At 42.3% G+C, this 59,252-nt stretch overlaps 7 protein-coding genes across 8 annotated transcripts; 3 read left to right on the top strand and 4 right to left on the bottom strand.

The window, feature by feature from the left end:
* Nucleotides 1-2,033: 2,033 nt before the first annotated feature.
* Nucleotides 2,034-22,657, top strand: LOC311056887 (glycerophosphodiester phosphodiesterase domain-containing protein 5-like). Of its 2 annotated transcripts, XM_084073731.1 has the most exons (16): nucleotides 2,034-2,120; nucleotides 4,348-4,636; nucleotides 6,422-6,525; nucleotides 8,302-8,395; nucleotides 11,193-11,252; nucleotides 11,762-11,860; nucleotides 12,872-12,965; nucleotides 13,546-13,691; nucleotides 13,806-13,888; nucleotides 15,294-15,444; nucleotides 17,025-17,249; nucleotides 19,133-19,290; nucleotides 19,934-20,081; nucleotides 21,013-21,095; nucleotides 21,537-21,616; nucleotides 22,134-22,657. In XM_084073731.1, exons 2-16 carry the CDS (start codon nucleotides 4,448-4,450, stop codon nucleotides 22,232-22,234), a joined length of 1,815 nt encoding a protein of 604 aa, XP_083929857.1. In that variant the 5' UTR covers nucleotides 2,034-2,120; nucleotides 4,348-4,447; the 3' UTR covers nucleotides 22,235-22,657. The 2 variants fall into 2 exon arrangements, with proteins under 2 accessions (XP_083929857.1, XP_083929856.1); XM_084073730.1 differs by lacking the exon at nucleotides 21,013-21,095.
* A 5,172-nt stretch (nucleotides 22,658-27,829) lies between these two features.
* On the bottom strand, nucleotides 27,830-28,642 carry LOC311057358 (interferon-stimulated 20 kDa exonuclease-like 2; the record flags this gene model as incomplete). Its single annotated transcript, XM_084074312.1, has 1 exon — nucleotides 27,830-28,642. The coding sequence occupies one exon, from the start codon at nucleotides 28,640-28,642 to the stop codon at nucleotides 27,830-27,832; it is 813 nt and encodes a 270-aa protein (XP_083930438.1).
* Nucleotides 28,643-31,020: 2,378 nt separating this feature from the next.
* LOC311057359 (protein IWS1 homolog) lies at nucleotides 31,021-32,646 on the top strand (the record flags this gene model as incomplete). The annotated part of the gene is made up of 1 exon (XM_084074313.1): nucleotides 31,021-32,646. One exon carries the CDS (start codon nucleotides 31,021-31,023, stop codon nucleotides 32,644-32,646), a length of 1,626 nt encoding a protein of 541 aa, XP_083930439.1.
* A 2,485-nt stretch (nucleotides 32,647-35,131) lies between these two features.
* On the bottom strand, nucleotides 35,132-36,200 carry LOC311057360 (ethanolamine-phosphate cytidylyltransferase-like; the record flags this gene model as incomplete). Its single annotated transcript, XM_084074314.1, is given in 2 exon segments — nucleotides 35,132-35,158; nucleotides 35,160-36,200. Coding segments are annotated over 2 exon segments (1,041 nt in total). The 5' UTR covers nucleotides 36,174-36,200.
* Nucleotides 36,201-43,592: 7,392 nt separating this feature from the next.
* Nucleotides 43,593-44,909, top strand: LOC311057361 (vacuolar protein sorting-associated protein 37A-like; the record flags this gene model as incomplete). The annotated part of the gene is made up of 1 exon (XM_084074315.1): nucleotides 43,593-44,909. One exon carries the CDS (start codon nucleotides 43,593-43,595, stop codon nucleotides 44,907-44,909), a length of 1,317 nt encoding a protein of 438 aa, XP_083930441.1.
* Nucleotides 44,910-48,135: 3,226 nt separating this feature from the next.
* LOC311057362 (cullin-associated NEDD8-dissociated protein 1-like) lies at nucleotides 48,136-51,798 on the bottom strand (the record flags this gene model as incomplete). Its single annotated transcript, XM_084074316.1, has 1 exon — nucleotides 48,136-51,798. Exon 1 carries the CDS (start codon nucleotides 51,793-51,795, stop codon nucleotides 48,136-48,138), a length of 3,660 nt encoding a protein of 1,219 aa, XP_083930442.1. The 5' UTR covers nucleotides 51,796-51,798.
* A 3,132-nt stretch (nucleotides 51,799-54,930) lies between these two features.
* LOC311057496 (replication factor C subunit 4-like) lies at nucleotides 54,931-56,007 on the bottom strand (the record flags this gene model as incomplete). The annotated part of the gene is made up of 1 exon (XM_084074456.1): nucleotides 54,931-56,007. One exon carries the CDS (start codon nucleotides 56,005-56,007, stop codon nucleotides 54,931-54,933), a length of 1,077 nt encoding a protein of 358 aa, XP_083930582.1.
* Nucleotides 56,008-59,252: the final 3,245 nt, after the last annotated feature.

Below are 59,252 nucleotides of genomic sequence, written 5' to 3' on the forward strand. Positions count from 1 at the left end.
TGCTACGGAGTACAAATTTAGTACATGGACTAAAACCACCAATAGGCACAAACTGAAATTAATTAAGCCCCGCCCCCTCTGCATTCTTATTGGCTGGGCTATAAACAGCCCTCACTCCAGTTTGCAGCATGCCACCAAGTCCAAATTTGGTTTGTGGACTTAGACCACCAATAGGGACGAATTGAAATGAGTTAAGCCCCGCCCCAAAGGCACCGCTTCCTTCACACAGGGTGTGATTTTTGATATATTGTTTACTTTAGACTCTAAATTAACAATATATCAAAAATAATCTGTACATTGAAACTAAAGGATAGCAGGTAAACGATGAACCTATATCTGTCTAAATAACATGCTACCTAAATTACATTTGTGACATTGTGGTCAAGAACAACAAGCCTAAGTAAGTAACAAAAACATGAGAACAAATGACCACGGTATGTCTGCATGGTCGTCATATCTAGGTCAAGTGCTAAGGGCTGAGGTTGAGTCTGAAGAAGTGACTCTTCAGATTAAGGCGGAAATTTGGCAGTTCTAACTGCAGACTCTGTACTGTTAATAGTATAACAACCACAGCATGGCTAAAAATGAAAATGATTGTCCTTTTAGTGTAAATTTAAGGGTGAAATTTATAGTATACTGTACTGGATTCATGGACCAAATATTACCTAAACCGTAATAGCAGCATCTTCAATTTTGAAATTGTATCTGTGTATGTTGTGATTTTGATAATTTCTCCTTAATTGTTCAGCAATTCTTGGAAACATGATTTAACGAGAGAAAAGGAATTTTAAAGGATTGTCAAAAGCTGACACAGTTTAACCACACTAACATGTAGTGTTCACTCTATTCTTCTGTGGTCTATATGATGTACACTGCTTGGTTAACGCTCTAAAATCGGTCAATTTGCTTCTATTGCAGTAGAGTGGAGAGAAAAGAGGAAGTAAGATGCACTATGATAGACTGACAGTAGAGTAGGGTTAGGGTCATGACATTTTGGGACAACTTTTTTTTGCCACAAATGTTCAAAAGTAGAAAAATGTATTTGATAATAATCAAATGACACAACAGAATACATAATTTGATTTTAAAAAGTGTTACAGTAAGTGCAAGATGTCATATAGACCTTAAGCTAAGCTTTATTAGTGATGCAACATGTTTATTTGAATATTATTTTATATTATTTTGTTCACACTGAATTCTGTTTACACTGCCAAATTCAACATACTGTATGCTTCCACTGCACACTGACTGAAAAACATGCAAATGATTAAATCTATCACATTTTCTGGAAGAAGAAATCGAGACTTGATCACCATTTCACTCAAACACAAGTTACTCAATGATCATGACATTATATTCAAGTTCATCTGGAGCTTGAACGAAAACAACAGATGGAACATTTCTCTGATGTCACACTGTTGGAAGAAGGAGTCTGCACCTGCATCTTCACTCTCTTGTGAAGTTTCTGTTCCTGTTGTGGGAGAGGATCTTTTCACTTCTGACCAAAAGGGGGCACCACAAATATAGAAAATTGAACCACATGTCATAGAAACGGTAGAATTTGAATAAATAAATAATATGCAAACTTCATATTTGATTACAGTAATAGCCTACAGTCTAAAATCAGGACTACTGCAATTGTAGTATAGGCTACTGCAGGTTCAGTGGACACTGAGCTGAAATATAGTCTATGTGGCAGGTTGTTCATTCCTCTGTAGTCTACTGTACATATCAGTAGTTCCCAATTCTAATTTAGGAAATTTCTTTGATTATTTATTTATTTTATTCATGAAATTATTTTTTGAAAAGATTTTGAATTGGTTTTCAACTCATGAAAATGTGTGATTTTTTTGGGGGAAATCCTGACCCACTGTTTGGGAAACAGCAGTGGTGGAAAAATGACAGTATTACTTTACACGGCACCACTGGGGAAACAGTGGTCTCTACATCATCATGGCAACAGGTGGCACTAGTGGATGTCATAGATAGGGTGTCCCAAACATCCTCTCCGTTACAATACAACCAGAGCAGTATAAACACCGACCAGGAACAGCGCACTGCGGCTTCCCCACATTTGGACCTCTACTCTCCAACAGTGGGGAATGTTACTGAGGATCGAGGTAGGCTATAAAATCAAGACAACGATGCATCACGATCATAATGGAATCGCATCATTCGGCCGATGTACGCTGTTGCAGCGTTTGATTACAAATATTTTATAATGGTGATGTTATTTTTTAATGCCGCCTGTATCGAGGTTTAATGTCTTGCCAGGCATCACCGCGTCTTATTTTTCGACCAAATAAAGGATGCATTGATCCAGATTTGATATAGAATGATACAGGTAGCCTATGCTATGTGGTGACGGGGGCTCACAGTGAGCTGACTGCCTCGAAAGGTTGATAGGATGCAAGTCTAGACTAACGTTAGAATAGGCAGTGGTGTAAAGTAAGTAGGTAGGCTACATTTACTCAAGTACTGTACTTGAGTACACTTTTTAGGTATTTGTATGTTACTTGAGAGTATTTCCAATTTCCAATACTTTTACTTCTACTCCACTACATCTCAGAGGCAAACATTTGACTTTTACTCCACTACAATTATTTGAAAACTTTAGTTACTAGTTACTTTGTAGATTTTGATTCTTATTAGAAAACACATACCACAAACCACTTCATTAATACTTCGGCTATTTGAAAAAGACCACACTCCATTAGCTTGTAGATCTGCTATTTTCTAAAGATTTTGTATACATTTTAGAGAAATATAACTTGTGAAACGGGTTATTCTGCATAATGAGTAGGCCTACTTTTACTTTTGGTACCTATTTTGTAACAGAGTATTTTTACATTGCGTAATAAAAGTATTGATACTTTTATTTAAGTAAACAATATGTGAGTACTTTCTCCACCACATTTCCGACTGGAAATTGGCTCATAGGCTATATACTCAGTCATTTTTTTATTCATCAACATGTCAAAAGGGATTAGGCCTATTTAGCCTATTATTCTAGCATTCTCCGTTTTATTCTCCCCTGAGGAAAACAAATATTTATTTTGTGTTCACATAACGTTTTGAATGATATATCATTGTCAAAGACCTCCTCATCACTTGAATGTATTTTATTTTTCGCTGTTCTAACAATGGCATCTTTATTTTTTAGTTTTCTGTGTTTCACACTTTATATAATGAGATGTGAGCAAGAGTATGACTCACTGAGATCAGTCTGTCACTCTCTTTCTCTCTCCCCCTCTCTCGCCCCACTCTCTCCCCTTCTGCCCTATATATGTATATATACTGTATGTATGTATGTATGTATGTGTGTGTGTGTGTGTGTGTGTGTGTGTGTGTGTGTGTGTGTGTGTGTGTGTGTGTGTGTGTGTGTGTGTGTGTGTGTGTGTGTGTGTGTGTGTGTGTGTGTGTGTGTATATATATATATAAATACACACACACACATGCACACACACACACACACACACACACACACACACACACACACACACACACACACACACACACACACACACACACACACACACACACACACACACACACACGCACACACACGCACACACACAATGTTTGTATTTAAAGGTATGTGCTCTGCAATCGATCCATCGGTCAATCAATATGTCTATTCTTGCACTATATTCACCATACTGATCTCAATACAAGCTGTTTTTATAAACAAAAATGTGTATACATGACCATATCATTTGTACATATCTGTCAAAGGGATGGAACACAAAAGCTTGATAGCTTATTTCCATTGTTGTCCCTTGAGTGCAAATGAGTTTTTGGGTAGCACAGACATACAGAAAGATATAATCAATAACACATTCATACGTACAATTTCAACCTAGACAAGTAAAATAGCAAAGAACAACACGGGTACTGTAAAAGGAACCTATTACAATAGAATATGATTTACAGTCTTTATGCTTAATATACAAGTAAGACGCGCAAACACAGCTTTCTCAAACTGTCCTCAAACGAAGGCGTTTTCAACTTGCCATCCGGCCTGAAATATGCACAAATGACATGGAATTCTTATATCCCAATAGATGAACTCGTGTAGTTGCTTTTAGATGTGTTATTTTTGACTGTAGCTGCTATATTTCTCTCAGAGGAGTGTAATTAGTCACCCAGGGGCAGGCGGATTTCAGCAGTGCACTCTGAGATCTGTCAGCAGGCAATGAGAGCGCCAATGAGAGCGCCTCCTTCCGCTGCGTTCGCAATTATGGTCATTGTATATGCACGTTTTGTCTATAAAAAACTTGAATCAATCAGTCAATCAATCAACCAATCAGTCAAAATGGTGGTGCTCTCTCCCCCTCTCTCTCTCAGTATCTCCCATGCCGTGCTGCCTCTTCTGAATGAGTATGAAAGGTGAATATATCTGTTGTGAGTGAGTGCGCGTGTGCGTGCGTGTGCGTGTGCGTGAGGCATGGGCATGGCCACATCCTCGACCACGCTGTCCGAGGTGAAGTTCGGCCAGTTCCGTGCGGTCCGCGGGCTGCTGCTTCGGCGCTATGAGCATGGGCCCTTGGTGTCGTGCCTGGCCGGTCTGTACGGCTGCCAGTGGCGGCGGTACCAGAGGAACCGCGCCCGGCCCGGTGGCTGCTGCTGTAACAAGGTAAATGTGAGTGCGTGCCATGTTTAACACAAGCAGCCTACTGCAGTGGCTCTCAAGCTTTTTCATTTCAAGGACCCCCACTTTGTTACGCATTAGGCCACGGTTCCCTCCTTAACTCTGACAGTGTACAAATGGACGGGTCCATTTGGTTCCATTTGTACACTGTCAGAGTTACAAACCTTTATATGTCCATTTGGTTCCTAACAATCAATCATTTTGCTGGGGATCCCCTGGCAAGCCTACAAGGACCCCTGGTTGTCCCCGGACCCGTAAGGGTCCATTTGGTTCCATTTGTACACTGTCAGAGTTACAAACCTGTATATGTCCATTTAGTTCCTAACAATCAATCATTTTGCTGGGGATCCCCTGGCAAGCCTACAAGGACCCCTGGTTGTCCCCGGACCCCACTTTCAGAACCCGTGGCCTACTGTAGGCTACACGGTAAAATGATCAGTGTTAATTGAACCAAATGGACCCTTACGGGTCCTCCCTTGATTCTTAAATCAACACAAAAATAGCAGATCTATACAAGCTCCCATGCGTTGCAATGCAATGTGTTACGAGCTTGTGGATCATGTTGTTGTTTTTTTGACTGCATTTTTTCTTAAATCATGGCTATAGAGTGTTTGTTCAGTAACACGATTCTCCCTGTCTCTCCAGCTCTTTAGTAAACAGATTAGAATCCAGGTCGGCGGACCAATTTAATCCAATCAGGATACTATAGATAGATGACTCATACAGGATACAGGCTAAACAAGTGAAATTGGAAGTGATGACGCAAAGAAGTTAGCAGACTAAATTGAAACTGGAACAGTATCAAATTGAAGCTGATAATTGGGTGCTCTCTCCTGATTGGCTGAAATTGACAACCCGCCTGCAAATGTATTTTGCTGGTAACTTATTACTCTGACTGATTAACCTGCGCCCAACCCTGTCAATAACAGGAAAAATATTTGCTGTCCTGCAGAAACCTTGTATCTCCATATTTCAACTTTTATTTTTTTCTTAAATTGCCCTACTTCTTACAAGAGTGTCACACAAAAGTAGGGAAAATAGCAATGTGAGGCATTGTGAGCTTGTAGATCGGTTATTTTCACTTAACTTACAAAGTTTCCACCCGTCAGCAACAATATATTATTCTGAAATGGGCATTCTTCATAATGACTACTTTTACTTTAGCTACTTTAAGTATATTTTGATGCCAAGACTTTTGTGCTTTGACTAAAGTTTGCTTGTGAATGCAGGACTTTAACAGTCTTTATACACTGTGGTAAGTGCTACTTTTACTTAACTCTGAGTACTTCTTCCATCACTGTCACTGGTACGAGGCCACACCAGGGTTGAACGCAACACATTGCACAAAATAAACATACACGTGCTGCCGTGGGACACGCACGCACGCACGCACGCACGCACGCACGCACGCACGCACGCACGCACGCACGCACGCACACACACACACACACACACACACACACACACACACACACAAACCATTGCTAGCATATTTTCCACACAATGCTTCATTGAAAGCAGACAGAGAGATCATATGGTTCTGTCTCCATTCCAGTATTTGTAGTTTTAAGAGTATGCATCATACCACTTTCCCGGGTTTAGCCATTAAGGAGCTTTTGGTTCTTGGAATTCCTCTCTCTCCCTACAGTTCAACGGTCATTCCTTTAACACAATGGAATGTTACAGGGCAGTAAAATGTATTTCACACATGTTGCGGATTGACTGACTCTGGGAAAATAACATGCATGTTTTTTTCTCTCTCATCTATAGGTGGAGGGAACCAGTTTTGCATTGCTCATCGTGTCCTTCTGTCTCACGCTGGTGTTTCTATACTTCTGGGGCGAAGCACAGAATGACTATAATGATTTTGACTGGTGGGTTGTGTGTCTCACGTAACAGTCTATATAGTACATGTATATACCTGCATATATGTGCATGTGCTTATGAATGCATACACTCAAGCATGCATGCACCCACATACAGGCCTACACATGCATACACAGACTTGGGCATATGTGCATGTGTACTAGGACATTGGTTCTCAAAGTGGGGTCCGGGGACCCCCAGGGGTACATGAGGGGGTTCCAGGGGGTCCCCAGCTAAATGATGGACAGGAACCAAATGGACCCTAACGGGTCCATTTGGTTCCATTTGTACACTCTCAGAGTTAAATTAACATTGATTTTACAATATGAATTGGGGTCCCAGAGGTATAAATGCCATTAAATGGGCGTCCGTAGCCTAACGCATGTCAAACTGGGGGTCCTTGAAATTAAAATGGTTGAGAATCACTGCTAGAGAGCCATAAAAACCTTCTCTTATGGGGGTCCCTGGCTTATCTTTTCAAATGGGGGTCCGCGGGCTAATTAGTGTCAATTTGGGGGTCCTTGACATGAAAAAGTTTGAGAACCACTGTACTAGGAGGATACCCGTTGCGAACGATGCCCGCTGTGAACGCATTGCCCCCCCCACCCAACACCAATACCTGTTGTACCTGCAGTCAAAGTACCCGTTGTCCTGATTTCCCACTTGGCACAACCCTCCCTCGGGACTTCCGCGGACACCAAAGGAACCAAAACACATCAGAAAACAGTGTACCTTCATCATGGCTCACATAATGACTGCGTACCAACAAAGGTCTTTATCCAACCTTGGCCACACGTATTCCAACCTGCCCTCGATTGTATAAGCTCAGGCAAATGCTCGGATAATAATCTATATTTATAACACTGTGGAATCGGAACTCCCCATTTTAACGCATTGAAGTTTTCCATTGTGTAATCGCAATAATCCACTGCTAAGCTACACATAAAAGGATTTAGTTGAAAAAAAAACATGCATTACATGCATTACACATGCATTACACATTTTTATAGAACTGTGTGTGAATCTAATTATTGCTTAAACAGAGAGTCCACAAGCACACGCACACACGCACGCACGCACGCGTGCGCGCACACTCACACACACACACACACACACACACACACACACACACACACACACACACACACACACACACACACACACACACACACACACACACACACACACAGTGGCAGGTCTGGCACATGGAGGAGGTATAGCATTGTATTGAAAGTCAGTGTCACCTGTCATCCCAACCTCTTGTTTCTCTATTTAAATAAGAGTTGTGTCTTTACGATTTCGCCTCATAGACACAGCCACAGTCTTTCACTCATTTACATTGTCAGGATATGCATTTCTGTGTCTTGTTTTAAAGTGTTTCTGGTTCTTATTTTGTAGTATTGTTCTAATTGTTTCCTGTCTGCCCCTGTAGTTCTGTACCTGCCTTGTCTAACCTGTCTTGTGATTTGTCTGTGTTTCCACCTGTGTCCTCTTAGTCCTCGAGCCTATCCCAGTGTTGATTGTCAGTTGAGTTCACCTGTGTCCTGTTATCCCTGAGTCTATTTAAACCCTGTGTTTGAATGGGTTCCTTGTTAGTTCCTCATATGTCTACCATGTGTGTTCAGTGTCATTTGCCTGCCTCGTTTTTGAGTTTTTTAATAAATTGCTGGATTTGACCTGCCGCCTTCAGTGTCTGCATTTGGGTCCTCGTTCAACACTTAACCCTGACATACATGTGTTACCCCCTCTCCTTGTCTCCCTCCCCCTCATCCTGTGAGTCACAGGTTTAACTTTGGGAACCTGGGTTTCTGGTTTCCATGGTCTGTGGTGCTGCTGGTCATCGCCGCTGCCTTCTTCACCTACGTCACTGTGCTGACGGTCAGTAACATGTGTCATTAATGGGAGTTTGGAGGGAGCAGAGGTTTCATATGTGATCATATGAGAGAGTACATAGAGACAGCAGTAAGTGTCTCTCTACCTCTGGGCCTGGACACTAGTCCTAGATGTTACTGAGATGTCACTTCACTGTCTCTTTATATAAAACATTAAGAAAACATCCTGTCACCCGTGTGTACTGAGAACAAGTGGTTCATCAAACAGTCAATCAAGTTGTCAGGCACTTGCGTCACTTAAGTTGTTGATAAGCTGTGTAATCACTGGCTGGAGTCTTACTGTACTGTACTGCAGTGTTTCAGAAACCTTTTAATGATAAGGATCCCCAAATTGACACAATATTATCCTCTTACAATATTTCACAAGATTTGAAATTAGGTGAGGCCCAAAGAACAGTAAAATCTTGAGTATTCATTTTACTCTGAAAGTGAGAAATGGACTTCAAAATAACAGCGGTCAAAACTCCAGGAACACTTATAGTATAAGTATATAACAAGTTGTTAGATGTGTTTTGGCTTGTGGCCTTAATCAGGCCAGGCACGTACACACATTGGAGCCGACCAGTGCCCGAGCACCTGCCCAATTGCCTTCATATATGAGAAACTAGTGCCCTTTTTTATGCCTATATAATTTCTCTCATTTATATCTCTCTTGCCGAGTCACAGTTGCTCTCCAACCTGCTCCCATTCAGTACAGAGGCTTGGGTTAGTTGTTTTGTTTTCCGCCACCTCTTATGTCAACAACAAGCTAACTGGTGTGCTAAACTCAAAAGTCTTTGGAGTATGTGGTGGGTGCCGACCCAAAGGCACAAAAATAGCAAATTACGTCGTCAGCACTCGCCAGTAGCCTAACACTTTTAGTAACGCACAGCAGCTGAAGGAAACATCCCTATAGCCCTTCCTCAGCATTTCTTAGAGGTGGGTAGGAAGTATGGTTTTAGGACATGGCTTGTATGTCTATCTCATGGATGTCACACCCAAAACCCCCTAGGTTCCATTGATAGTTTTTTTTTTAATGGGTACATCTGTCAAATTTATTACAATAATACCTCAGTTTTAGCCTTTCTAAGTACTCAAAGTATCTTTACATGGGAAAAAATGTAAATCAACTTTATTAGGTAGAAAATAAATAAATTGTGTCTAAAAGTAAAAACGGTAAAAACAAGGGCTGGTGGGGTTTAGCTGGGGAAAGCTATTTTGAAGATGTGGGTTTTGGAGGCAGCTTTTCTTTTTGTGATTTAAAAATAAATAAATTGTAAAGGTAAACGACAAGACAACCAAGCAGACTAATAGTTTTGAAGGGTGGGAGGGTGGTGCCTCTTTGGATGTGGTTACTTTGTGAGCTTGTAGATCTGATATTTTCACCGAAGTGATTTGGTGTAGAAGCAAAAAGGACAAAAAGGGTGGACAAAGTACAGAACTGAGCCTAGTATCAAGTAACCAAGTATAGAGGGTTTAAGTGGTTAAATGGGGCAGGTATGAAGCTATGTTTGTAATGTTTTACATGATGACCCAGATGAAGGGCACAAACCGAAACGTGTTGTTCCGGCAATAAAGTTGTTCTAACAGTAAAAGTTGTTCTATATACTAAAGTGTTGCTGGAGTTTTGACCTCTTTAGACTTTTCCCCTTCTCCATGCACCCTGGAAGTAGATAACGTTGTGCCAGAAACCCCTACTCTGCTTCAACAGTTTAATTAACACTCAGGATTTTACTGGGCACTGACTGTTAACCTACAGTTAATGACAGCTTAGTGATACAATTATTTCTACAAGCTTGAGATGAGTGCATACAGTATAGCAGTGCATGTTTTTTGTTTAGTTTTTTTTTAAAACATATTTGGGGCTGTTCTGTCTTTATTTCACTGCTTGGCACTCAGCATCAAAAGTCGGATTGGGATAAGTCCTGTCTGGGAACTAGCGTCATGTCCAGGGGGTGTACTTGTACATCAAGCTGCCTCACGCTACGGAAACAGGAGATAGGCTCCTGCCCTATGGGTCTCAGGGCTCGGCAAGGCTTACTTACATTGAGTATGCACAGGCCTGTGGTACAATCGTTCTGCCAGGAGCACAAGGAATCAGACCATGGTTATACTGTCATGTTACAAGGACAAGCTGTACCATAGACAATAGCTATCAGGCCTAGGAGAGACATCTTGGCTCTACGTCATGTAAAATGTACTGACAAAAAGGTTACATATAACCAATCATGATTACATAATATGATTTTGTCCACAAGACGCACCGTCAATGTCATTGTTAACAGAGAATGAGTACATTCACTCCATTGTTTAGGCCGTACCACATCACAGGTCTTACAAAATGGGATGTTATGAAATGAGTATGCGCTGCTAAAGTGTTGTTTGTGTGTTTGTTTGTTTGTTTGATTGATTGATTGATTGATTGAATACTTTTTATTAACAAGTTTGAAAACAAAATGCTAAAAGGATAACTCAAAAAGCCTCTGGGGGCCATTGACATTGTGGTCCATTCTGCTCAATTCATCATGATGATATACAATACATTACATATCAGCAGCAACAATAAAAGCAATAGCCTAAATTATAGATATACAGAAAAAGTGCAGTGGAGGTGAAATTGGATGATTGCGCAACAGTGTGAGTTGCTGACAGCTGGGTTTTAATATTATATAGGGAAGCTCATTGTGTATTGTTTAAATGTGTGTGGATGCTATTTAAACACTCACAGCTGAATTTAATGTGATGTGTAAGGATGGTTTTAGTTTGTGGATGTAACTTAAACTTTCTGTGTGTATTCTATGCAGCTGCTTGCTGTGTGTTTGCTGTCAGAGGGCCAGAAGCTCTATTTACACTGGAGTCACAAGGTAACACCCACTTGTATTTGTCTTGTGTACAAACGACTGTCATGTTAAAAAAAAGTACGGTTGGGCAATACATCAATATTATATCTATATGGTGATTTGAGATTAGATATCGTCTGGGATTTTGAATATCGTAATATCGTGATATGGAATCAGTGTTGTCTTTTCCTGGTTTTAATCACTCAAGCCCTATTTTATACTACTATGGTTTGGGCCGCTACACAGCCCTCACATCTAGAGTTACGTTTAAGGTTATGTCTGAGTCATTGTGACCACTGCGGTGGTCTTCCGGTAGGAGAATTTGTGCAGGTATGCCGTAAGGTTACTGGTGTGAACCTGAATGATATTTGTCACGTGTACCAAGTCAGAGCCAACATTTAGCTACCTTATCTTACATCTGATCATCAAACTGAAATGGTGAATAGTTTCCCTCCATGTGTTTGAACAGATCCATGTCAATGGCATGGAGGCAGTAGCAGCAGCATTAACCTCACTAACTGTTCTGTTGTCAGATGGGTATACTGGTGACTTTGACTTTCTCCATCGTAGCCACCGCTGTGCTGTCCGACCTCTGGAGTAAAGAGTGGACAACGCTGCTGCTCTCCTTTCAGGTGACTGCCTTCCACCTTCTTTCTAAAGCCCTGGTTCCTTTGTGCTCACCATAGGCATAAATAGGTAGATGCCTCATTGGCCAGTGGGGCCGCACGGCAACACCGCCTCCATGTTACGTAGGCAAGCTTGCCATAACTCCACTGCATGTCTGAGTTGCATACACGTACTGTACCTGATGTTTCTGTTTCATAACCTTTACTGCTATTATCTCTATGAAAGAAGGTGTTTTGGTATGAAAACCCACATTTTCATTTTGCCACGTATCCTATATCATAACATAACTACATGTTTGACATTTTCAACAAACCAAACCGCGAAGAATGAGAATTATTTGCCCCACTTATTTTGTAGTGGGGCATTAGCATACATGCATTTCCCCACAAAATATGGCGGCCGCGATGCTTTATCGCTCCAATGAACCGCAGTGGCCAATGAGGTATCTACGTTTATACATGTATGGCAGTGGTGTAAAGTACATTTACTTAAGCACTGTAATTAAGTACAAGTTTGAGGTATTTCTTTTACTTTACTGGAGTGTTTCCAATTTTCTGTTGTTCTATTCCACTACATCTCAGAGGCAAATATTATACTTTTACTCCACTACAATTATTTTACAACTTGAGTTACTAGTTACTTTGTAGATTTGGATTATTATTACAAAACATACATTACCCACTTCAGCCCTATACATTTCGGCCATTTGAAAATAGCCGATCTACAAGCTCACAATGTGTCGCATCATTGCGACACATTGTGAGGTTGTAGATCTGCTATTTTCAAAAGATTTCTATACATTTTATACATTAGAAAACGTGTGAAATGGGGCGTTCTGCATAATGAGTACTTTCTACTTTTGGTACTTTAAGTAGGCTACATTTTGATACCAATACTTTTCTACATTGCAGTATTGATACTTTTACTTAAGTAAAAAGATTTGAGTACTTTTTCCACCACTGATCTATGGTGCTCACCCCTTCTAACCGGTGGGCATTTCTTTGTGTCCTGCGTAGATAACTGCACCATATCTACATGTGGGGGGAGTCCTGTTGATGCTGCTTGTGACATGGCCGCTAGCCTTGCATTTCTTTCGCATGAACAGCAGAGGTGAGGGGTACAATCTGCCTCAGGTGTTTGAAGGCAAACATTGGTAGAACCTTAACAAACTATGGTTTGGGAACCATTTTTGGGTCATGGACACATTTGTATGGGTCACGACACGAGCTAATATCCCTTATTACATTTACTACAATTTTGTTATTTCTAAATATTTTCAAAAATGTAAAAAAAAGGAAAGAAAAACAGAAACAAATGATAATTCAAACATTTCTCAAAAGAATTTCAGAAATTAAATAAAAAAAGTTCCCTAAAAAGAAATGTAAGAAATAATGAAAATAGCAGATCTACAAGCTCACAACATGTCACATTGCGACGCGTTGTGAACTTGTAGATCCAGTATTTTCATTATTAAATGCTCAGGTGTATATTTCATCATTTATTTTTGTACGTTTGGGTCATCATAACATATTACTGAAGTGAACTGTGTCAGTGTTTGACACTATCAGAATCAATAGAACCCTCTGATTAGGTCAGTATTACACTGTGTGTGTGTGTGTGTGTGTGTGTGTGTGTGTGTGTGTGTGTGTGTGTGTGTGTGTGTGTGTGTGTGCGTGTGTGCGTGTACCAGTTAGGCGGGGGCTAATTCTAGGGGTCTACCTGGTGGTCCTGTTTGCCCTCTACATGGTGCCCCTGGGTATGTACTCCCCCTGCATCAAGAAAGAGGGCACCCTGGGCTCCGCACCAGCCCTCATTGGGCACAGAGGAGCACCCATGGTGAGGAGGAGGCATCAGTGATTCAAATGTTTCATTTAGAACTTATTTTTATTTACTGTGTGCTTGCTGAGGAGAATGGCTGCGATCATCACCGCTGTGTTGTCCCGCTTACAGCTGGCTCCAGAGAACACCCTCATGTCGTTTGAGAAGGCCGTGGAGGCAGGCAGTGAAGGCCTGGAGACGGATGTCACTATTAGGTCAGTAGCTTATGGATGTAACTTATATTTACATGTTCTCCGTAGTCATTAATCACTTAAACCCTATGTTGTTGAGCGGAGTCGTCCCTCGAAAACGGAGTCGTTTTCGCTCTGTTTTCGCTGAAAATAGGCGTTCAACAAGCTCACAATGTGTAGCAACACAACGCGTTGTAGGCTTGTCTATCTGCTATTTTCTGCGAAGGTTTTCCCAGAGTATGGATGCTGGGGTTTAAGTGGTTAAAATATGATCGGATTAACCTGTACAATTGAGTCAATTATGGCTAAACATGAACAGCTCGTGGTCATGAACATGTTGAATTCTATTCATTTTATTCCGGGGGACAATTTTCGGCTAGAATTCTCAGATCAATCTGCACGTTAACACAATGCCGATGTCTCTGACAAAAAAAGAGCGATGGCACAATGTCATTTATTGTGTTGGATTCACCTGCAGTATCTCAGGCAAGTTTTATATTGTGCTAAAATTAATGGAATGGTCTTCTTCAAAAATTAAACAAACCATTGTGTGTTTTGGAAAATGGTCACAGTCATAATCTTAGTCAATGTTTTAAACATGTCCTATACACCTCTGGTTCTCAAAGTGGGGTCAAGGGGACCCCGGGGGTCCCCGGCTAAATGAGGAACAGTTTATTTTCACTTGAATCAAATGCCACCGAAGAGGAAAAAGCGGCACTCCAAAATAAATTATGCAAGACTGGCTCAGATAGATTCTCATTTATTGGGAACGCTTACGCATTTTGGCCTCAGCCTTCCTCAGAGCTTCCTATTTCAGCAGCTAAAAGTCAGTCCAATGACAGAATGTATAAGATTGAGATCATAGGTTTCTCTCTCCCCTCCAACAGTAAGAAAGATATAGAATTCTGTACAAAATTGAATCTAACAACAACCATTATTTTATGGGGTTCCCTGACCCTGGCATATAATCTGTTCAAATAGGGGGTCCGTGGCCTAGTACATATAAATGTGGGGGTCCTTGACATGAATGTTTGAAAACAACTGCCATACACAATACATATGTTCTGGAGAGAGCTGGAGGACGCGGGAAATACTTGAAATCCTACTCATAGCTTCCCAGAGATGAATTTTAGCACATGAACCCTAGCATTACAACGTTAATCGAAACATTTGTCAAAAATAGCAGATCTACTGTATAAGCTCACAACGCGTCACAGCGCTATGCGTTGTGAGCTTGTAGATGTGCTGTTTTCGGCCAAAGATATTTGGTGTAGAGAGAAAAAAGGGTGGAACCAAGTACAGACCCCTGGGGGACCCCGGTCAACGAAGTATATAGGGTTCAAGCGGTTAATTAATGTCGACCAAAAATATATTACTTGGTCCCCTATTTTCAAATGAGCAAATGTTTCATGTCATGTGTTTGTCGTAGCTACGACGGGGTGCCGTTCCTGATGCATGATCGGACCCTGCGGCGGACCACCAACATCCACGACGTGTTTCCTAACCAAACACACACCCCAGCAGCCTGGTTCACCTGGGGCCAGCTGGAGAGACTCAATGCTGGGGCCTGGTTCCTCTCTGTAGGTCGCCTGTGCTCCTTAGTTTTCATAGAATACCGGCTCAACTTGCCTGAGCTACGACTCCCCTTTCATGGTTTTCCATTGAGCAACAGTACCAATAGCGAGTACCTTTTTGATATCACCTCTGTCGAGGTTCCACACGGCCAGAGGATACCAAAAGGTGACGTGAAAACACTGCACATTACTATTTGGAGAGAGAGAGAATCGTGACTGGCGTCATTGCATCACGGCGGACTGCCTATACTGATTACGGCATGGAAGCTGCCTAATGATGATAAACTTTTTTTTGGAAACTGTCAGTACTCAAATGTTGTACTTAAGTAAAAGTATCAATACTGCAATGTAGAAATATTCCATTACAAGTAAAAGTCCGGAATTCTAAATTTACTTGAGTAAAAGTACAAAAGTATTGTCAATTTGGCATAATAATGTACTTAAAGTACCAAAAGTAAAAGTACCGTACTCATTATGCAGAATGTCCCATTTCAGAAGTTTTCATGCGACGCATTGTGAGCTTGTAGATCTGCTATTTTCAAGTAAAGTAATAGTAAAATTGGAAATACTCCAGTAAAGTAAAACATACCTCAAAACTGTACTTAAGTGCAGTACTTGAGTACATGAACTTACTTACTTTACTTTACAATGGAAACTGTTGGACTGTAGAGTTGAAAAATGAAGATTGCTTCCAGACAGAATCAACATTAGCTTTATCTTTAACCTTAGCATTGTTTAACAATCTCCTACGCAGAGGGTTGATGGAGTCCTATCTGTAATGTAAAACAAAGTAAAGCACCAGAGTCGTGTAGAGTCGAGTTGAGTTAGTACCATGCAGTGGAAAAGCAACAGACATTCACAGCACATTCACTGGGCAATGTCCTCTTGCTTACACGCAGTAGTACTACAGCTTTTCAAATTCTGCACCAAATAAATGATAGGTGAAAGCAGACATAAAGCAGAACCTTCATAGAAACTGCCATGATCAATATATCCTTGTCTATTGGTTGTCTTTTGGTGTGCGTGAGCCTTTAGCGGCCATGTATGCTTGTAATGGAAGTCAGACAAGGGAGACACAAGGCAGCTATTTAACCTATTTTGGGCATGTAATTAGAGGTGAAAATGTTGTAAATGTTCTACAAATTCTCTAAAATAATGAAAATACTGTAACAGATCTAGTTGTGAGATTGTAGATTGACAACTCAAACTCATTTTGACAAAGTATAACGAAGGGCTTAAGTGTATAATTTCAATACAGTAGGTAATAAATAGAGTACAGTACATAAACTTTCCCAAACTTTTTAGCTTGAGACCCAAACTAGTAGTGTAAATAGCCTACAAGCTGTTTATTTTATTCAAGAATGTTTTTTAAGTCATGAAAATGTGTGATTTATGTGTTTACAGTTTTTAAAAATCTTTTGAAATATAGTATAGTAATAGTATTATTCTATTTTTCGTAGGAAATGAAAAAAGGGGGGAATTTATTCGGGACCCATAAAAATGTCTCTGCAACCCCAAAATGGGTCCCGACCCCCACCTTGGGACATCAGTGTATTAATTACATATTATTGATGGTTTCCCTCCAGCATGACCCGTTTGGTACGGTCGGGTCAATGAGCACCAGAGAGAAAGCACGGGCACGCAACCAGTCTGTGTGTAGCCTGCAGGCGTTCCTAGAGCTCGCCGCGCAGCGGGACAAACTGGTGATCTTTGACCTCTACCGTCCACCCAGAGGTCATCCGTTCAGGGACTCGTGGATCCAACGTACGCTGGAGGTCATCCGCAATGAATCCTCCATTCACTCCAACCAGGTGAGACACACTCTGCAATCACTTTGATATGTACATTTATGACTTATATAATTGGTTTTGGGCAAAAATAGCAGATCTACAAGCTCAAAACGTGTCACGGTTTGCTACTTTTGTGTGACACTGTAGTTGGTATGATAAAGTAGGGCATTAAAATTTACATAAAAAGGTGAAATATGGAAATAAGAGGTTTCTGCACGACAGCCATGATATTATATTACCTGGTATACACATGCAAAGGAGGACCCTGAATCTCCCTGTTGGTTTTTGGTACCCTATTCCTAATCCCCTATTCTACCTGTTTACTCTTATTATTATTTTTTACAATTCCTTTATTCTTAGTTGTAGCTCTTTTCTTTCTTTATGTCCTGTGTTTCTAACTGCCATGACAACATGACATTTCAATGCTTTTTAGAGCTCAACACATTCCCCTGACCTTCATTCAAGCTTTTCAGTAACAAAAGTGCATATGATTTAGGTTCACATGTTATTGCTTTGCTCTCATCCGGAGCGACTTAAAATGATTCAGCAGATGACATAAATTGACACATTGACAGAACACATGCACAGTCAAATCCAGACTGCTGATTTAACTCAGAGAGTCTACAAATAATACTCGTGGGCAGTGGTGTAAAGTAACTAAGTACATTTACTCAAGTACTGTACTTACGTACAATTTTGAGGTATTTTTTACTTTAGTTGAGTATTTCCAATTTTCTGTACTTTAACTTCTACTCCACTTCATCTCAGATGCAAATATTGTACTTTTACTCCATTGCAATTATTTGGAAACTTTAGTTAACTTTAGGTAACTTTAGTGGTTAATGTAAACATACATTAACCACTTTAGCCCCATTTTATACCTAGGCTATTTGAAAATAGCCGATCTACAAGCTCACAACGCATCGCGACGCGTTGTGAGCTTGTATTTCTGCTATTTTCAAACATTTTAGTACTTTTACTTTTGGTACTTTAAGAACATTTTGATACTAATACTTTTGTACTTTTACTCAAGTAAATTTTGAATTCCGGACTTTTACTTGTAACAGAGTATTTCTACATTGCAGTATTGATACTTTTACTTAAGTAAAACACGTGAGTACTTTTTCCACCACTGCTCGTGGGATTATCCGGCTGTTGACCTCATTAAATTTGTTAGATTTCAGTTATGACAAAGGCCCTAAGCCCCACTGTGAAGTCATAGGTGACAATTTTAACTCTGAGAGGACCCTTATGGTTCCATTTCACTCCATTTGTACTCTCTCAGACTCAAATGAACACTGGAGATTTTACAGTGCATCCTGTGCCACAAAAGGCCTTTATCTGTCTACCTTTATCTGTGCTGTGTGTGTGTGTGTGTGTGTGTGTGTGTGTGTGTGTGTGTGTGTGTGTGTGTGTGTGTGTGTGTGTGTGTGTGTGTGTGTGTGTGCAAATGTAAATCAAATGTTATCAGCAAGTTGTTCAAGGACCTCATACATCATGTAATCTATGTTCCAATAGTATAATGTAATAATGCCACTGTGTCATTCTGCCACCCTGAACCATGATAAACACATTGATTTCATCTGTATGGAAAACCTGTAGAACAACATACAGGCTGATTGATTGATTGATTTAATTAGACAGAAATGTAAACAGCACAGTCACACAGAGGTACAGTCAGACATTATTTGAGCTAAAAGTCCCGGGGACTTGTTTCCATTGTGTAAATTGTCATAAATGATGGTATTGCATTGGTTATAGCATGTAAGGTTATTCATTGTGGTGCATATATTATTGTGTGTGTGTGTGTGTGTGTGTGTGTGTGTGTGTGTGTGTGTGTGTGTGTGTGTGTGTGTGTGTGTGTGTGTGTGTGTGTGTGTGTGTGCGTGTGCGTGCGCTTCCAGGTTCTTTGGCTTCCTCCAGACCTGCGGGTTCTGGTCCAGGAGTTGGACCCAGAACTACAACAGACCTCAGGCAGCCAACTCCCCCTGGTGGACCTACAGCGCAACCACATAGTTAAACTGAACTTGCACTACAGCACCATGTCCAGTGAGCACATTAGGTCAGTGTGTGTGTGTGTGTGTCGCTTTATCGCCGCATAATATTGCTGTTGTGCGTGGATGTACTTATGACACAAACAGTTTGAACAAAACATATTGTCAGGTGGATACATTTCATGAACAAATGGCCCCCGTCAAGGAACTTTAGAGTGCAGAAATGTAACCAAATGGACCCGTAACACTATATAGTCTCAACCTGTGGTTTCGGGGCCCATTGGTGAGCCGTGAGGATATTGAAAGTGGGCCCCCAAGTAATTGGCAAAACACTAAGATTTTTATGATAAGATAACATTCATATTTTAAAGATATATAAATGATATATTAAATCATTTCATGGTATTTTGTCTTTGAAACCTTGAAAATTAGTTTTCATTGTGATATGGAAAAATAATTAACTTAAAATTAAGTAACCAACCTCGCATCATTTAATTATGCTAGCCTAGGTTGGTTCCCTTAATCCAAGCCGGAACACAATCGATTGATTGATCATTAAGACAAAGATGCTCAGAAAATGCATGCGGCCCACCCATCTGACCACTTGTGGTCGTGATGTTCAAGTGGGCCCTGGTCCAGAAAAGTGTGCTTTACGGTGTAGGAAGTATGTTTTCCACGTATCAGTGGTCTTGCTCTCCGCTTCCCACACAGCTACTACGCGGCAGCAAACATCAGCACCAACCTGTACGTGATCAGCCAGCCGTGGCTCTACTCCCTGGCCTGGTGTGCTGGTGCTCACTCTGTTACCACCAACGCCCCTCAGCTCCTCAGCGCTCTGCACAGGCCGCTCTTCCTCATGGTAACCACCTGTAACAATTCACCTGCATGAACCCTATAGCATCCCTTATTCTGAGCATGACATAGTAGGTGAGCATACTGTATGGCGAAAATAGGCGAACATTCGCCAAAAAAACAGCCGATCTACAAGCTCAAAGCGCGTTGCCTTGCCATGCGTTTTGAGCTTGTAGTGTGGAGGGTAAAAAAGGAGGGGGCAAGTACAGACAGACCCCTGGGAGACCATGGCTAATTTTAACTATGTGGTTAAAATACAGTAGATGTTCCAAAGTTGGACTGAAAGCTAGACTTGGTTGAAGACCCTTATTTAGAACACAACAATGGAGAAATGGGATACCGGGCTACCGTAACAACTGTTACCAAGGACAGATTGTTACATCAGTGGTTCTCAAAAAAATTGATTGAAAAATTTCATTGATTTTTCAATCCAAGTACCTAACCTCACGTCACCAGGAATCAAGTAATCTAGTCTCGGCAGTTGCGCCACGAGTTGGAATAAAACATGTATATCACAAGGATTATTTTACCAAATGAAACGAAACAATTATACCAACCAAACTAAACAAATTATGACTCCTCTGGCGGAGGGGAATCATTTTGGAGGAGCTCATGGTTTCTGCCTCACATTTGTTATTTAATTTTTACAGATCAACTGCTTCACACAAAGTGTGTCTGTGTTTTATCATTAAACGTGACTGAAAAATACATTTGAACATTTTACACTTTCTCTCACATACTGTACCTGTGGTACCTCCTCCGCGTACACATATCCATTTCAGAAACACTGGTTTAGATTGGTATTCTAGAATGTCAAGAGTATTTCATCACCACACCTGATAGTGCTCCAGAGCGATCAAATGACCAAACTGTTGCCTGGAAATCTTTCACCCCACTTTGTCTGTCTGTCTGTCTGTCTGTCTGTCTGTCTGTCTCAGACTCCAGATCAGTACAATCGGATGTGGATCCTCACAGATCTCATGTCTCTCATGCTGGTCCTCGCCATATTCACCTTGCACTGGCAAGTGACATATACTGTACTCAAATATACTCGAACATCAACAAACCTACCTGAATAATTGAGTCAAATATTGGCTAAACATTATGTTAATGAGTCTCAAATGTTTGAATTTTTAAATCAATCCTTCCTCCGGAGACTGTTTTTGGCAAGACCTTTCAATTCAATCTGTGTTTTTAAAATATGACATAACTTTGTCAAAAGTATAACACACTTTATCGTGTGCTAGATTAACTATCTCAAGGAAAGTTTCAAGTCTCTGGTAGTTCCAATCCAGGTATGTTTTTAGAAAATGGTCGGCAGTAATGTCACGTGTACCGTGAGTTGTAGTCAGTGGGCTAAACATGTCAGACTGCCCGGTATGGACCTTTAAGTCACGTGATCTTGTGGAACATTAGTCATTTGACGGTTCTCATGATCAGGGTTTCTGTCGCTTGCCAACAGGTGGCGAGAGCGAGGACTGGCCTTCAGCTCAGGAAACAGGACAACAATGGACAACGGCACTTACAGCCAGTTCAGAACAGGTGAGTTATATGGTGGTAGAACCAGGTTGGTCTCGCAAGCCACACTGTCGCCTCCAACAATTTCCCAATGTTTCCATCATACAGTCTGGAGCATGGAAGCTCTGAAAATTATCCGGGGATAAAGTGGATGTGACACCTCTTCCCCGCTTTCGTTTTGTCTTTACAGTCGTGCAAATGTGTGTAATGCGTGTAATATAAATCAAAAATAATCGAAGCCTATAGCCTATAGCTTGCTGCTTATCAGAAATGGAAAAATACATATATTTTAAAATGTATTTTCGTAAAATGACAAACAGATGACAGCTTCCTTTCTTGGCTTTCGGGAGGTGTAGTTCCAGACTTTATATACTGTAGCATTCGGAGATTGTGGAATAGTTGTAAAACCAGGCTAGGCAAAGATATGGAGAGCTGAAATAGAAAATAAAAAATACAAAAAACTTCCAAATAAAATGTACTTGAAATAAAAAGTATTTATTTCTGTTAACCTGTACTTCCCCCCCCTCCTATCTTGTGACAGAGATGAGTGACGTATGGTCTGTCTCCAGTATCAACTGCCCCGGAGAAGCTCACAGCATACTGACAACCACATCCAACCTGGCCAATGTCACCGTGCACTGACACCTACAGTACAGTACAGTACAAGGCCACTGTCGCAGTGCCACCGTCACAGACACCTACAGTACCAGGCCTGAGGCCTCAGTCTGGCAAGCTGCCCTATATGCCCCACACTGCCAACATAGTTTTGGTGGACAAAGTGACCAAAAGTGAACCCCCAGTATAGGGAAAAGTCTTTGTTCTTAACACATTTAGTGCCAGAGGTTTTTTAAAACAGGGTACATCTAGTGCTGGCATTCTTACCGTTTACGCTGCGCTGTTTAGGGCTGTAGACGCCACGACGAGGACGCGGATGTAAACAAAGGGTGTGTGCACGATGGTCGAGGGTCCCGACTATCGCCTGGAACAATAATATTTCTAACGCGATCCGCCATTGCAGAATGATCCCCCATCGGAAATGGCTCGTTTCCACCACGGTAAAAAGAAATGGAGATATGAAGCTTTTTCTCAAGGAGTTATAATGGGAGTGGACGGGACGGCACGGATCCACATCCGTCCTCTCCTTTTTTGAGACTCAGTGAATCATTCCAAAGTTGCATTAGAGCGCCCTGTGTGGAAAAATAAATAAACAAATAAATAAATCTCCTCCCGTAGATCTACGGTTATGGCACTCAACGGGTGTATTTGCAAAACCGTAGATCTCCGGTTTTGGCACTCAATGTGTTAAGTCATGCGATACCTTGCTGGAAAATGGCACAGAAAATGCATTTTATTTTTTAATTTTTTTGTGAAAATGTTATTTAATTCAGTTCCTGGTGATACTACCAGCTTACTGCACCAGATGGGACAGAGGCTGAGTAGATGAAGTCACCCGGGTCCTGCTTTGTGAAACAGACGAGCATTTCTAGGGGCATGATGTCAGAACAGATACTGTACTTAACCCTAGAACACTAACATTGAAAATTGTCACGCCATCACTAACGTTGGGTATATTTTACCCGATATAATAAATTCCATAAAAAATATTTCTCATCAAAATATTTATTTTTTGTACAACGTACAACAATATATGGCAAAATGAGATACTCTTCTTTAATATTTCAACCTGAAATTTCACAAAAAAACGAAAAACAGATATCATGGGGGGGGACCCTATAAAAGTAGCAAAATCTGTGAAAAATGTGGGTGTTGTCAAAAGAATATTTAAAAAAAGAAAATAATGGAGCTGGGAACTTTTCCTTTGTCCTGGGACATGTGAGCCTTGTCCAGGGAAGGCAATGTCTAATTGCATCAGCTGACCATTGTGGGAGTATGGGATTTTTTTTACCCTCTACTACTAACGTTGGGTTAGCAGTAGACAAAACACCTGCCTGTAGAAAAAAAAATCACACCCTGTGTGAAGAGAGTGGTGCCTTTGATGAGCCCCGTATTGATGTTGTCATCAATGTTTGTTTATTAGACATACGGACGGGCACACAGACAAAGTCAGATATAGGAGTGGTTGGCACCACTCAAAAAGGGCAGGGACGCAGGGGGGGGTTGAACGTACTCAGTTATCAGGGACTCAGGGATACCCCCCCACTTTTGGGATGAAGAAAAAATAAATAACCTCCGACATCTACACTTCATTCATGGAGTACATTCTTTGTACCGAATAAACCGAATGAACCGAAATAAAGTAACAAAAAACCCTGAAAAAGTTACAACGTTTTGTGCGCGCGCACGCCCTGGGGCAGGGAAACAAATATACCTTCTATGACGTCAGTGAGCATCCTGAAGGTACACAAGGACCCGCCCACCTCAGACATCAACAACATTATGAAAATCACATAATTACAATTGTTCGGGTGAAATTCACCCAACGTTAGTGTTCTAGGGTTGGGAGCCATGTTTGTTGGCTCCCATGTTTGTTGTACGATGGGAGTATAAATTAAAGCAGCACACACCCATTTTCAACCTTACCAATCATATAATTGGTTTTCTGTCTAAAGCAGACAGAAAATCCACAATTTAACAACGTGTCCCAATGTGACGCGATGTGAGCTTGTTCTGCTATTTTTGAACAGGGATTAAGTGGTTAAGCTTGTGTGCGAAGCAGTAATTATTTATTTGTGTGCGTGGATATTCCTGCTATCGTTACTGTTAGATCACCTGATAACCATCACATTCAGTGTATTCTGATTCAGCCTCAAGTTTAATCAAGAGAACTGCCATTTATTTCCCCCTTTGAAAATGTTGCAAATAAACAATAACTTTTTTCTTACAAGTAACTCTGCAATTCCTTAAGTCAAAGTCTTACAGCCTTATTGACAAAGTAATGTTGTTACTGAAATGTAGTAGCTTTTTGGCATACTTTTACTTTTATGAGTACATTCATAATCACTAATTCGACTTTCAGTCCAGTTTTTGATGAAGCATTGCACTCAATTACTTTTGGAAATGTAAGAATTACAAAGTAGCTTACACAGTTCTGTTTTATGATCCAGTCAGGAGAAGATTCTATTGAAGTTTGATTTCGTTGTCAGGCAGAAACCTCTTATCTCCATATTTTAACTTTTTCTTTTTTTTTCCAGTGGCGGCTGGTGGATTCTTCCCCAGGTAGTGCTACACCAAAAATCAAGCCAACAATAACTTGTACTATGTTCACACTAGTCACACTAGTTTATTTTGATAGGCCCTGCCCTAGTAGTAGTCATTCATTTGTGAAAGACAGACATAATAACATTTAGATTAAGTACTACACCTTTTTGTACCTTTTGGTTAATAATAAAATAACTGGTGTATTATTATAAACAGATACTTGGGGACTACCACTGTTATTATCTCCACCAGGCCGGGAGGTGGAGAATAGGTTCTCCTCTGTCTGTCTGTCTGCGTGTCTGTGCACGGGTATTCTCGCAAACCGCTGGACCAATCGGTGTCACACTTTGCATGTACACTCTCAGTTGGCCAAGGAAGACACTCCATCCATTTTTCCAAATCTGACTCATGGTGGGGCTTTACCAGGCCACTTTACATTTTGTTTTGGCTTACACCCGTATAGGTTGCACAATCACATTCCCCCCTGAATTCCGTAGATCATGACGCAACTCCCAATAAAGGCCATACCCATTTCCACCCTTCTAGACATTCAGGCATTCAGCATTTTCTTCAACAAACCTTTTCCTACTACTCTTTCAAGATTTTGTCCAAAACTCACACAAATCATTATTATTTCTGTCTGTCAGTCATGTGATAAACATGTATCATTTGGTTTTTACATATTCTATTAATATTGTCTTCCAAAGTTTGCAAGAGGGACCTTGTTAGAAAGGCCACACTGACCTTACCTAATAAGTTTGTTTATTGCCTCCTGTTTCTGATTGGGTATTGCTTAATTAAGCAATATTACACGAGAGGGTGTGCTTTACCGTCATTATTGGCACGCCAGTGATGCGGTCAGGAACGAGGCAAAGCCGAGTTCCGCCAGCATCACTGAAGTGCCAATAATGTAAGGTAAAGCACACCCTCGAGTGTAATATTGCGATTATACAACAGTTACCAACAAAACACATCCAAATGTATTCATATTGTGGGGCAATTAATAATAAAAATGTTTCGCTATTGTCCGTTTCCCTGTAAAGAGAAGAGTTTTTGACTGAGAGACATTAAATAGTCCCTGTAGCAGTGCTTTGAGTCAAAATAACTGATCTACAAGCTGACAACGCGTTGTGAACTTGTAGATCGGCTATTTTGGCCGCGTGACACGGTCGTACGACGGAGCATATAGCCTACTGGACTGTTAACGAAATGGGAGTCATTTTACTTTACACAGGAGGATATTTATAACCTTCTAACCATTGATCAACCGTAAATCCACCAAATTAACAACATAGTCCATTTTGCATAGCTGTTTGTTCTCCGGTGGCGGCGGTGGGTCAGGCTACTGTCTGTTTGTTTTCCTACCGTGGGACAGAGTGACTTCACAGCACAGCTGTGCCATATAATGGTCTAATCAGGTGCGGACTGCACTGCGGAGTGATTTATTAATGTGATTAGGCCCGTGCTATGATGCTGGTTTGAAGCACGGCTAGAAAGCTATTACAACCAATCAGATTGCTTGGTCGGAACTACCTGTTGTATAATACTAGTTTACTCTGATCACAGGTGCTCCTCATTTAATTAAGCTATATATACCAGCTGTTACTAACTGTGTTTGCTCAGTGACCGGCTGGGACCTGTCAGCAGCCCTTGTCATGCTCTCACTCTTCAGTTTTACCGTTTGTCACGGCCCCTTTTATTCTTAACGACCACAGCTTTAATAAATCTCCTCAACTGGGAAAGTCCGGTTCCTTCCGTGTCCTCTAACCGGGACACACCTCCATACCTTGCACCACTCTAAACCACATTCCCTGGAGACCCCCGTCTCCTTTACAGACCTACTTCACAAGAAATGCAAAAAAAAAAGAACAATCAACAACAATCGTGCAATTGACCCCAAGTTTTAATCCCCCATAATTGAGGGGCCTCAATCACACATTGAGGGGCCATTTAAGCTACACTTGACTGGACCATGGACTGGCGGTTACTTGTATTCCAGTACCCAACCTCAATTTGGAGCATTCATTATTTGTACAGCAAAATGTAAACAGAAACATTTCATTTGTGTATGCAAGATGTTATGGTTGTAAGTATAACACTAAGTAAACATGTAAGTCAATAGATTTCCTTTAAGTTTCATTTCACACAGCAAATTAACAAATCACAACTCAACATGAGAGAAAAATAGAGAGTGTAGGCATGAACTGATAGCTGAGTTGACATCGCAGTATTTAGGTATTGAATAATTTGAGTATTTGGGTGTACAGAACATAAACTCACATCTAATTGGCCATGGCACCAGTGAAATAAATAATTAGCAAAACATAAAAATTGATCATAAAACTAGAATGAACTGCCAAATGAAAAAAGGAAAATCTTCAAAACTCTTATTTAAATGCCTTTAAAGGCTAGGATTTACATGAACATTAACCACCAAAACACAAGATACTAGAATAATAATAATCATCATATGTACAGTATATAGCACCTTTCATACATAGAATACAACTACACACAAAGACATATCATAAAAAAATACATAAAACATCATAGAAGCATATATAAAATGAGTATAAACAAAATGAGCATAAAACGGTAAGAACAGTGTAAAATCAAGGAGACAATATAAAATTATAAAAATTAACTATTAGAATAAATATCTAAGATCTCGCTTAAAATTGTCGGCCATTCGGGGGTTTATTCGACAGGGAATTCCATAGGCAGGGGGCATAAAAACTAAAAGCTGCCGTGGAACCAACATTTTGTAAAGATAACTCTCAATGCAATGCAACATCTTACTAAATACAGAAAGAGACTGCTGTTGTTTGTCTGGACTCTCACCTGTGACCAGTACGGCGTGGTTGAACCGGTCAGGGGTTTGTTTGAACACCTACCGGCATCGCTCTTAAGATCACACTGGGTCACCGAAGCCTCTCCACCATGACAAGGTCACAGCTACAGGAGAGGAAGTGACCATATTTCTTTTTTCAGAATGATTAATTTATGTATATATAGATTTTTTTATGGTTATATTTAATAATGGTAAATAGTGGTGTTTGACGATGATGACTGTTGTTTTTAGCTGTTGATCTCATTGAAATCTTCATTGGTTTGTCTCCACCTAATCTTCTCCTTCTCCTCCACGGCCCTCTCTCTCTCCTGCACCTCAATCATCCCCTCTGTCACTTTCTTCTCCAACTCCTCCACATGCGTCAGCCACTCACTTGCCATTGTATTCCACGCACCAGAATGCTCCTCCCTAGAGAGAAGCATCTTCTCCCACAGCTCCAACTGCAGCTTCTTCCTTTTCCTCCTCTCCTCCGAGGCTAATGTCCTTTCCCAATCCACCTCCACCACTTTGTACAGCTCCATGCTGGCTTTTGCGTCCTCCACAGACGAGTGGCCTTTCTTCCCCTTCTGGATGTCACGGTTGAATATAGCCTTGGTAAGTCTCTTCAGTGAGGCACACTCTGTTTCTTTAAAGCCGGCCTTCTGGTTGAGCAGAGGGATACGGGAGGTGTCTCTGGTAAGCGCCGTGGGGTGACGGTAGCCCAAGGCGTTGAAGTCATTGTGGATGGCATGACCAATCACCACCTTCCTCGTAATGAGCCTCAGTATCTCCTTTCTGGCATATGAGTATGGTGTGGCTTTAGCCAGGTCACACGATCGGATTCCACTCCAGCGGGTGCGAAGGTCAGTAACAGGCACAGGTGGTTTGATGTACTTGTCATACACTACATCTCCTTTATAGGACACAATGCTGCAGCGTGCCAGTTGACTGATACAACCCTTTGGGCCCGTGCCCACCATCTCACAGTCTATGGCAAACTTTGTTGCCTTTCCAGTCGGTGATGACCCTCCGGGGGAAGAGGCTGTATTGAACTTCGCCATTTTATTTGTTTGCTCAGGGTTATCAGTGTTAGTTTTTTTGGGAGCACTGGGAGGTGGAGGATGCATGGCCCCATCTTTCCATGGTGGGTGTCCCTGATGGCTGTGTACTGCTTCTTTGCTGTGACCAGGCAAGGAGGGCCTTACCTTCCTGTCTTTGAGGAAGTCACTTTGTTCCAAGGATCGTCTCCTTTGAAGAATGTCCTTTTTACAGTTTTCTACTATGACTGTTCCTATGATTGTTCCTATGATAATTTCCCATGATTGGTGTGGTATACTTCCACATGCCTCCAAGTTGAACTTGGTCTTGAAACTGTCTACAGGTTGCGTAGGGTCATCATTACCATCAGATAACACCAGATTGATCAATAGCTCATACATAATAATGTATCCTCTGAGCTGAGGTCTTTCTTTTATTTTGGCAGTGACGTAGTTCTGACCTCACACTGTGATTGGCTGAGAGGCATTGTCACTATCTCCAGATATAGAAATGTAGAACTCAGTGCACCTTATTTACCGTACCTGCACATTAACAATGTCCACCACCAAGTGAGGCTAATGTTTGTGTTCTTCACATTCTAATACATATTAGAGATTTCAATTGCTAGTCTTCTTCAACAGAACATGCTGTTCATTTTGTTAATAATGGCCCCATTTAGAGTAAAATAGACAAGATAATCCAGGGTATACTTGGGCTTGGCTATGTTGTAGCCAAGCCAGGGCTTGGCCTGGCCGGTCCTCCCGGCGGACCTCTGGCTCATGTCACCATGACTTAGCCATAACCATATAAGGAGACAATGCAGCTCTATATACAGTATGAGCACAAAGGGGGGCATGCCCATACAGTATATGGGCATAGAAGACATCAGGGATCTCCATATATGGGCATAAAAGGGACAAAGACTGACAGATACAGAGATCTCCACGTAGCCCTTGCTTAAGGGGGGACTGGTCGGCCCGAACCACGTTGTCACGCTCATGTCACTATGGATCTCCATATAAAAGGGACAAGGACTGACAGATACAGAGATCTCCATATACAGTATGAGCATATTGGTCCAAACAACAAGCACTGCGCAGCCCTCACACCGCCAATCCGACCGATATATCTGAGTCATAGTGTCGGGGGCTTTGTCAGAGTACCCGTTGTACCCGTCTGTCTTTGTCCCTTTTGTGTCAGGATCTGTCTCTTTGTGTCTTCCGTACCGTTCCTTTTGTTCCCTGTTCTCCTTGTACTGTTATTTTGTAATGTTGTCCTAGTGTTTCCTGTTTGCCTTGTTGCCGCTTTCTGTCTTGTCTCACCTGTATAATTGCATTTCTAGTTCGCCTGTGTCCTGTTCAGTCTCAGCCATTCATGTGTTGATTGTAGTGTTGTTTCACCTGTGTCTAGTCTTTGTGTATTTAATCCTCCCTGTGTTCAATGTTCCTTTGTTCGATTATAGTTGTTGTTATGGTGTTCTGTCCACAATCTGTTAATAAATCCTTGTGCATTAGACCTATTCTTCTCCTGCCTATTCTGTTCTGCATCTGGGTCCAACACTCCTGCCTTGCACGTGACATTTTGTGCCCATATATGGAGATCTCTATCTGTCTGTCTACCTGTGTCCCTTTTATGCCCATATATGGAGATCTTTGTATCTGTCAGTCCATGTCCCTTTTATGCTTATATATGGAGATCCCTGATGTCATCAGTATACAGTGGTCAGTCCAATCATGCGCGATCTTCAAACGGCCGCCTATTGGACTCCAGAGGGTTGCATCAGTGTCGTTAGGTACCTTTTAAAGTTGACGCCCTGTATGCCCATACATGGGCATATCGGTTGGATCGGTGGTTCTGGACAACTGGATATCCATACAGTATGCCTTCATATGAACATATCCATTGGATCGGCGGTTCTGGATAACCGCATATCCGAACAACTCGAAAAGAGTTTGTGGCTTTGGCCACACGCAGACCCCTGACAAGTGTTTGTGCTAAGTTTTGTGTGGATCGGAGTAAAAATGTGCCTCGCAAGTCTGGATGGTGTGACAGCGGATCTCAGATAATTAATTCCCAATATGTGAAGCATAGTGGATCTCAGATTATGAGCAATAAATTACTTCCTTTGTCTACACTCAAACAAGACACAAAGACACACAGGCAAAATGTTATCTCCACCCTGCCTTTGGCGAAGATAAAAAACCCAGTCTGCTTGATGCCTGTTACCATAGCAACCATGACATCATCAAAGCATTCTGACCAATCAGCGCACACCTGTGACACACCAACTTGGGAGAGTTTGTGGATAAATAAACATCTGTTTTGATCAACATGTCAGAGCTAACAGTTACATACTCCCTGTTGTAATATTTGGTTATTTAACGTTTTTCGTCTAAGGCAAATGGACGGAGAACAGAACTTCAAGTCCGGGAACCAGTCAGATGATGCTGGTGGCACCCCAGTTCAGGATGAGCACCCAGTATCAGATGGGGAGGCTATGAGCAGTGACAAGCATCATTCAGAGGATGGGGAAGGCAGGGAGGGTCTTCATAGAGACACAGAAGAAGAGCAAAGCCAAGGACAGAAGTGGAAGGCTGTGATGCAGTCAGACAGCGAGGAGGAGGAGGGTGGAGGCAGCATGAATGCTGGCAGTGGCGGAGAGCGGGGGGACAAGAAGAAGGGTGCAAATTATGATGCCGTTGATGATAAACCAGTAAAGCGGAAGAAAGCCATTCTGTCAGACAGTGAGGATGATGATGATGACGACGATGATGAGGGCAAGCCTGTAAAACCATTGGTGAAGAAGACAAGAGTGTTGTCTGACAGTGATGGAGGCTCTGAGGAGCCTGACAGGAACCTGTCTGCCAAGCTGAGGGAGTCAGGCTCAGACAGCGAGAAAGACGAGGATGAGATGAGGATGAATGCTGCTAAGAGCAAAGGCAAGAAGACAGTGTTTGATAGTCACAGTGAGTCTGATGATGGGAAAACGATCGCAGACATCTTTGGAGAGTCTGGGGATGAAAAGGAAGAGGAGTCTGCCTTCAACCAAGAGATGGATGGAGAAAAGGAGGAGGAGGTGGTGGAGGAGCAGGTGGAGGAGCAGTTGGAGGAAGTTGTGAACAGAGGTAGTAAAGACACCAGTTTCAAGTCAGACTTTGATCTGATGTTGGCTCGTAAGAAGGCCCAGAGTGGGAGGAAGAGAAGGAAGAACAGAGATGGAGGAACCTTCATCACCGATGCAGACGACGTTGTCAGTGCCATGATCACCAAGATGAACGAGGCTGCAGAGGAGGACAGAATTCTCAACAGTCAGAAGAAACCAGCCGTAAAGAAGGTAACTCTGCTGCCGATTGTTGTCATGCACCTGAGGAAACAGGATCTGAAGGACACCTTCATAGACAGTGGGGTGATATCAGCCATTAAAGCGTGGATCAGCCCTCTGCCAGACAAGAGCCTCCCAGCACTACGAATCAGAGAACAACTACTCAGGATCCTACAGGAACTCCCCAGTGTCAGTCAAGAGACGTTGAAACACAGTAGGATTGGAAGTGCTGTTATGTTCCTCTATAAACACCCCAAAGAGTCAAGATCGAACAAAGATCAAGCGCTGAAACTAATCAATGACTGGTCACGGCACATCTTTGGCGTGTCATCCAACTACACAGCGATGACAAGAGAGGAGAGACATCAGAGAGACCTTGACCAACAGATGCCACAGATGAGAGGATTAAGTTCTGACAGTCAGACTCCTGGTAGAGATCTGGAGAAGCAGCTTAATGGAGAAGAAAACGTGCTTATACAAGGTGATACTGGGTTCTCTGCACGGGCCCGGGTGCCCATGCCGTCTAACAAAGACTACATGGTCCGACCCAAATGGAACGTAGAGGTGGAGTCCCACGTGGGTCCAGTAAAGAAACGACTTTCCCGTGTCAACAAACAGACGCGTCGTTTTGCTCACAACCGTCGATTGGCAACGAAAAGTCATGCGGTGAACATCAGTGTGGACGGAAGCCATATGCCACTCTGAGTAACACTCTGCCTCAGTTCTTTTTTTTCCTTTTTTTCCACAGCAATCCCACAATGCCTCCTTTAGAGGTTGTACAGAAACGTAACGTGTGCAGGAAGCAGGTTTACACTGTTGTGCAGAGCTTCTCTTTTCTGTCCGTCTGTCTGTGTGTCTGAATATAGCGACCAAGAGGGAAGCACGCACATATCAAACAAAAATCCCCAGGTGCTGAACAAAAATACGTACAATGGAGAAGAAGGGAAGTCTGCACACTCTTCTGTAGCTCCCAGTAGAAAGGTTTTATTAAGGCTACAACGTTTCGACTCGTGTGGGTTTTCGTCAGGTCTGATGAACAGGACAGACCACTGTGGACATGACACAGCTGCCTACTCACTTATCGGACGTTAATTAAGTCTGGATGAGAACATTAGATCTAACAGCCATCTTCCCTAGGGACTGACTGTATCTCTCTCCGTCGACACAATACCTGTCTATCTCTTTCTCTGTGTGCACCCCACCACTGTTCAGGCAGCTAAATAGATGTTAGACATCGAGAGACATCTTTACAGGAGGGATATGGAGAACTTGAAACAATGACACCAAGAGAAACAACCTGGCCCTCAGCATGGTCTCCTCATGTTCTTCGGAAACATAGTTTTAAATCAGACACCAGATTATTTCTGCATTCAGTTAATAAAAACAAGCAACAGACATCATAATCACACCAGGAATCCCAGCCTTTGGTCGTTTAACACTTTTCCAATAACTAATCTGCTCAAACACACAGTTACCTATCGATCAATATCATTCTGGAACTACCATCTCACACAAAATACAATTTCAAGAAAACAGTAAAAACACACTTGATGCAGCTGACCACATGACCGAAATCAGCATTGTTATGTTTATAATTATTATATGTTGTTATTATTTGATTACACTAGTATTATTATTATCATCATCATTGTTATTAATATTATCATTATTATTATTATTACTACTACTATTATTATCATCATATAATGGTTTATGATTCTACATAAGTATAAGTATATATACGTTTTACGCAGATGGTGCAGTTATAGGTAAAAACGTGAATCGGCCTTTTAAAGCGCCACCATGAGGCTGATTTGAGAACTTTCAAGTGGCATTTCTTCCTTGGCCCAGTGGGAATGTGATTGCAAAATTTTACGGAAATGACACGCTGTGTTCATGATTAGAGGCATTTTGTTCAAAACGGAGCACTCCTGCAAACTTTGGGGCAGAGGTTCTGCTCTGGCATCCAGGGAGTGTGAGTGCACAGTTTCACTGCCATCATGCCAACGGTGCCGGAGATTAGCTGTTCAAAGACGGAAACACACACACACACACACACACACGTATGGACAGGGTGCAAAACATAGTCTCGGCCATGCCTTTCGGCCTGGCGGAGACAATGAGTGTGTGAGTCACACACACACGTATGGACAGGGTGCAAAACATAGTCTCGGCCATGCCTTTCGGCCTGGAGACAATGAGTGTGTGAGTGGATGTGAACGTCGAGCTGAGGCGGCCCAATGGTCGGCCCCAAATAACTGCACTGAGTTCCGACAGAACCTGCTCTGCGCATGTCTGTGCCAAGCGCGACGTTCATTTCACCCAACCCACTGTGAGTCTGTCCGAGGTGCTGAAGTGGAAGTTGTCAAACCTTCTCTCTCGCCCTCTCTCTCTGTTAATTCATCACTCCAACCCACAGCAAAGTTTAAGTATCGTGTGCTGCAATATTTTCATTTGGACCCATTTAAAAAAACAAGTGGACAGTGTTTGTGAGAGAGAGAAAGAGAGAGTTTGACCACTTTCAGCACCACTGACAGACACACAGTGGGAGGAAAAATGTTGGAACTATTGAGGGAATCTGATGTATCTTGTTATGAAAAGTGTACATAGTCTACTTTGCTTGTATTAGTCATATAGCGTATATAGGTTTTTTAACATATACGCTTATTATATTGTACTGTATTTAATACTTTCAAATAACAACACAGTCCTGCACACTGCTCTACTCTACACCAAGGTCACAGCAGGAGGTTATTTTTTATTTCTTATAATGTTTTATATGGTTATAATTAATTATATCATTAATAATAGTGGTAAGGTGGTTGATGACAAAGACTGTTGTCTTTGGCTGTTGATCAGCTTTAACAGGTCCTTGAGCTCCACTTCGGTCCTGGAGTCCTCATTCCTTTCTGTAGTGGCCAAGGAACTCTTTGAAGAGTTGTGGGAGCCTGGTTGCGTTTTGATTACAGATCTCTTCCAGTGTCCCTCACCTCAGTGATGGGAAGACAAATCTGCTGTTTAAGACAACAGTCCTGATCCGTTTCCCCACCCATTGTTGCTACAGTAGATGAGAGGTTTACACACACCCGCAGTTGGGTCCAGTTTAACGTCAAGCTGGGTGTACAAGGTTTGGTACATTAGGTGTAGGATGAGTTGGATAAAGGTTCGAGACTTTATCCTATTTTGCTCCTTATTTTTCCCTCCTCCTCATGGCTTTTGATTACAGCCATTTCCTTAGCTTCTTTCTTCTGGTTCCTCACCTCATACTGCAGCCTATTTTCAATGATCCTCTGGACAATGTCATCAGTAGTGATGGCGTTCCCACTGTCTATCGTGCGGAATATTCCCCTCTTTTTGCTCTCATCATAAGGGTCTGAGCCGTCCTTGTCGGTGAGCACCTTTGACTTTCCGTGACACACCAGGTCCACCTTGAAATGATCCAGGAGATCATTGCCCACTGCATAGGGAGCTCCAATCACCACCTCTGATACATACCTGCAAGCCAGGACACTTAGTGTTCTCTCACGGACATTCATGATTGGGTAGTTCTTCCCTTTGTAGCGATTCACTTCCTGATCAATGTGCAGGCCTACGATGACATAGGGCCTCTCTGCCAGTTTATAGACAGCTTCTAGAAAATCAACATGGCCGGTGTGGAACAGGTCAAAGGCCCCGGTCACATAGATGATTGTGTCTCCCGGCTGGGGCTCCTTTCCAGAGGCAATCTGGATGATCTTCTGTGTTGTCTGGAGGAACTGAGACACTCCTGTCCATGGGCTGTGCCCTTTAGGACCCTTCCCAAAGTTATCTATGTGCTGCTGGAAGTCTGAGTTATCAATATTGCTGTGATGGGTTTTGGTCATGAGCAGCATGCGACCCACCAGGTCAGTGGTGGAGACTCCCGGCGTCCGTTTACACTCCCGGTACCGGGCCTCATGCTTCACCTCTGCATAAGTATCCTTTCCGTCCACCGTCAAGGTGATGTCATCTCCATGCACACAGAAATCACTGTTGTATTTGTTCAGAGTCTCTAGGGTGGTGACATAAGGTGCTCCCTCCACTATCTCATCAACCCACTTGATGGCCCGCACCATCTTACAGCGTTCCGTCTGGGTGAACACTGGAGGACCCTTATGTTTGGCGATTTCTGCATCCGTATGCAATCCTACTAAGAGGTGGTCTCCCATAGCCTTGGCTTGCCTCAACTGGTTAGAGTGGCCATAGTGCACCATGTCAAAACAGCCATCAGACCACACCCGGACGATGGGCTTACTTCTGTCATGGCTACGAAAGGAATCCCCAGGCTTAGAACCATTGTCTCTCTCCTGTCCATTCGTGGCATGGTTGCCAGTTTTGATCATTTTGACGGCTTTGGCTAATGATCAAAGCAAAGACGGAAAAAGGATTCAAGTATTTAACTTAAATTAGCCTGACATTTCTCAGAGGGATATTTCATATTCCGCTTCTTAACTTACACGTCAGAGTAACTACCTTGGAAAGCCAATTATTACTCACAATGGGGAGAGGGGAAGAGACCTGTATACAGTACAGTTTAAGTACCCAGTTTGTCTGCAGAAGCGTGACGTAGGTTATGATTTTCAGACAATCACGTGAGGTCAGAATATAATAACCATATATGGGCAAAACATTTATATAGTTGGAATGCATTGTCAGAGTACCCGTACTGTGTGTGTGTGTGTGTGTGTGTGTGTGTGTGTGTGTGTGTGTGTGTGTGTGTGTGTGTGTGTGTGTGTGTGTGTGTGTGTGTGTGTGTGTGTGTGTGTGTGTGTGTGTGTGTGTATATACTGTATGTATATGTATATATATATATACAGGCTAGTCCATGTTGTGAACTCCGCAGAAACGCCCAGATAGGCCCTCATGCCAGACCAACTCCTGAAATCAAATACTGTACAAGTGAGATTTCCGGAAGTGGGGGGGGGGGGGGTTACCAGGCTAAATCAACACACCTGCGCTTGAAAAAAAGAAAGGAAAAAAAGAAGCTGGATGGAACGCTCGCTGGTTGGTTGCAGAAACAAATCAGGTGTCTCCAAATTCTTTATCTCCACCTACATCTTTTCCCCACCTTATTAGAACCGAGCATTTCCATTAAATGGAAATGAGGAGGCGTAATTTGAAAATAGCAGTCAAATGAGAGTGTAGCTTTCTCATCTAATGGGGGAATTAGGAAATGCTGAAACGTGATCTAGTCTATTGAGTCTATTGATTCCAATGGAAGAGTGAACGTGAACACAGCTTTAGCTCCATGGTCATTGAACTAAATAAATAAATATTGTACCCGATCGTCACAGGACACACAATATGTACAAGATTTAAAATTGCTTTTTTTAGAGACACAAATGAGGAGAAAATCAACTTTGTTGACTTTTCTCTATCCCAGCAACACACTCTCGCGAGATTGGGGAAGATATCTGAAGAGTCCATCTGCAGTCTGACGGACGAGACATAGAGGGCTCTCCCTTATATTATATTTTAACTCTATGCTCTGTCCCCATAATATGCTCTAAAAACTGATAAACTGAGATTCTGAATATAGTACGAGAAGTCGTTATGGACATATTAAAAATTAAATAAAATGTGTGTTCCAATGCTCAATTATAATATCATTTCCCATTATTAACTGTCTTGGTTGATGGGGTATGATTTGGGAATCATGACATTTTGCTACCTCGCAGATCCAAGCGAGAAGGCAAGCGTCGTCTCACTCCCCGCGTGAAAAGCCCTTAAGACACCAAACAAAAGAACTTGTGATCGCAGGTACATTTGGAATCGTGGCTACGTGCTGTGATTGTTTTTTTGTTGTTTTGTTTCTGTTTACCACAACTGCATAGCTGACGTCTGATCCATTTTGAATTATAAATGGCAGCAGCGATGGGAACAGTGTCAATGTGGACTTACAAATAAGTCTTAAAATATGACAAATATTTTAAAAGCCCATTTGTCTTAATCATTTGGTTGGCTTTAATGGAGAAAAAAATCCTGCCCTGTGACTGAGAAACATTAGCGGTTTTGCTTGAGTGGGGTTGGTTTAGGGGGCATTATGGTCGGCTAAAACAAAGCCAACTGTAATAAATGAAAGTTACATCGAGTTAAACCATAAAAAAAGTTAATCAAAAAGTGCCTAATAACATTATGAGAAATACATTCTGCAGGAGCGCCACCAAGCTGGAAGTTCCACAATTTAATACACTTAATGGCGGACTTGCCTTACCAAAGTTTCTGTTCTACTATGCATCATTGAAATGATTCAAAGGCTTCAATCTCCAAGGACCTTGTGGTGTTGGTTGGAGGCACAATCATGTTCTTCATCGTCCCTAATGGCCCAACTTGCCTACTCCCTACCAATTAATCCTCCCAAGCTTACTGTCACTCTTGCGGTCTATCCTCAGGATTTGGTTTAAATTCAGGCATCATTTTGTGTTCATGTAAGCCTCCAAACTGATGCCGTAAATGAGGAGCCACCTGTTTCCCCCATCACTTCAAGATACCTTACATGTGGCAGATTTGAGATTCTGAGCTTTTTAGAGACCTTTACAAAGATGGCACCTTCTATAGCATCTCGGATCTATCCTAAGATGAATCCCACATTACTTTCAAGTTAGACACTGTGCCTCCTCTATTTATTTATTGTTGCTATTCTGCCAACCAGCATAGGGATGATCTTTTGACCTAATGTGTGTGCGCTGGTGTTCAGACGTTACTACTCTATTTGATGTGTGTGCACTAGTATTCAGATGGTACTACTCTATTAGATGTGCGGGCGCTGGCATTCAGACAGTACTACTCCATTTGATGTGTGGGCGGGCGCTGGTATTCGGACGGTACCTCTATTTATAGTGTGTGTTGCAATCTGCTGCAGCTGTTTATGCCATACTCATACCAATGAAATCTGAGCATAGATGAAAGCTGAGCATAGGTAAGGACACTGTTGGATAGTAGGACCCTGTGTGTTGTTGTCATTATAGGACAGTCATTTTTCATATTTATGATTAGAATGAAAAGAACATGAAGACTGGCCTCATTAGCAGTTGGCACTGGCCAATTGACATGGGTATGCATTCTGAGTTCTATATTTTTATATTTGGAGACATTGGGAATGACGTTCAGCCAATCGCAATGCAAGGAACTTACGTCATCAATAATTCCATCAATAAAGGGAGATATAAGGGAGAAATATGCAGAGTGACTGCAGACTTTGCATACACGGTTTACACTGTAATTAAGACATGTCTGATGATGAGATCTGTCTGGGTTCTCCTGTAAGTCAGCTTATTACCCTTTATAGTGATGAGCTGGATGACGCGATAGAGCCGAGGAAAAGGTCCATGGCGCACTCTTCTGGAGACTTCAGCTCAAGGACTTCAAGACCTCCTCTCCTGAAAACATTGAAGGAGGCCGATGCAGCTGCCAGCTCTGCAGCTGATCATCTTGTGTCCTTTAGGGATGCCATGCAAGATGAATTTGGTAACAGCCACCAAGAAAGAAGACAGCAAGCCCTTTTGCTGGAGAAGTTGGATGATTTTAAACGAACAAACAAAAATGTTCGACAGCAATTGAAGGAGGCACAGACAACAGAGTCTGATCGAATTAAAAGAGATGGACACATTGTCTTACCAAAGAATAGTGAAAACCTGCTGCATGTAAAAAGGAATTATAGCAATATATCAGACAGAAGGGTGGAAGATTTGCGAAGGCAACCAAAGCAGAATCCATGCTGCCAAGAAGTATGCAAACAGGACATGCGTGCTCACCTGCAATGGCACCTACGCAAAAAGGAAGCTGACAATGATCGTCAGACCGTGCAGCTCCGCAACTTGGAAACTGATAACGGTCGTCTGACAATGCAGCTTCGGAGTCTAAAGAGTACACTTGTTGACAGAAAGACGAACATTGTTGACTTGAAGAGGTCTATCGACGTTCTGTCTGATAAGGCCCAGGAGGACAAAGAAATACTCCAGAGCACCGCCAGAGCCCATAAACAGAGATCTGATAGACTCCAAGCTGCTCTTGATAGACTTAACACTCAATTGAGAGAGAGAGACGCTCAGTTGGACAATGCTTGTGTCGATAGGGAGTCCTTTAGAAACCAGAAGCTGATATTGGAGAAGAAACTAGGTGAATCTCAAGGTGCCCTGATAGAGGAGAGGAAGAAAAACCAAGCTGAAAAGTACCTAAGTCAGCTGGCACAGCTTAGAGATGAAGTAGATGTTTTCAGGACAAAGTACGAGCGCCTTTTAAGGCAGATGGAGGATGAGAGGTGTATAAAAGATGGAGAGGTTGAAAAGCTCAGGCAGGAGCTGCAGGGGCGTGGGGACGAACTGCAAGCCTATCGTGATTTACTGAAGGAAGCAGAGCAGAGGTTCTGTGAGACCCAGGGGAACCTGCAATGCTCTCAGAGGAAGTATTTAGAAAAGTCAGACGCTTTAAGGAAAATGCAGGTTGATCTGGACAGTGAAACAAAGAAGGCCAGATCGTCTCAGAAGATGAAAGACTCTATTCATGATGAATACTCTCGCATGCAAGAAAGAGTGGCTTCTATACAAAATAGGACAGAGGAGCTCCAGCAGGAGAACCGGGAGCTGGTGCAAAGGCTGACAGACCAGGAGGAGGCCCTGACCTACAGCCACAAGCAGGTGGAACATCGCACTGCAGAGTCTCAAGCCCTCAAACAGCAGTTGGATTCAACTTTGTCAGATGCTATTTCCAGAGAGACAACTCTAAAGAACAAGATCCTGGAGTTGGAGGCAGAGAAAGGAAAGAAGGAGGCTGAGCTGAAGAGAGAGTTTCATTCACGTCTCAAAAACCTCAATACCAACTTGGAAAAATCTGAAAGCACCAAGAGAAACACTTTGAATGAGATAGAGTTCTACAACAAAATGTATGCTAATACGTTTGGTGGTGAGTCATTTCGAGCTGCATCCTCATATCACAACTCATTGACTTGAGATTTTCTGAGTCTGTCTTTGGCACTGTATATTGCACGTCGGCTCCAGGCTGAGCAGGTTAACTTGTAGTAGTGAAACCATCCTGTATGGACAACCAGATGACACAGCAGCACCACACAGTCTTCTGTTCGCAGTTCCAGAATAGCGTTGCCATTCGTCAATGTTTATGTAATCTTCATTTATCCACTCATTTAGCCTATGCAGTTTTACTATAGGCTAAAGGCTGACTAATAGGTGTTAGTCAGCATTACGTGTTTCTACCTCAAGGACATAGAGTTTTTTTTTGGACAATCCCCACTGTTGACCTTGGGAGGGTATAGACTGCCATGTACAGTACATCCTCCGATTCACATGGACTTAAAATCTCCTGCCTAGTTGGACAGCTATTTTTTTGTTGTTTTTGTTGGATACTTATTGCCGGTTTACCAGAGTTCGGGGACTAGAGTCACATGACTTGACTCGAGTCAGACTTAAGTTGAAAATGTGAGGCCTTGAGAGCACTTTCCCAACATTGATAAAAGACTCGACTTGACTTTGACTTGGTAATGGTGACTTAGACTACTTGAGACAAATGACTTAAAAGGACTGACTTTTGTTAAAACATATTTGTGTTTCTCAAGTTATGTTTTGTTTTTTAAACATGCTTGTGTGAGTTAGAACCTAGAGTGCATTGCACGCAAACCTGGCAACAAACTAGGCACGGAAGAACAGCAGAGGCCAACACACGAGGCAGGTATCATGTAGGGGGCTAGTTAGTTAAATTAGGATTACAAGGATTATGATGGTAGTAAGACGAACAGCTGTATGTAAGATCTGCAGCTCAAAAACATCTGTGACACAAACGCCACGATTTATAACAGACTGGAGCTTAATTATGCATATTATGTGACTGAAGTTAGTAACAGACTAACATTAGCTAGACTGTTATAATCAGGCATCCACTGCAAGCCCAAAATGCCTCATAAAATCCAGCGGCTGTCAACATGACACACAGTGTAACACCTTTTGCAGTGTTACAGTGTAACACTCTCACATTACAAGCACCTGCAGATCTGAAATGGCCTGCACTTTAGCAGCTTGAGGGAACACAGAACCACAACCACACTAGGTGGCCCGCAGGTCACTTCTCCTGCCCACTTCAGCAGGTTGATCACAAGGCCAGCGTGGTCCAACCTCTCAAACAGAGCACCTGAGCTGGAGGTACTGTATCCCTGCGATGTATTGGGGGGTGGCCCGATTCTTTTCAAGCTCCTTTTAAGTTGCTACATGTAAAAGTATGGAGCCTTTTTCTCTAAAGAAAATAAAATATTAATTCTAATAAATGTATTCTGCATCCTACTTGAGTGTAGGTGCGCTATAAGCTCAATACGATATTACAGATACAGAAATGTGACCTTGTCCTCTTGTCCTCTGTCCTATTTCATCATTTGATCTTGTTCAGTGCTGCTGCCTATCTGTTGTTCAATGGTCTGATTAAATCAGTACTTCCTCCATCATGTTGTTGAGTCCACTATGGCATGTGTTTGGGACGGCACATATTAATCAATTTGCCGTCCCAGACATCTCTTACATACATTGCTGTCACTATAAATGCATTGACGCTACATTATTTGAGTTGAATTCATTAATTGAATACACAATTCTGTATCCTTTAATGCTTGACAATTTTGCCCTGCACAGTAAGCAGGTGGTTTATTTTAAGTAATTTAAGTACGGTATACATGCCTTAACTTAAATGACATGTATTGTACATACAATGTACATCTTTTTTTATATTTGTTTTTATAGCTTTGAAGCAGCAATCCATAACTTTCAAATCCTAACTGTGATTACAGGGTTAAGGGTTCATTATTTCCATTTGAGTTTCATGCAGTACCTCATGTCAACGAGTAGTGGTCATATCCGACGACATGATCTAAATGTCTCACTAGAAGAGCAGGGAGTCCACCTACAACCAACACGCACTTGTGTTAGTTATATTGTACTAACATACTCTACCGTACAAATCGATCAAAATTACATTTTATTCACTTGAACTAGGTGCATACATTCTAGTGAAATGGCTCAATTGGTCTCATTCAGTGAGCCTGCCTATCAGTCTATCGTTCAAAGTCTGACTCATGTCATATGTTCAGTCCTACAAAGGTTTGAACTGAAGACTTAGCAATCCAGTCTGGTACATCACCATTACACACCATGATCAGTTCTGTAATGTTGAATATAGTAGCCTATTAAACTGTATACTTCGCCAATTTACATCAGGCTGACTATTTCTTGCCGCTGTTTGTGAGTAACCTAATCTTAGGGTTAACGTTAGGTTTAAGGTTGGCCATAGTTTTTTTTGTGAGGTTAGGCATAGGTGTTAAAAGGGATAGGTGTTAAAATCAAAAAGCATCCGCACCCACAATTAGTAGTCTTTAGTCTTCAATGCAGCAGCAGTCGCATATTTCTTGAAATATAACGTCATTTTGATGTCCAAATATAGAGTTTATACTGGAAGTCAAACGGAAGGCAAATATCGTGCCATGAAACTCTATTTTTGGACGTCAAAATGACGTCAGTACTTGGAGGTCAATATGACATCACAGTAAGCCCACACTGTTTCTTCAGGAACAGTCATTTCTAGTTTAGCCATTTTTGTCCCCAACCCCCAAGAAGTTATCCCAGCGGGTGTGCCAGAAGAGGATGAACTGGCTTTCCCCCTTAGCGTCCAAAGGCTCCGGACCTCTCCCACCACCTCTCAGCAGCCTCCAGCAACTACGACAGCGGCAGATCGACTCTCTCAAAGCCGCTCACCCCAGCCTGGCAGAGATCCAGAAGGATGTGGAGTACAAGATACCATTCACAGTCGGGAACTCGACCATAAGCCTCAGCGTTCTGCTCCCTCCTCAGTTCCCCCAGGAGAAGCCAGTCGTCAGCGTCCACCCGCCTGTTGGCCATCATCTGGTGGACAACAACAATGGCACCATGATCACAAGCCCTCTCATCACAAACTTTGGGATACAGTCTGACTTGGGCAAAGTCATTCAGAGTCTGTTGGATGAGTTCTGGACAAGCCCTCCTGCCCTGACATCTAATGGCCACTCTGGCTTCCCATACAGTATGTACAAACCATCCGGCATGGCACCGTACCCAATCAAAAAAGGCAATATCCGCACTCATGCAATAAGTTTCAAAGATTCTTTTAATGCATCACCTCAGCAGTCAAACAAACGAACGTGTTTCGGCCCTGCTGACCTCTGTCAGCGTTTACCAACACCATACCCAACACAAGGATTCCACTACGGGTCTGGCCCTGTATGGCCCAATCAGGCACCGGTGCCAGTCTCAGCTCTGATGCCTCATCCCGGTGTGGATACCATGCATGGCTCCCCTAGAGCAGCGCCAGCGCCATATGGTTTGATAACTAACCTACCACCATCTGTGCCCACTGTAAACCCACAGACTGGGCTAAATGGCCAGTTGTACAAGATGCCAGAGATTCCACAGTATTTTCCTGATCTCTCTGAATTAAGTGTGTCCCAACTGAAAGACATGTATGAGCAGGAGGATGTGTTGCTGGACTTCTTTGTGAGCCTGCCACAGCTCAAACAGGTGACCAGTGACAAAGAAGAGCTGGTTACCAATAATCGGGACTTGGCCAAGAAGAACCTTCAGATGGAACCACTGTTGGAGCGGAAGAGGCAGGAACTCCATGACAAGTACCAGCTGCTGGCCCAGAGGAAGTCAGCCTTTGAGACCAAAATGCAGAGGCAGCATGAGCTGAGTGAAAGTTGCAGTCCGAGTGCTCTGCGGGCCCGTTTACAGGTGGCAGCCCACCAGGCAGAGGAGGAAGCAGAGGAGACGGCTGAGATCTTCCTAGAGGGACGTACAGAAATAGAAGACTTCCTGACCAGCTTCATGGAGAAGAGAACACTTTGCCACAGCAGAAAGACCAAAGAGGAAAAGCTTCAACAGGCCATTAGCAACACAAATGGACATTTCCCCACCAGCGACTACTAATCAAGGGCTGGAGTTCTGGCAACCAACAACTGACATCCGAAAGGGTTAAGAAGGAGAAGCACAGATGATGAGAACAAGACGGTGACGATGATTATTAGACCCTGGCCCTGGCCATATTCAGGTCAAGGAACCTTCCACAATTCCCATCTTCACAGACATAGGAAAACCATAAAAATGAGTCAAGCTAATTTCTGGATTCCAACTGATTCAGTTGCAATTAGATGTATCAATCTGATTTGGAATGGACAAATACCCTCTTACTGCGCCTTTATAGTTTCCATTTAACCCCTATTCTGGGGGGAACATAAGCCAGAAATACTGTAGGCGATTTACAAGCTCACAATGTATTGCAACGTGACACGCTGTGAGCTTGTAGAAGGAAACAAGAGCAGACCATGTCTCAGATTGTCTCACAGACATGAGCGGACAACTCAGAGCAGGGGGGTTTTACCACCTCCAATCCAAGGAATCCAGGAACCATGAGGACAGTGTTGTCACAAGCGAGCCCAGAATAGGGATGCTAGGGTTCAAGTGGTTAAACAGCTGTTTAGCATTTTTGACATCTGGGCCACACTGGGCACGCTAGGTCTCCATTCAATTTGTGAAAAATAGAGGATGCTTTTTTGCAGTCAACACACCAGCAAACATACAAACAAGCTTGGCATCTGCTGGGTTTTTTACAACGATGGGTAAGTAACAGATATAAAACACTTTGTAATGTTTTTTTGTTCGTTTTTTTGTTTATATATTTTTTGTTTGTTTGGCTGGTTTAACTACAATTCAAAGTTGTCCTAAATAAAAGGAACTCCAGCAAGATATTTTCATAGTATTTTATCATACTGAGAACAATGCCCATATGGAATGCATGCCCCCCTCTGGTTATGCAATACCTGCTGTACCCCTTCTACCCGTTGGCAGAGTACTTAGTAGTACTGCACCCATTATCATAATACTTGGAGACCAGTCTATGATAGTACTCTGATGTCATGTTGATGACATCAGGGATCTACATATACTTGCACACAGACACGTACACATATACGCAGACAGGCATGTCCATGCTGGATTTATAGATTCATCCTGACATTGGTTTAATTGTCTGCACAGTGCCTGCTGTAAATAGGGATAATAATACACTGGCTCTGTTTCTCTTACTGGGGAGACGACATGGTATTTTATTCTGCAGAGAAGAGCTTCAGTTGGGTAGCAAACTTCATCACAGATACTTCAAGATGAGTCTGCAGCAAATGGATCTCAATAATATTCCATCAATTGATAACCTGACTCTGCCAGATGGAAGAAGCTTGCTTTACACACATTTGTTTCAATACCGTCCCCATCTGGTGGAGTCAGGTTAATCAATTGAGCCCAAACAAAAATCAAGGCTTTGTAACTCAGAAAGAGTCAATAATATTCCATCAATTGATAACCTGACTCTGCCAGATGGAAGAAGCTTGCTTTACACACATTTGTTTCAATACCGTCCCCATCTGGTGGAGTCAGGTTAATCAATTGAGCCCAAACAAAAATCAAGGCTTTGTAACTCAGAAAGAGGAAAAACATTCCTCAGGTAAATTATTTCCCCTTTTACCCCCTTTCTTGCGATGAGTTTATTGTATCCTTGAGTTTCAGTAATATAAAGTGACTCTAAATTGTTGTATACTCACCACTTAGGGAAATCCAAAACACAAGACTGTGACTACACCATAACAAACGCCCAAACACAAGACTGTGACTACACCATAACAAACGCCAAGATTAACCATGACTACACCTTAACAAACGCCCAGGCTGCCAAGGAAGAAGAGCACACCCAGAAATCGTTTTTTTCTTAGTGTTTTTCAAAAAACAAGCCACATTCAAACGGCCATAGCTCTGGAATGGAGGATTGCGCAATATCTTTTTTCCCGACGCTAACGGACCCCCGTGCGTGTAACGATGTCCATTACTCATCGCATAAGGCAATCCAAAGCCCAAATATATACATTTAAATAACCATTAACTTTTAAACTAAAAACAGAGTATTCTATATGTTAACGTTACAGTATGTTACACACCACACAGGGCAATCCAAAACACATACAATTAATACATCACGCAGGCCTACAATTAATACATCATGCAGGCCAATCAAACAGTACATTCTGCACCATAACACTGAATAACCATAAACAACTAAAACCTTTCAACAAAAAAAAAAGTTCCTCACTGTGAAGTGAGAAACAGCTGAGGAGCAACTGCCTTCTCCGTGCCCCCTTATTTACATTGTTTTGAGACAAAGTTCGAGAGTTCAACAGTATAAACAACACAAATTGCAGTAAAATAGTAATACTAGTATAAAATAGTAATACTTACATAAAAGGAGACATGAAAAGAGATGCCATTTTCAGGACAAGGGGAATTTCCCTAACTGCATCTGCGACACCACACATTCCACACTACAAGGCGCCAGTTCACTCAGGAAGCTAGTTTTTCATTATATTTTTAAAATTCAAATGATTCAATTGTGCTATTAGCACATTGAATACCACTTCATGGTAATTCAAGTTGGGTATTTTGGCCAAACCAGGGACGGTAGGGTATACGCAAACTCTGATCTGGGGAAGGGTTGGTGCTGACATGGGCAAGGATGGCTGAAGAATACAACCGTTGAATTCAGTGCTGTGCAGATTTATTCTACACCAGGATTAGCATACTACCCACCCAGTCATGTGGACACAGTGGTGATGCAGCATGTGTCCTCCATAATTACCTCCTGAGGCCAACAGACAACCAGGTCTACTTGGAAGGACAGCAGACAGGGTGACCTCAAAATGTGTGGCACGTTGATGTGCAGAGTTCTACGAATACTTTCTACAGATGGCTCACTTCATAGACTGACCACATGAATTCCGAGATGCACATGCAAGCCATGCCATTGTTAGACCCGGTAGCTAAAATCTCATACCCAGTTGGCCCAGCTGACTTTTTTTTTGTTTGTTTGTTGTTGCTGTTGTTCTATTTTTATTTTTTTGGGGGGTTATAACATGCATCCTCTGATTCACATCGAGCTATAAAATCTCCTGCCCAGTTGGCCAGCTGTTTTTCTTTTTGGGGGGAATTTATTACAATTTTTCCATATCAAACATACTTTTCCCCCCCTCTTTAGTCATTGTCATTTCCCCCTGTGTACTGCAGTAAACTAAAGAGCGGAGGTGCCATGTTGCATCATGGATAAACACTATTCTTAGCTTGTGTCCATGGGCACAAGCTCTCTCTGGACGGAGGAAAAGATTGCGGCGAGCTTCTGATCTGACAAGATCTGAGACTTGAACTCTGACATGAGAGGAGAGTTCTTTGCTTCTGGGATAGCAAGTAGAGAAACAACAGCTTGCATTGCACTGTGCTTCAGCTCATCCTGTTTCTCCAAATCTTGCTTCGCTGAGCCAGCCTTCACACTGGCATAGCAGGTAGCTTGTAGAGGTTTGACCAGTTTGTCCAGTCTCTGGATAATGGCGCTTGGATACAGCGATGAGAGACGAGTCAGCATGAGAAACGTCACCATCTTGATGTCATTGTGGTCTTTGAGTCCGTCCTCTAAATGGTTGAGGAAGGTGAAGATGTCCAGTTTGTCCTGACAGCTTTCTAACAGAGTGTGCATGCACTCAAATGCTGCTTTCCTCAAATCAAAACCATCATCTACTGTGTGTCTGTATGGTCCCATCTGTACCTCTCTGATGAGTTCTTTCCTGACTTTGGTTTCATTATAAAGGTGTGGTAAAACAGAATCCAGCAGCTCCCGGATCAGACTAGGCTTATTATGAGCTGCTGAGTTGAATGTTGCCAAGGCAATGCGCCGAACATTTAGGTCTGGGTCATCTAGAGTCTTCAGGAAGTCGCCTATACAGTTCTTCAGTAGAGGGTCAATGGCCTGAGGATGATCAGAGATGGTGAACTTGACAGCTGCTACCACAGAGCTCCTGGTGTAAGTGGAACCTGACAGTAGCTTGCCCTTCAGCCTTGGCAGTAGAGTTTCAGGGTCTATCAGAGTTAACTTTCCCAGACATTCAGCAACAATTTTCTTGGTTCCTTCTTCCTGACACTCACAGTGCTTCAGTAGCAGAGACCACACTGACTCTATATAGGGCTTCAGACCTGGAAGTGAAGCTGAGCCTATTAACTCTTTTAGAGAGTGCAGTAATAGATACTGTCTTTTGGGCTCAGAGATCTCTGAAAGTATGAAGGGGAGGTACTCTGGAAGGTTCCCAACAGCGATTGAACCCAAAGCATAGGAGGCTGCTGACTTCACCTCTTCACTGGTGGAGGAGAAAGCATCAATGATGACAGTCTTGAGTTCTGGTTGGCTGCTGAGGTCCCGATGATGTCCAACTTCACCCAATGACAGCAAAGCTAACAGTCTGATAGAATCTGTGGAGCGGCTGTTCTTCACATCCTTTATGAATTGTCCCACTACAGCAGGTCCTTCGTTGGGACAGACTATGGTGAGTGCTGCCACACATTTAGCGATGGTGTAGTAGGCCTGTTTGTGAGGCAGTGCAGATTTTGAGTAGACTGGTCCTGTTAGCATCTTCATCAGGTCCAGGTAACCTAAACCTGCTGTATTTGTATGCACCAGAGCCTGGTAGAACTTCAACATGGCTGCCAGTGCTCCACCTTGCAGCAGTGGGGAACGAACCAGTGACATGAGCTGGTTGAGGATGTTTCCTCGGCTGAGCTTTTCCAGGGAGGAGGGGTGTGTCTGCACCAATGTGGACAGGACTTTTAACACTGTCTGAGACACGTTCATGTCATTCTCTGATATGAGAAGAGGAAGTTCAGCCAACACTGCATCTATCATGGCTGGAGTCACTGAGGAGCTATATTTCTTCAACAGTATGTCCAATGCAACTAATGTATCGAGTTTGAGATCTCTCTGAATTTTGTGTAGGAACGAGGCAAGTATGGGAACAGCTTCACGAAGAACCGGACCCAAGTCGACGTTCAGAGGAGAATGTGCTATCAGAGTCAGCACCCTAACAGTAGTAAGTTGTGCGACTTCATTATTCTTGAGTCGTTCCAGGAAGATGAGCAGTGTTCCAGGAAGTTCAGTGGGCAAACGGTCACCTAGGTTACAGATGATCTGGCCCATACAGGAAATGGCTCGTTCATTAACCTCCTGGTGAATGTCAATGGCTCGCAGGCGTCTAATTGTACAACTGAACAAGTCCTTAATGTAGGGGGAGGGGTCAAAACTCTCAGAGTCCTTTGGTTGACTGTCCAGAGGTCTGATCACCTTGACCAGCTGCTGTGTGACCTGCAGGGCTTCAGAGGTGATCTTATAGAAAGGGTCTCCCACGCAGGCCACAACAGGTGGGACAAGATCTTTGCAGATATGTGAAATGTGTGGGTGGAAGGTGTGGGGGGGCTGGGAGCAAAGGATCGCATACAAACACGACAATGCATCGATCTTCATGTTAGAACTACTGGACTGCTTATCATTCAGACTGAAGACTATACCTGGTATTAGTACTGGGATGTGTTGGACCACGGCTCCAGGCAAAACCTTCACCAGTTCAGTCAACAAATTGAAACAACAGTGTCTTGTCTTAACACTTTTCTCCTTTAACTGCTTATGAAGAGCTTTCACTATCATAGGAACCTGCCTTTGTAACAGGCTTAGAGGTGTATCTCCCTGCTCCATAGTGTCTGGATCAGACATCCACTTCTGAACCTTTCCAGTTTGTGTCAGCAGAGAGATATACGCATGGAACACATCTGCCTTCACGTTCTCCTCTCTCTCCTTGAAGCGGGAGATGAGTGCAGGAGAAACAGAGCGATAGAAATCATGCAGCATCTCTTGTCTGGTTGAGACGACACCATTCAGACACTTAGCCGATGCACGACGCACCTTCCAACTCACGTCATCATCATCACTGTATTCTTCATCACTACCTTGATAATCTTCATCGTTCTGTTCTGCGTCCACAGCGTTTTCATCCTCGTCTTCATCATAGTTGTAGTTGGGGTCGTAGGACAGGTAGCGCAGACACAGTTCGATCACCGTGGGAATGTGGGGGTGTACCTCTTTAGGACACTTCGTAACAAAGGACTCAAAGGCCAGAATGCAGTACTCTCTCAGTTCATCATCGTCAACGTTACAAAACTTCACCACCAATGGAATGATCTTCTCCAGGTATTCGCCTATGTGGTGTCCAGCCTGTCTGCTGATAGCAGCCATACACTGGATGTATGTTCTGGTAGTTGACATGTTCAGTGCACCCTGTGCGCGTCCCAGTTCAGACAGCAGGTGTTCAGTTATGCCATTGAACACCTGCTTCTCACATGACATTGCAAGGTGACCCAGGGCCATGATGGTCCTCTTTCTGACAGGCAGGCGAAGAGAAGTGAGCAGGGGAAGCAGACAACTCAGGATTGAGGGATGAAAAGTCACCAACAATCCTCCCTGTCTGCAGAGCATGTCGGCCATGATGTCAAGCGCCTTCTGCTGAACGGACACGTCTTCCTGTTTGGCGATAGCACTGGTCAGTCTGGCAATTATCTTCTTACAAACTTTGGCTGACAGCACTGAGGAGCCTATAACAGTCCTGAGTCCAAAGGATGAGATGTTTTGTAGCTGCTCTTTATCAGACAACGTGTTGGTCCACAGTGTGTCCATGATGGTCTCAACATGGCACTCACTGACCTTGCTCACCAGAGCGCCCAGGCATTTAATAGCCAGATTTTGAACTTCTCCATTGTTATCCTCCAACAACTTCAGAATCATATTCACCACTTTCTTCTCATTGCCATCGTCCAGTTTGACTGAATCCCTCTGCAGCTCAGAAATCAGGTCATTGGTTGCCATGAACCTGAAGTCCTTGTCACTTGACGTCATTTTATCCAACATATTGGAGATGTCGAGAGAGGGGGTCGCCATGTTTGAGTCTGGTTATGCTCGAGGTTAAGCCAAGCCTCCTTCCTGATAAGGTAGCACTTGCTTTGTCAATATACACAAAACACAGTAGATGAGTAAAACTCTCTGGCTTGTTCTCCGTTCGCTATCCTATTCAGGAGCTTGGATGTGTTAACTAGACTAGTCTCTGTCAACAATGGGATCTCTCCTTTTTATGCTGCCGATGATTGATGTCACAGTTACTGTAGGTCCAACATGCATTGTGATTGGTGCATTGTCTATGTCTTCAGATATAGAAATATACAACTCAGAGCACCTGTATCCAAGACACAACCTCCGCCAACTCTTAGTGAGGATATAGGCGAGGGGAGGCAGGTCAAAACCATGCAAGTCTATTTGTATAGCTGCTATACAATTAAACTTGTCTTGTCTTGACTACACTGTATTTAGGCAACTGCAATTCAAAGTGCTTTACACACAGTAAACAGTAAGCCCGACATTTTTCGGAGCGGCAGCAGCAGCCCTTTTCTCTTCATTAAATCTTATAGGCCTACTGTATTGGGACAATTCTACCCTTTACACTGACAGCTCTAATATAACAAGAAAAAAGGAAGTAACCATCTATCATTTACTGTGATCTGAAAAAAAAAAAATGTTTGTATTGTATAAAGAAACAATCACTAAACGTTCTATTCATTAAACCCTCTTTGTTACACAATGTAGCTGTTAAACTCCTGGCGGAGCTGAGATAGGAGGTATGGGCACAGGTAGCAACAGTGCAGTGTGTTGACTGTACCCACAACAGATAGCCCAACCTGTGGAACTTGTGACTTCAAACAGCTGTTATACCTTTCAATCCGGGAACCCCTTTGTGTAACATTAGCTGTTGCTATATATATAGCAACATTTTTTTTTTATTTTTTTTTTAATGTGAAGTTTTTCAGAAAAATTAGGTCAGGATTTAGAAAGCGTTTTTACAATCGGCCTCAGGTCTAAATGGGTGCTTGAAGGAGTAGTTCACCCAAAAAATCACTTATTTTCTATCAATTAAACACCCCATGAAGCCTTGAATTCATGGATTTGTTTAGTTTTTTGTCGCATTCCTAAGCCAATAATTTGATGACCGGGTGTATTTCCGGTAGGAAATACACCCAAATAATGGGGGTACGGCGAGATCACCGCAACTTTCGGCATTTATCAATATATCCTGACGTTGGCTTCATCCTACCGTAGGCTACGCTGAGATCTCACGTCTGGTCGAGACCAGTTGTTGACTTTGGCTGCGCCCGTTTATTCCATTGTAGACCTGCGGAGCAGCATTGTCTGACTGTCTGACAGGCATCTGGACACATAATCCACTCCTAAATGTATATCTACACTAATAAATAATCCCTGTGAAAATATAACATTTTATAAAGTAATTTAAACAAACTGCTTTAACAGTCATTCGGTTAAGCTTGCAGATCTGGCTGCATTGGCTATTTGAAAATAGCAGATCTACAAGCTCACAACAGGTCGCATCGCGACGCATTGTGAGCTTGTAGATCTGCTATTTTCAAAATATACGAGCGCTTCTGCGAGAGCAATTTCGGGACTCCCGACCATCTTTTGGAGTTATGTCATAGAGAGTTATGTAGGCTACACAACCTGGCTGGGTTAAGGATATAAACCCGATGATCGAATCTCTTATTAACGTGGCAGCACGGGATCACTGCCGCCCGCCCGAGTCTCACTTGTGCACTGCTCGGTTAACCTGACCCTGCCAGAGGTGGCGGTATTGAGTAACCAGGTTCCTCTGTGAAACAATGTGTGGAGCAAGCTGTTTGGATCTGGTAGCGTCAGGTTACTGCTCGGTATGGGTTAAATAAATTCATATACAAACAAGATGTGATTGGTATCATAATATGTCATTCATGTAGGCTACAAGCCTACGTGACAAAGATTGTACCGCTACGGATTACATGAAAGACACAGTTGGGCGTGTGTGTGTGTGTGTGTGTGTGTGTGTGTGTGTGTGTATGTGTGTGTGAGAGAGAGGCGTGTGCGTGTGTGTGTGACTTGACAGGCAGTGAGAGCCGGTGAAACTCTTTCTTATGGGCTTTTCATGCTTTATTTGGTCGTATTCTGGTTCTCCATGTCGTAAAATCAGGGCGTTTCGAGAATATTTAAGGGCGTGTTATTTAAATGACGCTCGGTTTCAGCCGTGACATTTATCAAGGCTGCGACCCAATGTACGCTAGGATTGGCTGTGTAGGATTCGTTGATAAATGTGACTTCGACTTTGGTGTACGGCCGAATATATGGAAATATATAAGCCGGTTTATACGATCCTACCGGATACATTAGCATTTTTCCGCCGGTAATGCAATTATTGGCTTAGGAATGTGACAAAAACTAAAAAACATCCATGAATTCAAGGCTTCATGGGGTGTGCAATTGATAGAAAATAATGTCCTTTAATGTAAAACTGTTTATAGTTCTATGGTGTTGGAGGTTTTGTTGGTGCTTGTACTTGTATAAGTTAGTGACAAATAAAAGCATCTGTCTGCCAAGAGTGAAAAACAAATGCTAGAGATGCTGTATGGCAGAGGATGGTATGCCTGATGACAAACTAGTACAAGACATCAAGGCGACAGAAGGGGGGGGGGGGGGGGGGGGTAGCATTTCAAAAACCTCAACTCAAGGACATTTTGCATGGTAAATAATCATGATGTGGACTGAAAATATACAGTATCTTGCTGTATGATAGACTAAAATTGTGCGAGCGTTTATTTTCCTTTTATTCTTGTACTAATCGTCGATCAGCACCGGACCAACTTTCACTTTGGGATGTGCATGTAGGTTTTCTTTTTCATCAGAAATGATTTAATAAGCTACAGTTAACCATTTCTAAATAGGCTTGAGTAAACAAAATCTGGTTTTGCAACTTATCAGCTGCAGTTGAAGAATTACTGTGGTTGCACTGTTTATATAATGTTTATATTTGACATATAATGTGTGTACATTTAGATATAACACAGTATTGTTTATGGTGGAATTAAAGAGGTTTTTGATAACAGGCCCAATGTCTGGAGGTCTTCAGAGGTACGCTAGGAAAGGTGATGTTTGTATGGTCTAGACAGGCGTGTATTAGTTGTTCTGGGAGGCCTGCTGCATGATGACAGAACACAGGCTCAATATCTGCAGGTACTCATCTGCTCCATCTACTAGGCATTTATCAACCACCGCCATCTTTTCTGTGATGGCTGACTTCTGCTTGTCATTCAGGTCTTGACCTATGACTGTCTCATGGAGCTGACCCAGGATTTGAGTGGCTGCATAGCCTTCATCTACAGTACTCCGCACAGCAATCTCTAGATTCTCAAACGTTCCCTTGTAACAGATCTGTGACAAATTGTCAATCATCTTGGGAGGGACTACCCCAGCTATCTCAATAACAGCTCTCTCTGTGATCTCCTTGTCCATGTTGAGACAAGCCGCACTCTGGAGGAAGGTGATTGCTTTTCGTAGGTCACCTTCCGACACTTTCACCAATGCTGTTATAGCCTCTCCAGAGTATTTAAGGTTCTCCTTCTGACAGATGTCCATCAGGCGCTCTTTTTGGATCTCATTGGCTAGAGGCTTAAAACGGAACTTGGAGCATCTGGAGGTCAGTGGCTCAATGATCCTGCTAACATAGTTACAGATGAGGCAGAAGCGTGTGGTACGAGACTCCTTCTCCATGGTTCGTCTGAGAGCGGCCTGGGCGGGGGCCGTCATGGAGTCAGCCTCATCCAGGATGATAATCTTGAAAGGAGGGCAAGGCTTTCCATCTGTGCGTTTCCCAGCCACAGTGAGTTGAGCAAAGTTCTTGACTTTCTCTCTGACCACCTGGATCCCTCGTTCATCAGACGCATTCAACTCCAGCACCCTCTTTCTGTAAAGCTCTGGACCATAGAGTTCTCTGGCAGCTGCTAGGATGGTAGAGGTCTTTCCTGTTCCAGGTGGGCCATAGAAAAGCAGGTTTGGGAGATCTGCCCCTTCCAGTGACTTCCTCAGTACTGCTATCACCTCTTCCTGAAACGCCACTTCATCCACACACTTTGGCCTGTATTTCTCCACCCAGGGGACAGGCATGGCTTTCTTCTCTGTGCTGGTCCCCGCTACTGCCTTGTCCTTCTGAGGTTTAGTGGCTTGGACAGATGCTTCCTTCAAAATCACTTGCATGACTATTGTCCATAATAATTAAGACTGTGATGCGAATAATCTGTTATATGATACGATTACTTTATTCCTTGCAACGAATATATCCAACGCTGCACTGTTGCTGACACTGTGATTTTCCGCCCAGTCGGTCAGTACTATGATGGAATATTGATGACATCAGGGATCTCCATATATGGGCATAAAAGGAACACAGACAGACAGACAGACAGACTCACACTTAGACAGACACAGACTTGTGGATTTATAGATATCCGTTGTACCTGTTGTCAGAGTACTTAAGCAAATATGTAATAGAAAGTTGATTTTGTCCTTGCCAAGTACAAGATGTGACACGTGAGCTATTTTTGAAAATATATGGAAAGCTTGTGAAATAAATAAATAAATGTAAATGCTGTACTGAAAAATGTACATCAAACACATGTAGGTCTATTACAAAAATAATGTGTGGTGTTCACAAAATCCCAAGGTTCACCTTGTCTTGTTTCATGGCACACCATTTTAGAACCACTGGGATAGACAATGAGAAAAGGAGATGCAATTGATAATTTAGTGCACTCTATTAATGGAAAGAAAAAAATATCAAAATCAAAACATGATGTGCCAGAAAGGCCCCCCCCCAAAAAAAAACAGGCTTGTCAAGTATTATAGTGCACTTTGCTTAGCGCAAACAAACAAATTGGCGGGAGCATCAGTAAGGACCCAAGGGAGTGCTGTGTCCCCCGTTGAGTAGTTTGTATATCCAACCAATATGACCATATATTTGATATATATGGCCATTCCAATCAATTTATGGGCATATACTGATGACATCAGGGATCTCCATATGGCACCTTATGGTGTTTTGCACTATTTTGAAGTGAAATCCTAGTTGTTCCTTTCATTCAGGATGAAAGTGATGACAGAATGACAAATGTGTCATGAAGGACCTTCGCAGAGGGTGTTGCAACCTCTGGAAAAATGCATCCACTTCCTTGTTTGTTTACATTTTGTAGCAAACACTATCGAGGAGTTACAGTCCCAAAAATGCTTAAAAAAGTTGTGAGACATGTGTGTCGTTCAAAGCATAAATTGAAATTAGTAAATGGAACTAGTATTTGACTGACAGACTGACTGATTCTCCATGCTCGTGCCTTGTGTCAGTGTCACGCATGCAGTTAACGGTCGATGTGTACCCTTATCTCACTCCATCTCTCTAAGAGAGATATAGAACTCTGTGGCTGCTAGCTGAGGTCAAATTGATCATCAAGTCACGTCAACACTCACTAAAAACATCAACATCGAAAACCAACAGTGGTAAGACTCTTACCATTAGAGCCACAGCATAGCAGGAAACACTCTGGTAAAATGCAAGCATGCAACATGAACACAACACCATGAAAAGCTAAACTATTTATGACATGTAAACAACATGTTAACACAAATTCTATCCACTTCAACCTATATTATTTCGCCTCCTTTTTTTTATACCTCCAAACGAAATCTCTTTGCCAAAAATGGCTGATCTGCAAGCTTCTAAAGACGTCATGTTGCAGCGTATTGTGAGCTTCTAGATATGCTATTTTCTCCAAATGTTTGCCGATAATGACGTGGCCAGAATAGGGATTCATATGTTGTTCTGGATTGAGCTAGTTTTACAGTACATAAGGCTTAAAATGTATAACATACAGATTTTTTTTTTTTTTAATCTTTTACAAGCATTATACTGTATCGAACACAATTTCTGTTTAATTGTGGACAGCACTGAAACTTTTGTGTTGAAATTAGACAAGTAAACATTTTTTTAACATGGGCATCAATGGGAAATTGGGACATCACCTACAGTATTTTTAAATTTTTCAATACTCTCCACCACTGGGATTTCTTAGGACTGTTGATATGTTATAAGTAACATATTTATGAGACTAAAACAGTTGAAATGGTTTCTGTTGCAATTTTCATTTTTCATTTTTTATAATGCCTATAATATAGGCATTATAAAAAGTACGGTAATACAAATATAGGCCCTATACTATTGCCAACACGTAGCGATGCTGATGTGCCAACACGACGTGTTATGAGCTTGACATACAAGCTATCTTCGCTATGTTTGAAAATCTGTGTAAAACTTATACTAAAAAATAGTCCTCATAGACAGAAATGCAGGTGACAGGAAGCACTCAGCCATGTATGTGAAGGTCTATAAGGATTGACAAATCCATTGATAAACACAAGCCATGTCCACCGTTTTTAACTTGGCGTCCCTATTTTGGCCAAGTCATTACATGCGAAAATGTTCAAAAGTGTTCCAAAACTTTCAGAAATGTTCAAAGATTTTTGAAAATTGTGAAAACAGCTGATCTACAAGCTCACAACGCATCGCAATATGACACGTGAGCTTGTATATCGGCTATGTTAGCTATTCATCATACGATGTATGATGAATGTATGTTGTGTGTTTTTAGATGTTCTAATCTGCTGGAACCCAAATTGCCCATTTTTGGACAAATGAACTTGACCTTGACGAAGTATTTACAATAGTGCAGGGCTTAGATGGTTTATCAACATTTGTGTTGATTTATGTGGCGTAGACTTTAAAGTGGAATGAATTAGCAGAACCTGACTGACTCCCCATGGAGTCCATGCGCATGCATTGTGTCACGCATGCTGTTTATAAGCATCAACGGTCGATTTTGCTCCGTATCTCGCTCCATCTCTTGGCAGAGTAAAGGGCGGATCACACTCCCTCTCTAGGTTCTATAGAACTCTGTGACTGCAGCTGATGAGGTCACATTGAGTCAATTGACCATCAGGTCACGTCAACACTCACTGGAAACATAGAAAAACAAACAGTGGAAAGACTTACCATTAAGTCTGACACTCATTTTAGAGATTATAATTGGTATCACAAAACTGTTTATATTTCATAATTTGAAGTAGAGTTTATTGTGTAGTGTTACATTTTCCATTTCAGACTAGATCTTAATGATAACAGCTTCCTGTCACCTGCCAGTAAGAAAACTCTGACGCATGTGTTGCAAACCACATCCTGATGAAAAGATAAAAGAGAGCTGATGGGTCAAAAATCGAAATAGAAGATAGCACGTCTTGTTAAGTGAAGGTCCAGTTCAGACTAAAGTGTGACTGAATCAGCTAAGATATGTTTCAAGTAGTGATGCTCTTCGCCTTGTTCTGGGGCTCAGGTAGGACTCTGTTTTAATGATGGTTGACTGATGTCACATGCTTTTTTAATTAGCAGATTTAGGCAC

This window comes from Gymnoscopelus microlampas (assembly GCF_963454915.1).
Source record: "Gymnoscopelus microlampas genome assembly, chromosome: 12".
In the NCBI taxonomy this organism is placed as follows: Eukaryota; Metazoa; Chordata; class Actinopteri; order Myctophiformes; family Myctophidae; genus Gymnoscopelus; species Gymnoscopelus microlampas.

Coding starts and splice junctions, on each gene's coding strand:
- LOC311056887 (XM_084073731.1), top strand. CDS start 4,448: ATGGGCATGGCCACATCCTCGACCACGCTGTCCGAGGTGAAGTTCGGC. Junction 4,637..6,421: donor GTGGCTGCTGCTGTAACAAG/GTAAATGTGAGT, acceptor TCTCATCTATAG/GTGGAGGGAACCAGTTTTGC. Junction 19,291..19,933: donor ATGTCCAGTGAGCACATTAG/GTCAGTGTGTGT, acceptor CTTCCCACACAG/CTACTACGCGGCAGCAAACA.